Below are 54804 nucleotides of genomic sequence, written 5' to 3' on the forward strand. Positions count from 1 at the left end.
CAGGATTTCAGACTACTTAACATTAGGTTCGGATATATGCTCTTAAGCACACAAACTAAATCCAATTCCCAGTAAGAAACCTAAAGTGCGCCAGAAAAATACTCTGTAGATTTAACAAGCAATTTTTGCAACCATAAGTGTAACAACTAGGAGATATATGACTTTGAAATCCATAAAACTAAATCCAGTTCTCCTTTCCCACTTATTAGACAGATGGACAAACAGCATTTTTATTTATGAAGGACAAACAGCGTTTTTCATGGCTTCATGAGTAAAAAAGTACCAACCTTCTTTCACTAAACTCCTAAAGAATTATTCTCTGGAAACACACATACATCCCAACTGGGAGTAGTAAAAGAAGAGAGTTCACTCGACTGGAAATGTAGGTTTTGTAAGTTTACAAGCCAGGCCCAGAGATTCTTAATTTTTTTAATCAAGACCAACTAGGCCCAACATTTAAATTCCATAAAAGAAGTGTGCACAGCTGCATATTACATCGATTAATGTCATTCCTATACGTATAATGTAAATTCAATGAACAAGTATCATTGTACAGAAGCTTCTAAATATTAGTCAAAATACCTTATAAACTGATTCAAATGTATTGGTTAAGCCTACATGATGTGGGCCTAACAACGAAATGGCATAACCTTAAATGTTACACTTCTGGCACCAAAGGCATCCACCACCACCCCAAACTCCAACCCTCATCCCACCGGCCAAAAGAAAAAAAGAAACAACCCAGTAAGTTTAAGAAATTGGGAATACCAGGGAAGCTGAATCAGCTCCTTCTCAAGTTTTGAATTAACTCAAGAATTAGAATGCAGTTGGACGAACTGGCACTCGGAAAATTGAACTGGACCGTTTTTTCATTTCATCACAACCAAACACCAATCTTCATAACCTCTGTTGATATGTATCCTCACAAATCGGAACCCCTGGTCCATATATCAAACGGCAACGATCATGGAAAGAACCAACTAGTTTAGAGACCACCTCCTTAAAGAACATGTTTGCTACCTGCGAAGGAGTAATGCACCAATGACTTTTAATAAGTTAAGATGATGCAACTTAACCAATGAACTGAAAAAGAAAAGGAAAATATAAAAATAAGGTTTCTGAAACTTCCAGACAAACTCTTTTAATACACATTACAGCAAAGCAAAATCAACTTCAAAGTGAATACAACACTCTCATTTCTCATTGTTGAGGCGCCTCTAGTTAACCAAATCCCATATCCAGCCTAAACAGTTCAACTTTTGTTTTTGATAACCAATAGAAAAATAAAATAAAATGAAGGAGTATTTAATAAAGCACAATAACTATCTAGGTAGCTCAGGTTACCATGTTGGAAGAGAGAACTGGCTAAATTTATCATGAATATTACAATTACAAATAAAAAGATCTGATACTTACATAGAACATAGTCCAATTTACCATCACAAGAGCTAGATTTTCTTAAAATTCACTCTAAGAAGAAAAGAATGGGACAAACAGCTGAAGAGAAAAAGGAGGGATGCATCTGCTTTATACCATCAAGAAAAACTGAAAATGGCTAAGCACCTGAAAACATGAGGAAAATGCTATCGAGCACCAAAATAGTACCAAAAGGATGGATCAACATTAGTGGCTTTTATTTAAGTAGCCATCAAAGAGAGAATCACATATATCCTAGATCGACTTACAAAAAGTAAAAACTGAAAAGCTTACACCACATATTAAGACACTTGAAAAAAATGGTATGCAAGACAGATCAAATTGTGGTGCAAGAATGATACCAATCACCGACAAACAGTAACAAACAAATGAACCAATACTAATTTTTCCATTAGATGATATAACATAACCAACAGTAACTATTTCAAAAATGGGAAGTTCGACACAATTGGGATATTTTTGGGAAATTGGAAGCAGTTACTAATTCATGATCTGCACGTATAGAATGAAAACTTCATTCTCGATTCTATGAGAATTTTATGAAAGGCTTCATTTGCTTCTCTTTGATGGAAATTTGATTTTCCCACAGTACTAATTATCAAAAAAAAAAGTTTTGATTTTCCCAAAATGTATCCTCATTTTTAGCCTAATTCTTCTGATAATCAATTCCTCTTTTTTGTCTTGCTTTTGTTTGAAAGAGCCCTCATATTCTCATGGTCTGATCTGGACAATGCCCAATGGGGCCTCTTTTGTTCCAACGAATTTGAATTTGAAAACCAAAATGCCTGTTATAGTTGTAATATTTCATTTTAATTGAATAGTTAATATTCAAGCAACAAGAAAAAATTCCTATTTTTACAAAAACTTAATGAAGTAAAACAAATTATATGAAATAGAAAAGTCGATCAAAATAAAAGTCTCGTTTTTCTTTCTGATTTTTTATTTTATCTTTACCACCCACAATGCATTTTCATGTTATGATTTTAGTAGTTTTGACAACCCTCTCTTATCCTATCTTGATTACCACAGTTCCCCTAATCGACAAAAGTGAAGGCTTTAATTTGTTTTTATTCTTCCTCCGTTTATTTTCATTCGTAGAAGTTCAAGGGGATCTCATGGTAGAAGAGAAGAGGGTAAAAAAGAAGTTTGCGAGTATTCCACAATGCATTTTTATGTTATGATTTTAGTGGTTTTGACTACCCTATCTTGCTTACCACAATTCCCCTATTCGAAAAACTGAACTTTGATTTGCTTCTATTCTTCCTTAGTTTATTTTCACTCATAGAAAAATCAAGTGCATCTCATGGTAGAAGAGAAAAGGGTACTAGCACAAAAGACCCCCCCCCCCCCCCCCCCCAACGAAAAATACGATAATAACTTTTGGATTTCGGCAACTTTCGTGAGAAAGGGGATCGGGAGTGATGAGGAACGCCCCATCCCCAAATTAATTAAGCTAATAAAACTGATTTTACGTACAGGAACTGGGGAAAAAGAGGGGTCGAGAACTACATAGATCTGAGACTTTCCTTCCCTGGACTTGGAGGTAAGGTATGTAGGCTGTAGGCATACAACTCTTCCTGGGTTGTATTTGGACGCCTGTTGGCATTCCTTCTCCTTTTCTTTAATAAAGTCAACAAAAAGATGTAGTGGCTGTTTGGATTGGCTTATTTTAAGTGGCCTTTGACTTTTAAGCTCTTGTTTAGTTTTGGGAGTGTTTGGGTAACATAAAAAGTGCTTAAAAGCACTTTTTTTAGGTTGAAAAAATGGGGGAAAAAAGAAGCAGCTAAAAGCCAAAAGTTGGGTGTCTCCTATGGCTTTTAACTTTTAGCTTATAAGCTACTTTAAAAAAGCCCATCCAAACACCCTCGTAGTCGAGACATGGAAAGAGAAGATTCTCAAAAACCCCGGAGTCGTTAGCATAAGGCAAAGGAGGGGAAAAAGTATCTCCCCACAACTTGAAGGAAATTAAAGCCAAATCGCCTTTTTAGGATAAAATAAACGATGTCGGGGTTCTACTATTATAATTGCTACAACTCCTTACGCGAGAAATGCACCATTATTATAATAGTAAACAAGAACTCTTGCTTGAATATACCACTATTCATGATATCATATTCCTGATGAGATGTGCATCTGCCCTATGGTTTAACTCACAGTGAATTCCGTGCCTGAATGTAATGTGCAGTTTGGCCTTTAATCCGATTAGGGGCATGCTGTCCTTTCTGCTACACCTAGAATTTTACTTTCTTAAAGAAGACATCTATCCATTCAATCGGAATTTCTACTTCTAGAGGTGTACTCCATTTAGCAATATTTTTTGTTTGACTTATTTTAACTCCATTTAGCAATATCCCACTTATCTTCCTGAAAGTCAAGTGCCACACCACATACGCATTCAGTTACCTTTCTAAATCTACTTTCATTCAGTTACCTTTCTAATCTACTTTCATTTCTATTCTTTGCTTCTGATTCAATAGCACAGAGACTCACACATAGAATTAACAGTTGATAGGCAAGTCAAGCAGTAAAGCAGCAACTCCACTAAGAAAGGCACTAATAGCTATTAACTCACCAACAATAGCGGCAAGGCAAGAGTGGAAGGAGAAAAGAAAGAAGGATCAAGTCGAGTGTTATTCGGTGTGAGGCTGAGGTAGTTGTTCTAGTTCTGGACAGGAAAGTAAAGTATCGGCTTAGGGCTTTTGAATTTGAAATGGACTTGCAACCAGGGGAGAACAGAACTAGAACAGCTATAGGTCACAGGTTCAAGTTGTGGAGCCGGATATAGATGCTTGCATCTGGGTAGGTTGCCTACATGACACCCCCTAAGAGTGCAGCCCTTCCCCAGACCCTGCATGAATGCAGAATGCTTCATACACCAGGCTGCAATTCCGCTACTGTAGTAGCAATAGATGAGTCACAAGCTGTGAAATATAATTGTAGGAGGTTAAAAATGGAAAGCTTCAGTGGATGATTTTCACATAGAAACAAGAGTGAAAACTGAAATGTGATTTCCTCAATGGTATTCAAAATGCATTCAAAGTAGTACAACAAGGAAATGTTATTTTTCAACCAGACTCTTATGATTTGACTCTACAATGCATCAAGCATATGTAAACAATTAACTGAAGAATAAATCAGAAGTACAGGGAAGGCAGATCTACCTCGATACAATAAACTAATGACCTAGAATACCTCCGTCTAGCAAACCCCAAGAGTTTGCATCAGTATTATTAGTATCTTCAAGATATTTGCATCAGTATTATTAGTATCTTCAAGATATTCTTACTCACATGGTATTATGGCTAAGACATTTAAAACTGTACTAAATTGAAAATGGGAAATTTACCTGTCGATATAACGGAGATTGGAACTTAAAATCTACCAAAAAGTTAAGGTTACAAGATCCTGGAGTTGGTCCTGGGTTGAACTCCCAAATGTTAATCAAATGATCAAAAAGGCCAGTATCAGTAGCAGTTGTCTGCAACAATGAAAAAAGGTACATGAGTGAAAGAAGGTAAATTAAGATATTTCAGAATGGTCATAAAGGTAAAAGCACCCAAATTATCAGATGAGAAGAAGGGCCTCTCATTAGTAAAACCTATATCCTAAAGCTTTGGAATCTAATAGACACATCATGAACGTTGAAATTGACTTATTTAAGATACAAATAGTAGAGAATAGTAACTATCTCATTAAACAATAGAGGATAATAACTTTTCATCCATGAACCAAAAAAAAGTATGGACCAAGTCAAAAATTATCGTGACCTTCAACCACATTAATTAAAATTCCTATCATCAATAGGGAGAGTCATTAGATAGGTAGACTGACGCTGATCTCCACTTTTGGATTCCTATTAAGGGAAAGCGTGAGACTTGTCAATTCCTACTAAAGGACGTGTCTTTTAAGGAAGAATAGGGTTCTCTAAACCTCATAGATATCCCTCCACTGGGTAACCTTCACTGATATACATCTCCAACCAAAACAAAAAAGCCTATTAGATACGGGCCGAATGTAAGCTTACCAAGAACGCCTAAACCTCGAACAAACTAGTTGGGAGTCCCCGACATGGATACTTCTGCTATCATTATGTTTGGTTTTTTCACTAGATACGCATTAAATCAAAAATATTGTAAGTTGTTTGAGACAACTTCCTTTCCTCATACAAAATATGAATGAGAAAAATACCTTTTTATGGAATGTTTTACGGATAGTAGTGCTTATCCAAGAAAAGAATCGAATGAAGCTGTAATTTTTTGAAAAGAGATATTGGATGAAGCTGTAAAATAGTTAGCTTTTAGACTCTTTCCAATCATGGTCCAACTTCTCAAGAAACATTCAATGCCAGCATTTTATGTATGTTTTTCAATTGACACTCATAGTTTCAATTAGAAGGCATATCAGCAAACTAACTAATTCTTAAATGGTACACTACACTTTAGTAATTGCATGATTTTGAGAAGGGCTCAAAAAATGAGATACCATTGATCTTACTAAGATCCAGGACATATCAATTCATGACGCTCATATATAGTAACTTTTGTAAGAAAAACAGTAACTGAAACATTAAAAAAAAGAGCATGAAACTAAATTGAATGAAATTTGTGATACACTTAATTGAAAGAAATTTAAAAGGTTAATAAATACTATGGATACATGATCAATGTTACCTTGATATATTTTGGTTTGTTTAGTTCCACATGAGACACATAACTCTCAACGAGAAATTTGAAGCCAATTTCTAGCTCAGCATCAAAAGATCCATCTGGATGGCGCTTTAGGATCTCCGATCTTTGACACCAGGGGAGGAAATCTTCATACAAGTCAACAGCAGCAACCACAGCATATAACTGCTCCGGAGAGTACCTAATAACAACGACATGAGTTAGTGTATAAGATTTCTCATAGCGGTTGGGGGTTGAATTACCTTACAGGAGTAATCAACATGTACACCAAGTAAATGAAAGTTAAACTCAGTTTGTTTGAGAATTTCAAAACAAAAATAGAGTGAGCGTGCAGAATCAGTTATCAACTTGGACTGAAAATTTTACTGCTAAATTGCAATACTGCATAGGTTTTCTTGTGCTTCATAAGTAAGTAGAAGTGGAAGTACAGAAGGTATATCCTTTCTCTTGTAGCTCAAGCAATATTTCCCAGCAAAGGCCAAAGAGTGATCTCCAACAGTTTTACACTTTTACTCTTGTAGCCCTTAAAAAGATTGAAGAGTAAAAACATGTTACTTCTTCTATGAAGTTCTTCCTCATCAATTCATACACTGGATGAGTAAAAGTTACTGAATTCAAGGAATTTGAAATTATTGATTAGAATTCCATCTTCCGTTATTCCATTGCTAGACATAAGCGTGTCATTTTTATCATGTTTCCTTTCATTACTTATCCTACATGTAAATTATAGAAGCTGGGGCCATTCTTCACCACAATCATTAGATCTCATTTGTTTTTTCTTGTTTTTCCCTTTTCCCTGAAAATATCACCACTTATCTTCATTTATTGTGAATTGAGTGAATATAAAAATAATATATGCTCCATAACAGTAATTGGGGTAACAGATTTCTTGACCATTCAGGGAAAAATTAATCTCGAGCATCTCTTTTAAATAGCCTCTTAAGGTTATTGCTGCTGCAAAATTAGGTCAAGCGGGATAAGAAGTGGGAGGTGGTCTGGATTGCTATCAGTATGTACAGGCTGATTTAGGAAGGTAAAGAACTTGACTCTACCCTTGAAGGAAAAAACCAGAAAAAGTAAAGGAGCAAAACTTTTGGCCTAGGTTAACAAGGCATGGTTTCTAGAAAATGTAGCTACAACTTTAAAAAATTTAAAAGTTTCCTGGTACAATCTTTACTTAAGGAGTTAGCGGTACTTGAAGTGTAGATCACCAAGAAAAGACATTATTAACGCACCAATAAACCATAAACTTATGCTGTGTACCAGAATAACAATAGCAGTTTGAACAGTTATGTCAAAACTTCAAGGAGAGTGTTTCTAGCCTCACATATAATTGTCTAGACGGTTTGAAGTAAAAAGAAAGCATACAACATATCAACAAGAGAAATCCTCCCAACAATTTCTATGATATACATAATCATGCTAGAGCTATACAAAAACACTATATACACACTACCAAGCATATCTATATTAATAATAAAGCTCAAACACAGAAAAAGATATTTAGATTTCCATCTTCCCAGCCTTTTCTCATGTATTTCTAAAATTTCAGACTATATGTCTTTGGATTTACTTTTTGGATAAGGTACCTTATAAGGTGGCTTGCTTCTCCGGGTTGGTTGTAAGAGAAGTTGTGCGGCATCATGATACTATTAGTAAGAGGGGAATACAATTGTGTTCGAGATGCTACTTGTGTGGACAAGAGGAAGAGACAATAAGCCATGTTTTTACAACGCACAATAACAAGACAGTTATTGGATTTGTTCATCAATCTCAGAGGTTCTAGTTGGAGTGTCAGAAAGAACTCCTGAAGTTATAGCATGCTAGAGCAAAGGTGAAAACTGCAACAGTAGCAAAGACAGATGAAAAATTGTCCCTACAATTATTTGGTGGACAATATGGAAGGAGAGGAACTCAAGGTATTTTTAAGATACGAGTAGCAATTTACAAAAGATTAAGATGAATTGTATTCTTCTTTTTAGTTCTTTGTGTAAATCTGAATATATAGATGATTCTGAGGCAACCATAGATGTATTAGGTTCCTTGTAAGATGAGCAAGGTTATTTTGTGTAGTTTATTTGCCTATTTCGTTTTTGACAATCTCATGTAGTCACTTCATTTTGGTTACTAGTGCAATTTATGTACTGATGTCTATATATACACAGGATGACAGGAATATGATACCTTCTAAAGAAAACTCAAACACCCTAAAGTAACTTTTTAATTTGGAGGAAAGACAAATAACAAATTCGTTACTTTTACAATGTTCACCACGATTCTACAATGTAAAGATCACACAAGTAACCTGGATTTTGCTCATGATAAGAAACAAAAGTACATGAAAATGTTTTTGCCTTGTACACATATTAATTAGGACTTACCCCAAGACACGCTTCTCCTCGTGTATTTTGGTTAACATATTCCCCTCTTCCCCATCACCGCAGCCCAAAAATCCCCTGCTTTGAATTACATTCCCAATTCTATAAACTTCTCCAGACTGCGAAGGCTTAATCAGCTTGTTACCAGCATCACAACCAGGAGAAACCGAAGGAACACCAACAATGCCACTCAAGCATCGAACTTGAACATGATTTCCTGATCTCCAACCAGCATTATCAATCCCCGCCCTCTGTTTGAACACATTCCGATGCGTAACTAAACGCCTAACAGCTTTCGATGTTGAAACAAACGACGGCATTGCAGAACGAATTACAACAATACAAAATTTCTCTTTTTTCCTTCCTTGAAGGCAGACCCAGTAGGGGGGAAAATACCGAAATCGCTGATGATGCTGAATGAATTTTTGACCTAATCTATGAAAATTAAATTATAATTGAGCTGAGCAAAGGAAAAATAGGGAAAAAAAGGAAAAGTTTGACATTCGAATTGATAACGGAACCCTAATTGAAGAAGAACGTACCTGCCGGATACTGGAATAGAGAAATTTAAGCGGAGAGACGAAGAAAGGGGAAAGGTTCAATGTGAATATACAGCAAAAACGAATTGGAAGGCCATTGAAGTATTTTATTTGTGTATTTATACTTATCCGTGACGCAATGGAAGTCTTCCTCTCCACCTGTGATTTTTTGGAGTTTTTTCAATACCCATGCGGAATATAAAATATTACCCACTCGACCTCCGATGTCCGAGTTGCTGCTACATGTGGTACAGGGGTGACAAAATCACTCCAATTCAATTATTCATTAGATAATTATATATATTTTATTCTAAATATACACATATTTGACATACATATATATACATATACATTGAATACACAGTCAAAGTGTATCAATAGTGTATATTTCTGCCATATTAATAAATTAGATCGTTGATGGATATAGAAATTTAGCTGAGTTTTCTTAATATTTGTCACTTAAAACCTTACACAAAAACATTATATACATCTTATATGTATTAATAGTAATAATACATCAAGACATAAGAAAATTTGAATTACATTATAGTAGTAGATTTTTTGAAGGTATACAACGTATATATTCGTTAAAAGTTTATTGCCTTGAAGTTCGAACTAAAACTATTGAACATGAGACCATTGGCCTGAAATTTGACATATATTCCTATTGGCATGAAGTTTGAATTGCAGCTTCAAATTTTAGGCAATATAAATTGTACTTCATGTCCTTGTTTAAAGTTTTAACTGTATTTTGTAGTAATGTTGAAAAAAATTGTCGTTGGCAAACTGGCGATAATATTGATATTATGTTTTCACTGATAATTGTCAAAGTCTGTTGAAATATAATAACGCTAAATCATGAGTAGATTTCCGACGGAAATTTCAATGGCTAATCCTCAAAATTGATAATAATTAGTTACATAAACAAGTATTTATTTATGAGTTGATAATTATTTCATTCACTAAATCGATCGTTTTAAATCATTCAAATAATCGTTAAGTATGTTCATACTCAATAAATGAATAAATCAGGAAATATATGCAAATTAATTTACTGATGCTTTTAATAATCAATAACAATGGAAGAATATAATTGAAATTGTCACATACCAAGAATAATATTAATGGTTGCTAGTGCCGGCAGATCGAATTTGATACACCAAATATCAATATGTTCTACAATTGACAACGTGACCTAAAGTTCGACTTAGTATTTTCTTAAAATATAGCAACGTGGAACAGGTGTACAATAGGACCAGGCAGAATATCTCAAACTGGAATTTGCTAATATCTCAAATTAAATATGAGATGAAATCAATTTGAACTCAGAATTAGCTAATACCTCAAATTAAATATCAGATAAAATCAATTTCAAATTGTATTCTAAAATTATTATCCTTTTATTTAACATATGTCTGGGCGTTGATATGAGTTTATTTGTTTTGTTGATGACATGATTATGCTTTATTTAACAATTTTCTACATTGAATAGATAAATTTCCGAAAAATATTGGAGAGGTAATATTATCTTTGCTATAAAATTTAGTTCTACGACTTTACTACAATAAACCTTTAGCTCGATGATCATTTGTGAAATTAACATGCTCGAGAAACTGGCAAGTAGCTTGAAGAACCAGGCAAGGCATGTAAGAACATCAAGATATAGCAAGCATTTTTGGACAACATTTTCCCAAAATCTGTACAAGGATTACAGAGGTTCGATGGCTACTCGAATTTTCAACATACAGATAAATAAAGAACTAAAAAACCATGACTAGTTCCGGGCAGATACTGTAGCAATAGTTTGAAACGCGACGCCTTCCCACCTGCTGTTTTTACATTCCATTCGTCGTTGTTGGTTAGAGAGATTAAGTGTCATCATAATAGTCGCTGGAAGCCAAAGACTTACTGCGTCGACTCAAGAAGATCCTTGAGATTATCAGTCATTGAGGATCTGCAAAATGGAACTACCTGGATGATCCATTTAAACTATAGTTAGACGACAATCTAATGCGCCACTAGTAATTTAGAGCTGCAAATGAGCTGGTCCAACTCATTACTTGATCACTGCTTGTACCAGCAGCACCTAACGGAATTTTTGTCCGTTTTGTGCAGTGCTCCCTGCTGCTAGACTGTCCTCCTTCAAGATCTTCATCGATAAAGTTTTGATCCATCACCTCTGAAATGTTACAAGAATAATATTAATGACTTGATATAGAGATCGGAGAATTAATAATATGTGCAGATTGAAAATCTCAGCTACCTGTAACATAATCTTTATGGCATAAACCAAAGTCAGATGCAGGAGATTGGATCTGTTTCACTAATATAGCGTTCCCCTGTTGATCTGAATTTACTCTCACTTGATGTCGGCCTGCAGATTTGTAATGCTTAATCCAGGGGCTTGCCAATACAGCACCAGATTTGTTTGTTTTATATAACTGAGGCTCGTCTTTCTTGAAGTCAATTTTGGTCCAACAACCATCTCGAAACACCTTATACTGATACGAAAAAGGGTACAAATGAAAGGGAAAAAATCAGATTCTGAGCAAGGATGGAAAAGCCAAGTAAACAGCAGGGTAACGCTCAATTGAATCAAACCTGGCCTGAAGGATTAGCATGTTTTTGCCTTGAGGATTTATGCCTTGACAAGCCATCATTTTGGGAATGCCAACCAACTACCTCTAAGGAACCATATAAGTGGTCGACAAACGATGCTTCCATAGACTTGAGATACAAACTATGCTTCTCGTCAGTCCATTCCATGCTCTTTGGTCGAGATTCCTGAGATGAAATTTTCTTGATGAGAAACTAAACTCTCAATGAAACACATTTTCCAGCCCTATTTTGCCTGTTAATTTAGACCTTCTGGCTTCGACTATCAATACACTAAAGTTGTTTCCCTTAGAACCAAAGTGGAAAATATGGAGAGCGGGGGATGGGGCATTGGATGTCCCTATTTTGAATACAACAACTACTATGCTTTAGTACCAAACAAGATGGATCGGCTATATGAAAGCTCATTTCATAACATCATCATCCCCTTATTTTGAATGAACACATAAAAGTAACCATGCAATCAGCAGCACAAAAGGCACATATAACATGACAATGTACAATTAGAACATAATAATATCATCATCAATAAGAAAAAAAACAAGGCAACCAACCACACTAGAAATGCAGGTATAGTTTTTTTTTTTTAAAAGACAGTCTGGTGTACCAAGCTCCCACTATACATTTGGGTTTGGAAAAGTGATGGACCACAAGGGTCATTGTACACAATATTTCTCCAATATCCCTTTTCTTAGGCCTAACTTTGATTTTGGTGGATTTTTTGGGGAAGGAGGCCAGATTTTTTGGTACTTATCCTCATTCCTCGATGTAATATGCTCGTGTTTAGCGTATATAAAAAAAAACTCTTATACGCATGTCTGGTATATACACTTCTTAACAATTTCGACTAATTCCACTATATAGTTACAACCTCCCACCAACAACACGTTCCAGGTACTATACTGGAATTTGCCCAAAAGTCCTGACTTTTTCGAGGCAGGGCTTCGACCCGACGGAAATTTGAACTTGAGACCTTGGTATATACACTTCTTAACAATTTCGACTAATTCCACTATATAGCTACAACCTCTCACCAACAACTCTCACCAACAACACGTACCAGGTAACTTAATTAGTGTTTTGTCTCTACGGGGATTTGAACTTGAGACCTTGCTTAACTCAATTCATCTAAGAGTAGGCCATACCCTTGGATGCATATGCATTTTCACTTTGATTTGTTGATTCTTAAAGGATATTTATTTGGTTGGGTGTAAACGCCATGCGTGGATAAATACTTACCATGTTTAGCCTATAAAGTTAATTTCTAACTGTTGAACTATAGCAAAATCATGCATAATCTAAGTCCTAGTACAAATATTTTAATTCTCTTAGCTAATTCATCTTTATGTATAAGTACTGCCCCTCCAAGAAAAAAAAAAGGATCAAAACACAGATTTACCCCCAAAAAGGGCTAGAAAAAAATTTTGATCCAACTAACAACTGCATAAAACCTTGAAGCAAGAAAAACGAATAATATCAACTTTATCAGAATTGTTCACAATATAGATACAGTTCATAAAAAACAGAAAAAAATAAAAAAAAATAAAAAAATAAAAAATCTTTCAGACAGAAGATATGTATACCTCCACAGTCAAAATTTCTTCAATCTTATGACCCATATTCTTTCTTGAATTTTTTCTTCTTGAATCCGATCGAGTTTCCATTACTTTATGTCCAAAAAAATGAGAGAGAAAGGCAAAAACTATAGCTTAGATGATAATTTATTAGAGGAAAAAATTGCAAATTTATATTGTGAAAAAAAGAATTAAATTGAGAGGAAAAAGTGAGGAACTTTTGGTATCAAGAGGCTCAGCTGTCACCGCTTTTTCCATGTGTCAAGTGAACACGTCAACCCAAAGTTTACAATGACGATCCAGATATTTTTTCTAAGGCCATTTAATACTGATAAAAAATATCTGGTCCACCATAAAATATCTTGTCTTCGTTCAATTCTCCAAACGCAATATCTTCTGAATTCTCTAACTTTTTCTCTTTCTACTTGCTCGCGTATGATATTTATATTAAAATATAATTAAATATTTTTATAATATTAAAATTATATTTAGAGATAGTACTTTTAATAATATTTAATTTCATAAGTTCAAATATAATATTTTTAATTAAAGATGAAAATATCCTAATTATCTCGCTACAATTTCTATTTTAGACCATGCGATTCTGTCTCTTGCTATTTCAAAGTCTGTGTGCTATATTGCTATGTATATCAACAAAAAAAAAAAAACACATATAACCGCCTTTTAGTGCCTAACTGCTTAAAGACAGTCCTTTTCCTTATCTCATAGCTTAGCGGTGGATATGATTTGTTGCATTTAAAATATATAATTATTTATATGTATTTAGTAAAAAAATATATATATGTACATAAATAAAATAATAATAATAATAATAATAATATATTTAATGTAATGTTACGAGTAAAGTTTAAAGAGAATAAAATCTACTTTTATCTTACTATTTTATGGATTATCTGTTATTTTTTTATATGTTTATTAAGTAATTTTATTAACCAAGAATTATGAATATCATAAAAAAGTCACTAGTATTTTTTATCTGTGCTAAAATTTAAACTCTAATAGTTAAATATAATTTTCATCGACTTCGTTGATTATTAGATCATATTTTTGTCTCATAATCCATGGTTGCTAGTACTTTATAGGGTAAAAAGAAAAGATAAATCAGCATTGCAAGATTGCGATTCGATGCTTAAATTAAGAAAAGTATAGATATGTTTAATAATTAATTAAGCTACTTAAAAAAGACAATTATACAGACAAAAATTGTAATTTCACTTTGAAGTACTTAAGATTCAAATCTCACCAAAAGTTATTCATTTTTTCCTGACTAGCCCACCTCTAAAATAGAATCTACTCAAATTTTATCTTTATTGCCCGGAGATAAAGAGCCTGTTTGGATGAGATTTAAGTTGGTCAAAATTAACTGAAAGCTTTTTTTTAGTTTTTGGATTTATTTGTCTAATGTAACTTTAAGCCATAAAGTTCTTAAAGTCAGTCAAAAATGAAAAGTTAGGATTCCTAACTTTTTTTTCTAAGTGCTTAAAGTCATTTTTCTTGACCATGGAAATTACTTTTATATCCCTTATATTTTAACTAAATTTCCAAACTATCCTTTTTATTTTTTTTAACCCTAAAATTCACATCATTTTCCTCATTTAAGCACTTTTATCCAAACACTCAACTGCTTATTTATAAAAATAACTTTCAGCACTTCAAAGTTCTAAAAACACTTCATACATAAAAGTTACTTTTTTTAAGCTCATCCAAACAGGTTCAAAGTGACAATTAAATAACCAATATTGAAATTTAATTAATTTGTAATTATTTCCACTAAATTTATAAATAATGCAATGATATTATTCGAAAAAAATTGCTTAAGTTTTAAGATTTTTTTTATTAAAAAAAGTTAGAAATGTATGACAGTGATTCAATGAAGGAAAAGGATATTTCTATCTTAAGAATATGAGCTGTTGTTTGTTGAATGGCTCCACAAATATCTTCCATCATTTTACAACAGAGATATTTTTTTCCCCTCCTTTTTAATTTAGGTATTTTCCCTCCTTTTTGACTTCTTTATTTATAGTAGGATCTGGAACTTTCAGATAAAGAAAAGAATTTGATTCATTTTTATTTGCTTAAGCTTATAAATTAGTTGATTTACCTACGTGTTTGATAAATACTATAAATATTTGTAATTTAAAATCAGTTAAAATTCACAAGTTAGTAACTTATACGAAACTTTTTGAGAATTTATGTTCAATATCTTCTATAATTTCCGAAATAAAATTCTTAAAATATAATTTTTTATAAATATTGTTATATCACAAAAAAGAAAACTACTTACCATTCGATATCCTATTACTTCATACTCCTTGCTTTTAACTATCTCGCGCATTTGATACCATGAGAGTATATAATATATTCTGATGGTATTAAGCAGTTTCGCTGAAACACTATCTCTTTCTTCTTGATATCATCAGAGTATAATATAGATATCAAGAAGAAATTGTATGATAAATTGTTTGATACCATCAAAGTGTAATATACTATGATGGTATCAAAGAGGAATAAGAGAAGGTGTACTGACGTAAATACACGTTTGATACCATGAGAGTATATAAATATATATATATATATTTTGATGATATCAAAAAGAAATTGCTTGATACCATCAAATCATAATATACTCTGATAGTATTAAAGAGGAGCAATAATGCTGACGTCAGCATGCCATCATGAGCGAAATTAAAAGTGAGAAAGTGAGGTAAGAGAGTAAATAGTTTGATTCATAGTCTATTAAGTATAAATAGTTTAAATTGGATTCAATCTAAATAAATAGTTTCACAATTAATCTATTTTGTATAGTTTTCCCTTTTTATTATCTATCCTATTTCCATCATTCACACTTTCTTTTCGATTTATAAATTTTCATAAATAATTTTACGAACATTTCTGTCATTTTAATAGAAAAAGTATATATTTATGTCAACACTTTTTTACCAAACACACTAACGGTTTATTATCAATTCCAATACTACTATATAAACACATAAATGCTTACTTATAAAATCAACTTTAGCACTTAGAAATGTTTTTCAATACTTGATGCCTATCAACTAACCCAAACAAAGAGGCTCTTAATAACATAATTGAAGATTTGAAGTAGTTAGCAAAAGCTGATAATTTCCTGTTAATTTAAATCTCATGAAAAATTAGAAATCAAGGATTGAATATGTTATGGTGTCTGTACATTAAGAATTACTATTACATTAATCAGATGGGGTAAGATCAAAAGTGGAAAAGGCAAAAACTCAAATATTATGCAGAACTCAAAGCTTATAAGTTTATTCTCTTTTTGTACAAAAGAAATTTGCCGTTACTTGTCAAAATGAAGAAGCAATTGGAGTCATAGAATCTGTTGTTCTTCTTTCTGGTCTTCTTCTATTGTATCTTGCAAGTCTATTCGACCTGCAATAAGTAAAGCAAAATCATCAACGGGTGTGTTTGGTACGAGGGAAGTCATTTTCTATGAAAACATTCTTAATGGAGAAGTGTTTTTCTGCTGTTAGGTTACACACACACAAAAAAAAAGGGGAACACGTTTGAGATGCTTAGTGTAAGAAGTCAAGGAACATGATGAGAAAGATGTATGACTAATGTAAAGATGTTTAATGTGCACTAACTTATTTGAACCGGTTTGGGAGAAATGGAAACATCATGATCAACCTAAAATAAGATATGATAGTGCCCCTCTACGTGTTCCTCGAAGATAGTCCTCAAATCAGTCCTTCGACTCTTGTTTGTTCAAAAATCGAAACTATCTATATCATAGATATTTCAGGTGGAAAAACTAAGGTTTAACAGCATGCTTTTCGTGGTTTGAATCTAACACTGAGAAAATCATGATACATGTACAATGCAATAGACGTTACCATACCGAATAAGGACACTAATGAGGGAGGCTTTGAATGTCCATTTGAACTCATATCTATACCTGCACAATTAAGATGTGTGCTTCAGATCAAAGGCAGATAAATAGCACAAAAATGAGCTACAGAATTGTTTCGCATTTATGACAAAAAGCATTAGATGAAATGATGAGACCAATTCAGATCTGAAAGACCAGGCATGAGAAGTTTGACTATCTTCCTGCATAAATGGTCCATGATTCAAGCTCTACAATGGCATGCTTACTCTTATGACGATACTAATCGACATAATTCAAATTTGCAGGGAGAGGCGGGGGCAAGACTGGAGTTGGATTCCTAATTTACTAACCAGTAAAGCACCTACCTTTAATCTTCACTTGTTTTAGTACTTCAGTGAATAGACAATTCTCAGTTAACTGCTGACCATTTGTTTCACTACCTCTGTACTGGAGTGTAGCCTTCTCTATCACTGATTAGTGCTGAATCGTATCAATGAATGATAGACTTCCCTTTTGAGAAAAAAATAGATACTTCTCAATTAACTACTGACCGTGCTTGTGAAAGAGATCGAAGATATTAGATATTCATTGCAGTCTTGAAAGGAAAAAGGGTTAGAAGCTCCAATGCTACTACAAGTACCATTCAAGAAAAAAGATGCATCAAATCCATTTCAACAATGATATTGGGAATCATTTTGTCAAAAATACCACGGCCAATAGAGCAACAAATGGTCAAATCTATTTTTTTGCTCATCATAGGCTTTGATATACACCAATTGTTGATATTGCAAATATCATGGAGAACTTTTCCCTTCTGTACAATAGAAAGATGGTGTATATGCAGCCAAAAAATTGAAGATTTAAAGCAGCAGCAGCACACCTGAAGTTTCAGCTGATTTGAGGATATCTGATTTCTTGAAAGTAAATCCAATAAAATTGGAATCTTTTGATGTCAGCATCTACATGATGGAATAAATCAAAATATATACAAATTATTTCTTATATGTTTAAGTTCACTGGTGGAATGTTCTTTTTTCCACTGAGATTGGTGGTCTGGGGGGGGGGGGGGGGATGTATGCACTGGCAACAAGTAATTGTTACCTTTCGCCAGGGTCCAACTCTTGGTGTTGTTGAAGAAGGATCTTCTACCTATAATAATATAAAATGAAAAGTTAGCACATTCAAAAAAAAAAAAAAAAGGGCAAGCATGGTTTTCAGAATTAAAGTGAAGCATTGTTTAAAGCAAAACATGGAAAAAATGAGATGCGGAAAATTGGAAAATTACTATATATGAATGCCAAGAACAAATGGTGAGCTGAATTGGAACGAAAAAATGCATAATTTGATAAGAAGCCAGAAAAAGTCTACGGAAATAGAATGGTACTCAGAAATGCCCAAAATTCTGAGGACCTAGTTCATAAATGATGTCAATTGGCATACTGAAGTTACTACTGAAAAAGAGGTGAGTGCTTGTCCATGATTTGTGGAAAAGGTAGAGAAAAAAGAGACACTGCAAAGGTGAAAGATATGGATAGGAAGAAAACATCCAGCTTATATATGGCTTTGTGGATCATGAGGGTAAACAGTTGGTGTCTAGCAGTCCACAATGTCACGAAGTTGGAGCAATCTTAATGACTACTACTGTAAATGGTTTCCATAAAAGTCAAATTAATACATCTAGTGGTCTACAAAAGTACTCACCTCAGGAAACTTCTCAAAATTTTGAGTATCTAACTCTCCAGTAACAATAGGTTTATAGGCAGCCTCCATTTCATAAAGCATGTCCCAGTTGACTCCTTTGAACCAAGGATGAGCCTGAAAACCCAGTAACAAATTTTAGTAAGAAGACACAAACATAGAGCCATCATAACCACTCATAATACATCTTTGCACACAAAGTACAGTAATTTCATCAATGATAGATGAAAACTGTATGCATTCCATTAAGTGAAACAAAAATTCTAGAACTAAGGGGCATATTTCTGCAGATAGTTCCTGCACGGGCATTACTTCATTAGTAGATATTTTACCTTTATGTCTTCCACTCCTCCGGTCCCCAGTCTTGATTCAACATCACACAATAAACGACAGATCAGATCCTTAGCCTCATCTGATACTTTTGGTTCGTCTGGGAATTTCAAGCATGTTCTCCAACTGATTATCTGATACAACAAAAACAAATATGATATACCCCCAAAAAATGAGTATATTTTGTCAAACATAACAAGATGCTGTAGCACATTTTTGGAAACATTCCTTTTGAAGAAATTGAAGTCTACAAAAACAATCATTTCGAGTCCAATCTTTTCTGATTGCACTGAAAAGAATTCCTGTTGGAATCTTGGTTTACAAAGTTCTGTTTGAATCCAATTTGGAGACCATTTTAGAGGCTCCGGATGTCCCTTACTTTCATCCTAACAACAAACATAAGAGTTAGAATACCTTGCGCGCCGTCATTCTTGGATGCTCTGAACAGAAGGGAGGATACCCAACAAGCATCTCATACAGGATTGCCCCCAGTGACCACCAATCACATTCAATTCCATATCCTTTTTTCAACAAAACCTCTGGTGCCATGTAATCAAGAGTTCCAACAGTAGAATATGCCTACAGAAAATTTTCACACATAGGTCAATTGAATTAAAGACCGACCACGGATTGATCAATTAGAAAGGAACAAGAATAAAGAACGTTATTTTTGCAAGCTGACACAATTATAACTTGAAAATAACGAAAAGTGCAGCACTAGAATGCGAGTTCTGAATACCAAGGCACGTCGATTGCGTTTCCACTGCTGTATTTGTTCTTTTGGCATTGGCCATGAAGCTCTATCACTGCCAGAATGCCCTTCACTCCCGTTAATGGATTCCGCATTTGTAAGGTCTTCATCTTCCAATAATATTGATGAGTATTTATCTTCCAGGGGTTTACACAAGCCAAAATCTGAAAGCTTTAGATGGCCATTTCTATCTAGTATAAGGTTATCAGGTTTTATGTCCCTGAAAGTGGAATAATTTTTGAATCAGCTGCATGCTGGAGGATGATTGCTAAGTGAGATTTATACCATATGCACATACAAAAGAACAGACAATAACAAAAAACTGCAGCACCAAATTGCAAGACCAAGACACCTAAATCCAATATGACAAACTTATGCTCGATCATTGATTCCTATGAGGACACCTCTAAAGATATGAAGACAGGACAAAAGGCCTCAAATATAACTTGAGGGAACTAACAACTCGCAACTATAAGAGTATAGGCAAATAGATACTTGTTAATCTGGAGAATGAAAGTGGGTCATTCTTCACCTAATGAATAAAAGTTGTACTAAAAGATTAACCCAGGAACCCTTGAGACAGGGACATGAGAAAACAGTAATCTAATTGTAAGATTGGTCTAAATGCAGGTGCTGCTTCTGGACTTAGCATAGCTAAAGTTATGGGAGATCTGAAAACACCTCAAAACGTCCCCACTTTAACATAAGTTCCGTAGTATGAGAAATGCTTTTGGAGATTAGAAACATTGTTTTGCTCCCACAGCTTCGTTCAAGTGTCAAAGGTTGAGGGGCTTGTAACTTAGGTCACAGGTTCGAGCCCTGCTCTATTTTCATTTTTCTTCGTTCAAGTGTCAAAGGTGGATTTGGGAAGCTTGCTCTCTTTGATCAAGTTATCAGGGCCAGTTTGAGCCCGGCTCTTAGAGAACTAAGCCTTGTATTAAAGTGGAGAAGGATTGAGGGGCAAGCCCATTGTCCTTGAGTTTCCAAGGCTGCAATTGGTCCTAAGGGTTGGCTCCAGATGAATTTCTCCATCATAAAACCAACAACAACATACCCAGTGAAATCCCACAAGTGGGGTCTGGGGAGGGTAGAACGTACGCAGACCTTACCACTACCTCATGAAGATAGAGAGGTTGTTTCCAAAAAAACCTCAGCTCAAAAGTCACAGTCCCAAGTAAAAGATAAAAACAATATATATAGCATAGTGGCACAAAAAATGAAAAGTGATGTAAATTTTACAGGACAATAACAAGAACAAGAACAATAATAATAATGATAGCAAAGTAATGTGATAATCAAAGGCAATAACAACACAACTATAAAGGCACGCCTAGACCTACGACCACCCTAAACCGGCACACGGTCAGACACCAATCTATCTCTACTAGCCTTCTACCCTAATTCGCGACCTCCACTTCTTTCTATCTAAAGTCATATCCTCGGTGATATAGAATAGCGTCATATCTTACCTAATCACCTCTTTTCAAATCCAACCGCTCGCATCTCCTAACTGGGGACTCGACACCCCTCCTCTATACATGTCCAAACCATCTCAATCTCGCTTCTCTCATCTTGTCTGCCAGAGATGCTACTCTCACCGTCTCCTGAATAACCTCATTCCTGATCTTATCACTTCTAGTGTGTCCACACATCCATCTCAGCATCCTCATCTCCGCCACATGCATCTTCTGAACATGAGAATTCTTTACTAACTAGCACTCCACTCCATATAACAACGTTGGTCTAACCACTGTTCTATAAAACTTACTTTTAAGTTTAGGTGGTACTTTCTTATCACACAGGACTCCAGAGGCAAGCCTTCATTTCATCCACGCTGCCCCAATGTGCTGTGTGACATCATCATCGATGTCCCCACTACTCTGGATGATGGATCCAAGATATTTAAAGCTTTCTGTCTTGAGGATATGCCCTCTTCCTCCATCGCAATACTAAATTTGCACTCCAAGTATTTTGTTTTGATCCTACTCAGTCTGAACACTTTGGACTCCAACGTTTGTCTCCAAACCTCCAACCTATCGTTAACTCTGTCCCGAGTCTCATCAATCAAAACTATGTCGTCCGCAAATAGCATACACCATGGAACCTCCTCCTGAATAGACCGTGTCAGCTCATCCATCACCAAGGCAAAAAGAAAAGGACTCAGCACAGATCCCTGATGTAGTCCCATCTCAACAAGAAAATGCTTTGAGTCACCTCCCACCATCCTAACCCGAGTTAGAAAGTTTTTCACACAGTTTCACTTGATGATATTCAGCATAAGAGAAGTGTTATATCAACAGTAGCATGGCACTTTTCTGACAATAGTAATAAACACGTTATCGATAATTTGAGCTACAAAAGGTACATATGTATTACTGGCAATCTTAGAGGGTAAAGCAAAGCAATCATGTAACATGCAAGATAGAACAAAAAGGCAAACTATTTAATGTAAAGTTAAGATACCTATGAACATAATTGTGCTGATGAATAGACTGAATAGCCAAAATACTCTCAGCAATGTAGAACCGTGCGACATCTTCAGAAAGAACATCTTCTCTCATCAGTAATGTCATAATGTCTCCACCAGGTAAATATTCCATTATAAGGTACAAGAAATCTGAGTCTTGGAAAGAATAGAAGAGCTTCACTATGCACCGACTATCAACTTCCACAAGCAAATTCCTCTCAGATCTGACATGCTCAACCTAAAAGAGTAGTATAACTTTCATAAATTAAAAAATGGATATAATAATTTACACAAAAAAATTAACTAAGGAACTCACAAATTGCCATTTGGACCAATTAAGATATTCATAAACCCAGAAGAGCAAAAAACAGCCTCTTACATAAAATTCTAAATTTCTACCTCTTACTTAGTTCAGTTTTCTTAAGAAGTAAGAGGCAGAAAATGAGGGAAATTGTTTAAGCTTTTAAATTTTTAATCAAGTAAAAGGTTGTTATTCATTTTGTTTCAAGTGTAGATTTGTCCAGAGTAGTGTTTAAATTATTCTTTTAAATACCAGAGAGCACATACCATGCAAGCGATTCATGAGGACCGGTGTTTCTCCACTATGATGCTTAGCAAAACATATTAGCTTTTAGACATATATCTTATAAGATTATATTTTTCTTTTCTCAAAACATGCTCCTCCGCTATCTATGAAGTTTTAACAACAGCTAGTAGCGGAAGCATGGTGATTATGAAATTATTCAAGCAGCTGCTGAAAGGCTCCGATATCATTGCATAAGCGTTTCAGAAGAAAATGGTGTCGCTATATTCCGTTTGTCACCTGTCCACGGGTAAGCATGTCTGATTTCTTCAATTTCTTCATGGCAAAGATTTCTCCAGTACTTTTGAATCTACACAACCTAACCTGCACTAACAAACCAGATAATTTAAGAAAGCACGCTACTGAAATCTGCTTCATCAATGTCCAATACGAACAATGACTGTGACATGTATGTGGCGATCACAAGGCAAAAGCGCTCTAAATTGAAAATCGAACTTTCTAAAGATGTTAGTGCATATCTGACACAAGCATAGTTCTCCTTTGTATGACATGCTTATAGTAAAAGACCAACTTCCACCTCTTCATAAGCTTTACAATATAAGGGAGAAACATATAAAGCTTATAGAAAACCAAAGACAATTGCTAAAAAAACAACATTCAAGTGCTAAAAAAGTGGTTGATATTGTATAAACATTAGATTTTAAAAAAAAATATCATATCATATCTTCCCAATTGGCAGCATCAAGAAAGATTGCAAGATAGGAATTATGGGTGGGACAAACACTTCTCTGCTACATTGTCAAAGTGTAAGCCTTGAAAAAAGAAATGTTGGATACAGATTTTACAGAAGATAACACGGTGATTTTCATCTTACAAGTAAAATGATCTATTTTGATCCATTAAAAAACAGACAAACATTCTATATGGCTTTATCATTGCATTCATCAATGTCACAACCTTGAAAGATGCATATCCAGTATCTGAGCTTACAACTAATTAAAAGATCTTATTAGATCATGACTCAAAGAACTTAAAACTACCAGATTTGCTTTTCAAAAGCTTACAAAGGCACAAACTTTAGCCTTACTAATCATTTACAGAAAAAACCAATGCATACTCCAAGTTACTCAAATCAAACAAGACTATAATTTGAGCCATTTTTAAAGTACTATCCAAATACATCCCAAAACATATAGAAAGGAAATAAAATCAAAGAACTGGGAATTGTAAACAGAAAATTTACCTCACCAAAGGCACCTTTACCAATAACAGTCAACTGTTCAAAGTCATCAATCCCAACTTTATGCCTCTGCAATCTCATATACTCAGTCTCCCTCTTCTCCAAATTCCTAAGCATCTTCTCTTGCTCATCACTCGGTACCTGTGCTTCTTGAGCCCTCCTCTGCAACGCCCATCGCCTGAAAATGGCAAAAAACAACAAAGGGTCAAACAAATATGAACCCAAAAGACACATTGCTTAAACTCTAACAACTAAATTTCTCAACAAAAAGAACCTTTCTTTACGATCTTGCAAGCCTTGAAGGTAATTTTTGTAATGATTCTCAATGAACTGCTTAGCAGCAGCAGCTTTCTGGCGTGTAACTGGTGAAGAAACAGTAAATTCAGGCTCCAAATTATGGAAAACCCGATCAGGCTTCATTGGTAAAGCCCCTAATTTCACAGTCCCATCAGCAACACCCTCCATCTCCATTTAATCAAAAAAATCAAGATTACCCCAGATCCAAAAAAAAAAGACTTAGACCCAAGAAAAAACAAGTCAAAATAATTAATGGGTATGTATTATTTTCATAGTTCAAGAATGGTGACAGTTATAGAAGTAGGGGGAATTAAAGAAAAAGGGGAAGATGTTAATGGAAAGGCTGTCAGTGTCAGCAGGTGAACGAAGGATGAGGTGGGGGTTGGAGGGAGGGGAGGGTGTAAATGCCAATGAGAGATCTAAGAGAAATGAGTTGTTGTTGGATTGGTGGGCTATGAACTGGAGAATTGAATTGAAGGAAAAAGCTTAGCTGTAAGGGGGGTGAATTTGGGAAGAGTGAAAACGACGGAGTACAAGGAGTGAAACAGAGTTTACAACTTCGGATGCATGATGAGGACTTTCATACCGCTACAACATTTGAGATTTTGAGTTCACGTTGATTTATTTCTACCAACGAGGAAATAGGGGAACATATTCCTTTTATAATTAGAATAAAAATAATATTTTCTTATAATATTATTTTTAGATTTTTCAAAATAAAAATAAAGATATTTGATTATAAAAAACTAGATTTTAAAAAGGGCTGCAAAATTGATTGATTTGTTAAAGGTGATTTTTGAATTTTAATTTTGAAGATCTACTATTCTACAAATAACTCATTCTAAAGAAGCTTGTCTTTTTTACTTTGATTAGTTAATTGAATGCGTAGGGTGTTGTGTTGATGTGCTCCTCTTCATTTTGTTTTCATTAAACTATCGCAAAATTTGACATTATTCCTACTTTTTACTTACTTTAATTTGTTTATCTACTTTGAGATAAAATTGACGGTCTGGACTAAGTTATCTAAGATAAGTGGTAATTATTTTCAAACCAAATCCTAATAAATATCAAGTGAAGGACATAATCGCCTAAATTCTTAATGCTTTATATATATAATAACCTAGCTAATAATAAATATCTTTAAATGATCGTAACCGTCGACAATTCAATCAACGTCTACCGTGGGGCTCGACGAGCTTTCCTCCTAGATTTCTCAAAGGTAATGTAGGACCTTTCCAATACTAGGGACTCTTGATGCCAAAAAAGGAGAACAACTAGACAAGACTAACTACTGTTCATAGGTTAGTTATAAGATCGTAGATTGAATCTAATTCTTCTCATTTCAAGGCTTAGTGTAATGACCCGTTAGGTCATTTTGAGAATGAATCCTCCTCCTTTCATACGAGATCCTTTCCGTAAAATTTTAATGGGTTATTTGGACTATTCGGTAACTTTAGTTAATTAGTTGAGGGATAATTTTAGAGAATTAATTTAATTGATGGGCTAAAGTGTTAATTTATTTAATATCTTATACCACTTTTCTTATATTTAATAAAATAGGTTAGTAGGGTTTGTAAATTTTAATATATAATCAGTTTGGAAAAGGAAAAAAAATATAATAAAAGAAAAGAACAAAAATAATTATATATAGATACATAATCTGATGGCTTAATGCCATTAGAGGTAAGCGCCGACGAAAAGAAAAAAAAATTGGAAAAAAAAATACAAAGGAAGAAAGAAAAGAAAAATAAAGGAGAAGAGAAAAAATAGGGATCTTCATTCCAAAGCTTTAAGGTAATCATTCTCATTCTTTCCATTAAATTTTTATGTGATTAAGAACATATTTTTAGGGTATATTGGTGGACAAACAATGCTGAAATAAAAAAATATGACCCTAGGGTTCTTCATATAAAATCTTGATTTGGGGGTCAAATAACAATCCGTTTTAGCTGAAATTTGACATGTGAGTTTATTTTATCATGATTGAACATAATCATAAAGAAAATTTCAAATTTGACTTCAATGACATAGAATAAGTTAGTTTTTGAATTTTGATATATTGAGATAGATAATTAAATATTAGGTATATTATATTTTATGAATTCTATTAAATTTATGATATTGGGGATATTAGAACCTAATCCTAGGCTTAAAATTTGGAAATACGAGAGTTGACATGTTATTTGACATCAACATTAAGAACTTGATTATAGATTTGGATAGGTTTTGGGTCTAAGCGAGACATATAATAATATGGGTGTTATTAGTTTTGAAATCTTATTGTGGTTATTTATTTGATTAGATTATACTTATTTGGAGGCCCAACGAAAAGGGAAGGCTCAAGTATCGGAGTAATTGCTTGATTAATTAAGGCAAGTAAATTTCTAAACCTTAGTTTAAGCTTATAGATGCTTGTATTTCTGTGTTATGTATACTAGGGAATAATGAGAATTAGACTGGATTATTGACTATATGATTGACCTTAAAAATGGAGATGAGGGGTAGAAAATGGTGATCTAATGACATATATAGGTGGAATTGATATGTTATGATTGTGGATTTATTTTGGACATGTGAAATGACTATGTTGATGTGAGATAGAAAAAATTATGGTTGTTGTCATATTATTATCATGAATTATATGAACATGAATTGATTACATTGGTTCTGACATATTGTGTTGAGATTGAAAATGATATGAAACAAAAGAGGTCGGGCCACACGCTCCGTGGCAGGTATTATGAAACAAAGGGGTTGGGTCACACGCTCCGTGGCAGGTATTATGAAATAAAGGGGTCGGGCTACACGCTCCGTGGCAGGATATATGTATTGAGGGGTCGGGCCACACGCTCCGTGGCAGGTTACATGGACAGAAATGTCCCCCATGGGTTCCGGACTGTAATTCAGCTGATGTATACCGATAGGACAGACATGCATTATCTCATTGCATTTCATCACATTTTGCTGATATTTGTGAATTCGTGTTTACCCCTTTATCTCTCTGTATATGTTGAACTTGACTTGATATGATTTATTGATGAGACTATTAATGAGTATTCGTGGACTGTATTACTGTTATTATTGTACAAGTGGAGAGTTGGGCTGGTTTTATGCAGGTTGTAGTTAAGGAGGTTCGGTTGGGAGGACAGGAGTACTTGTATCTATTAAGCTTTGCTTAGTTTTAGTTATCCACTTGTTGAGTACCGTATTGTTTGGTACTCACCCCTTGCTTCCACACTTGTGTAGGTTGTGAGCCCGGACCTGCTTGATCTCCTACTGTTTTTTTTTTACTACATCCGAGGCTATCATTCCGAGTGTTGAGGTAGCTGTTACATCCATCTAGCGGACACCTCTTACTCTTTTATTATATTTTAGTCTTATTCTAGAAACGAAGACATTGTGACTGTATTTCTTTTCGTACTTCGATAATACATTAGTGACTTGTATACGTGACAACCAGTCTTGAGGGATTTTGAGATTATTTATTTATTTTTGACTAAGTTAAACCTTGCTTTATCTCAATTACTTCCACATTTACTTTCCGTTGGTTATTAGGCTGATTTATCTCAGTGGGTTGAGATGAGTGCCATCACACCCTGATTCGGGTCGTGACACTTAGGATAATCTTTGATTTCTTACGATTATGATTTTGAGATAAATTCATTCTGTTATTAATATTCATTTTATTTTAATTTATATGTCTTAATTTAACCAGATATTTTGAGAAAGTAAAAAAAAAAACTTCTAAGTTACATAATCTTAAATTATTAATATGTATATCATATCTAATGGTCTTTTAAATTTTGTGATTTTAAAATTCAAATATATCTGGATGTTGAAGTTTACATAATTACTAAATATATAAAAAGTGATATGTTTTTTCCATATTTTTTTTGTTGTGTGTGATATCGATTTAAATTAATTGTTATCACTTTCAGAGTCAAAAATTTGATTTGACTCAATCAAAGTATTGACTCAGTTCTCTCTAGAATGATGACTAGTTCATTTCAAAGAGAGTCTGATTTCTTCTTCGTTCTATGCAAGTCGTAAAAGTTACGATTTTTGAAGTTAGATTAGGGCAAAACCTCTATTGACTCAATTTATATTATTACGTATTGAAGCCCTTGTTATACTTCATTGTTCATAATTTAAATCTTCCCTGAGAAATTAGAGTCCGGTTGGATTAGCTTATAAGTTTTTGTGCTTAAAATAAGCTTAAAAAAATAATTGGATTTATTTGATTTAGCTTATCTAAAACAACTTAAAAATAAATTGGGTTACCCCAGTTTTTTTTAAGGTTAAAATAAACAGTTTTCAGATTATAAGTAATTTTAAAAAAGCTTATCCAAACAGGCTCTTAGTCTAATTCGTTCAAAAAATAATCTGTCCATTTATTTATTCAATCAATTTTAGGTCATCGATAATTAATTTTGTCAAAATCTTTTCAAGAAAATATATATATTTTGGTTATATATATAGTCATAGTAAAAAGTGAAAAAAAATTATCAAGTACTAAAAATTATTTTAAAGAAAACAAATTAAAAAAAGTTAAAACCTAGTTAGAATTTGACGGATTGAAATATTGAATTATGATCCAATCCCTATTTTAGAATATATTTGCCCAAGTAATTTTTGGGCAGATCAATAACATATTCATTTATTAACTAAGTTTATTTTAATCCACTCGAATTTAGCTTGACTTGCTCATTTGATACCAATGGCTCTGTCCACGAGTATGTGAGAAGTTTTATAATGTCTTGCTATATTAATTGGTGGAACGAACTATTTTATCTATGATGATTTTGAAGAATATTTATGAATTAATTTTTAGAGTTAAAGAATTAGGGTAAAGTTTAATTTTTTTACACCAAAAACTACTGTTTTTTTCTGTGAGCTTTTTGGGTAGGCTAAAGGAGAATGACTTCTTGTTAGCTACAGAATCCATTCCCTAAAATGGATCTTAGCGGGGTAAATTTAAATTAATCAGGATCAATGCAGTTATCATATATCGTGGAGAGTCAGGTGAAAGCTAGGGGTTCATTCAAAATTAATTTGACGAAAAATTATATTGTATATTTAAGATTAATTTTTCTTAGATATATAACAGATATTATATCTTTTAATTTTTTTTGTATTTTTTATTTTTTCATATTTTAACCTCTTAATAAATATTCTGACTCTAATCCTCTATCACTTTCAGATATCAAAAGAAAAAAATAAAATCTAACACATAAAGATAACAAATTGATATCAACTATAAATGAAATACTTCTAGAATTACAATAATATATACTAGTATCCATTTTATTGCACCGATCAATTAGGACTTAGGATACCTTTTTTCCCCTTCAAATGTCACCATCTACAAACAAAATATCTAACTTGGGAATGTGATATATGCAACTCAATAAAACGAGGTGTCACCTTTTTATCACTTTAATTCTTCTTTTATCACTAATAATTAGTGGGGGATTAAAGGTAAAGTAAAATATTAATTATTAGTAGTTGACTTTGGAAAAGACAATTGCTGAAAAAAGAAATGTCAATAATGTGCCTAATTATTTTTTCATGGGACCATCTAAGGCTCTAAAAAAAAATTGGAGTATAAAGAATTTTGATATATAAATTTGGCAATATGCACTTCACATGGACATAAAAATTGTCAAGAAAATTCTAAAGTGTTAATTGGACGGTCAAATAAATTGGTTAAGTAACAAGACAAGAAAAAAGAAAGTATATGTCATGAAGCACTTATATAAATGGTCCTTTCTCTATTGGGATTTTCTTTTATTAATCAATGAAATTCATTCACTATTTTTAGAAAATTGAACTTTAGAACATTATTTCCCTTCTCAACTAAAAGTTTAGCATAGGTTCCTTGTACGACACAACAATATATAGTATGAGATGCAATATTCCTTTACCATAAATTGAGAATAATGTGAAGGTGCGTGTCAATTATAAAAAACTGAAAAGATAATGTATTGATTTATAAATTAAAATTAAAAGCGAATTAATGAGTCTATGTCATTTATTAGTATAAATATATAGTGACAAATGTCAATTATTATTTTTTGAGTTTCACGATCAATTATGTAAAACTTTTAAATACAATGTATCTTGCATTTGTCATATTGAGAAAGATGTGCATTGAAAATCTTTTATAGCGTGTTGTAGTAGGCAAAATATTTGGGATAAATTAAGGAGGATATCTTAATTAAGCTAGTCTTATGTAATTACGTTCGTCGTTCTGAAATAAGTTATATTTTAAGCCTTTTCATTCTATTGTTTTAGAATTTTAAGAAAAAAATGATCTTATTTCTGATTAGAGATAAGTTAGTAAAAACGCTTCTTGTCGTAATTTCTTGAGGAATATGTCCAAATTAAAAATTTCACGTGTGATTAATATTGTTATGACGGTGGCCAGCATGTCCACGTGTGAGTTTTGCAGAAATCATGAGCGCTGAGCCCACTAGCTTGTTGGGCCCATTGGAAAATAGAGACACGAGACTCTTCTTGATGTTAACTAAGCCCAATTGATTCGATGAATGAAATGAATCCACGTTGGTGAAATATGAGAATTCTGAGCTTTTTTTATGGCTTGAATAATTTATTTTTTTTTGTTGTTGAACTAGCTTTTGAAATGTGAATTAGGTCTAAAGCCTAATTTGACATGATATCAAAACTAGATCCTACACGCACAGAAACTCTAAAAATGTCCAAACCTGGGCATGGGGAGAGTGATAAATGGAATGAATCCCACATTCGTGAATGACGAGAACCACGTTAGAATCACATTCTCGAGTGAATTTGAATTTACATGGAAAAATTTCATATTAGGTGGTAAAGTACACTCTAACAAGAATGAGTCCATATTAGCGACTCGAATCCGAGATAACAAATTAAAAGATTAGAATAAAACATAAGATCATTCTACTGCTCGGCAACCTAACAAGAACATTCCTATCAACTCCCAAGCTGCTAGCATTGGACAAATTTATTAGATGGCATAATATATATGTCATTTCATTTGGCTTCAATTGATATTTATGTTGTTCAACTGTAGGTGTGCATAAGCAAACACTTAAACTTGTATAAAATTAAAAAAGTAGACACACGCGTCCTATTTGGCATAATACACATAGAACGCCACACAATTTAAGCGCCTATTTGTACACAACCAAAATTATAAAGCGTAAATATCAGTTGAGGCCAAGTTAAAGGGCCCATAACATATAAGTTCAATCAAGCACATTTGGACTCTAACCAAACACAAACTCACATTTCATTTGTTAATCACCAAAAACACCTGAAGAATCAACAAAAAGTAAGTAGAGCCTCCAAAACGTATCACTCACATTAACTTGCACAAAATAAATATTTGTCTCATTACAACTGGTGATCTTGAAAAAAGGAAGAAAATCATTTATTTACAAGAGCACATTAGATTATTAGACAAGAGAAAAGTAGCAGTTCAATTGTTGTCCATGATTTACCAGCTTTTGGCCCATCAGAGTACCTCTGTGATTTCAACATTCTGTTGAATATTTGGTCTTTGTTCAATCACAGTGTTGCAATCTTTAACTGATCTTGGTCCTACTATTCTTGTGTAACACTGAGTTAGAACCAAAGAAGACCATCTAAGAACTATATTTGCATTATTTGCAATTATAGAACTTAAATATAGCCAGTGTTTTCTGACTAAACGAGCGATTGAGATCAGAAGTACAATTCCACATATAACACCTGAAATCAGTAATGGACCTGAGAACAACTCTGGTCCTAATCCAGGATCCTTTTCCTCAGCTGATGAAGAAGAGCAATTTGAAGAAATAAGCATTTTTTCTTCTAGCTGATTTATCTCTCCACTCTGCGAGACTTTAAGAACAGCTTCTGAGATATCAACTGCTAAGGGAGAACCTTTTGGAAAGACCTGATACATTAAAACATAACAAAAAGGATTAATTTTGCGAATGGTCACCAAACTTTGTCCATTATGATAGAGTAACTAAATTATGTTTTCATATTAGAGTAACTATAACAGTAAAAAACATTAAATTTTGCCTACTAAATTAGCTTTGTCACATTAAAGTAACTTAACTTTACTCGCTGTAAGAATACAGTCACTATACGACAAAACCATTAGTGACTTAGCTTACTGTTATAGTGTGTAAAGTTTGGATTTCAAGGTGACAAAATGTGACTTTACTATGATAGTGGGTAAAGTTCAGTGAGTATACGTGAAATTAATATGCTACAGATGGAGATCATAAGCAGATTGAAAAGCTAAAAAGATGTAATCTTGATCTTACAAAGCCAAATCCACCAAGTTTATAGACAGGTCCTGATTTGGTGTAACCTTTGCAGTACTTAGCAAGGAAAACTTTGGCATGCGGAGCTACAAAGAAAGCAGCAGAAATTTCTCCCTTCTCAAAAGCTTTAGGGTAGTCATTGATTGAACTGATTTCCTTGATGTTCTCTGGCTTGAATTGCAAATTCACAAGATATTTGATTATAAATGACTTGTTATTGCAACCAACTGCAGCATTTGTCCTTAAAAGATAATCAACATTTAGTACAGAAGGTTCCAGCCTAGGAACTGTCATAATGGAGGAAAGAAGTGCAGTAAAGCAAGCTGTGACAACCACAACTACACATAGCCATGTAGTCAGCACAAGTCGAGATAGATTGCTTTTGATCGATTCTCCTGTAATGATTTCCCAAATTGGGGTTATAAACTTTTGAATTAGACCAAAGTGTAAACAATAGTTCTGTATATCTTTATTCTAAAGGGAAAAGGTCCAAATTTTTCCATTATACAGAATATGTTAGTTTTTACCCTCCGTTATACTTTGGATCATTTATATCTTTACTGTTATCACATCCTCTCGGATTTGCCCTTGGCTTTAAGGAAGCTCCATGTAGTTAAGGTCTTAAGGAAGGATTCCATGTGTCAAGATATTTCAGGAAAAAGTTCCGAATTTACTCAACTACTTTTGACTATGGTTTAACATTAGTACATTACCATCTGTTATACTTCAGGTGGAGTTCCGTTAAGGTTCAAGGACAAATACTAGATGATTTTCTATCAGTAAGAATATAACAGAGTAAAATTAAGATATTTCGTATAGTAAAAGAATATCTTTTTATAGCCTTTTTCCTATTCTATACTCCCTTCGTTCCACTTTATTTGACATAGTTTGACTCCCCATATAGTTTAAGAAAAGAAATAAAGACTTTTAAAACTTGTGGCTTTAAACATGTCATAACATTCATGTGCTATAAAAGCTTCTCATTAAGGAAATACTGAAATGTGACATTGTTTTTTCTATGAATTAATAAGAAAATAATGTCAAAGAAGGTGGAAGGGGGAAGTATAATGTATTTCTAAGTTTGAAACTTACTTTGTGAAAAAGAGAGAACAGTGACAGAGAACCAAAGCATGGATCCAATAAGCTGAGGGAAAGAACCACTGAAATCCGGGTTGTCATTTACGTACTCATTTAACCAGATGACAACCCCTGTGGACATGCTCATCACTGCCAGCAGAATCCACAACTTCAATTTGAAGGCCTTTATAACAATAAAATGGGCCTTTTTGAATCCTGGTCTTTCAGTCACTACCATGACAAGTCCAGAGTCAATATAGGGCTGTGAAAATTCTGCACGCTCATAGCGATCAGGCATTATTTCTGTGTCACCTACTGCTGCATCCAGACTCTATTCATGAACTGGTGAGTATTTGTAGATGTTGAGCACAAAATCACTAGCAACAATGAGTTCTAAGCAGCAGACTTTACTGATTGATGATGATGAAAATCTTGAGGGAAAAGGGTCAAAAATACTCCCTGCTATACGAAATATCTTAATTTTACCTTCCCTTATACTTTGGGGTCATTCATACCCTTGTCATTAGCAAATGACCAAGACCATCACCAGATTCGTCTTGAGGAGAGGATTCCAAAATACTAATCAAAATTGAATTTGATGTCATTTGTCTTGCCATTACTTCTTGTACTTTCTATTGATGATGTTGTTGTCAAATGGATTGAACTGTTAGTTTATTGAGAACAACTTCAGTGTCCTAAGTTTTTTCAAGAACTGCATTTGATTTTATGAGAGGTCTTCTGTTACCCTTGACCTTATCTGATCTCCAATTTGAAGTATAACAGAGTAATTTTTAAAAGTACATTAATGGATTTCGACCTTTAGAAATATTTTGACACGTAGAATCTACACCGTCCAAGATGTAGCTTGTTAAAGTCAAGGGCAAATACGGGATAATTTAGTACCAACAAGGGTACGAGGGACACCAAGTATAACAGAAAGTAAAAGCAAAAATTTTGTACAGCAGAGGAGTAACTTTGGTAACAACAACAACAAAATACCCATTATAATTCCACTAGTGGGGTCTGGGGAGAGTGGGTTGTATGCAACCTTCCACCCTCGGCATAAGTATAACATATAAAATCAAGTCTCTAAAGAAAAGATAGTCGAAGAAGTCATGCTGAAAAGAGTAGTAGCAACAACAAAATAATACGATAACTGAAGTAATGGAAAAAACCAATAATAGTAATAACGAAGAATAAGATAGTAGAAGGGTAATAATAATACTAATACAGAAAAAGAAAAGCAGACAACACTCGACCTACTAACCTTCTATCCTAATCCTCGGCCTCCATTTCTTCCTATCTAGGGTCACGTCCTCGGTGAGCTACAACTGAGTCGTGTCCTATCTAATTACACCTCCCCAAGATTTCTCCGGTCTATCTCTGCCTCTCCTAATACCACTGTAGCCAACCTCTCGCACCTTCTCACTGGGACACTATGCATCTTCTCTTCACATGTACTAACAATCCCAACCTCGCCTCCCCTATCTTGTCCACCACGGAGGTCACCCCACATAGTCCCGAATAGCTTCATTCTCATCCTATCTCTCCTAATATGCCCACACATCCATCTCAACATCCTCATTTCCGCTATGCAAGTTCTTGAATGGCCAACACTCCGTCCCAAGCAACATATCTGGTCTGATCACCATTTTATAAAAAGTTTTGGAACTTTTTCCAAAGCTTAAAATTTGAACCAGAAAATGTTCAGTAATGCTACACACCAAAAGTAGATGAAATGGTTAAGTTAGAGTCATATATGTACATACCTTGTTTGAAACTCCTTCCACCATTTCATCATAAGTACCATAGAAGGGAACAAGAACATAGGGCAGATAATAGGGAAGTTGCCTCACTGCTGCTTCAAAAACATGAACTGAAAATCCATCAATCAGAGTCTCATTCCTCTCTTGGTTAAAATTAACTTTCACAAACTGATTAAATGCACCCCTTGCCGGTACCCCAATCTTAAGTGGTTTTTCTAGGCCACCTATTGTCCACCCTTTTGGAACAGTTTGTTTACCACCAGGCCACAAAATTGACCCCAAAGCCCCTTCTAAACAGTTGCCAATTTTCAACTTCATCCCATTGTATTCAATAAGATCCTCAGAAAAACCAAACTCTGGTGACCAAAACGACATTTCTCTGTAGCTTTTGCCAATCACATTAATGATCCTAAAGGTTGGCTTTTGATACAGCATGCCATTCTTGAAGCTAACTTTCCCACTTAAACCTTCAAAATCACTCAACAAAATGCTTTTCACTAGTTCACTTGAATTGCTTCTGGATAACTTCTCCATGGCCTTAGCAGTTGCCCATGTTGCATCATAAGCCTTGAGAGCATTTGAGCTAGGACTTGGATACCCTTCTTCTTCTTCAGGATATTCTGATCTGTACTTTCTCCTGAACTTGACATTGAACTCTCTAAAAGACTCAGTTTTTTCATTAACATTTTCCTTAAAACCAATTACACCTTGCATGTTCAGTAAAACAGAAGGTTCAACAGAGTCAAGAAGACTTGCGATATTGTCTGAAATAATCCATACATAATCTTTCCCCATCATTCCCATTTCTGTTGCCATCTCAAAAAGAACCAAACCAAATTGTAAAGAACATTGTGCCACCACAAAAACTTTAACATTCTTGATTCTTAACTTCTTCAGCTCTTCTTGAATGAAAGATTTTGCATTTGAAACAGAGAACAGAGGAGGAAAAGCTAACTGATATTCAATAGAGGAGTCAACAACTTTCAGTGAATCAGAAAGGTGAGTGATCAGCGCAAAATCCATATAGGAAAAGCTGTTACTAAGTTCATATAAAGCTATCACCTTTCTCCATTTGAAATGTCCAATTAATGCAGCAAAGCATTGCATTTGGGATTTAACATCATTACTCATTTGGATATGTGAAGGTGGTTCTGTGAGTAATATTGTCGAATAGGTGGCAGCTGGACTTAGAGAAATAATGGGAATTCTCTTATATGCTTCATCATCAAAATCAGAAAATAGAGCAGCTTCTTGGTGTGTCAATGGTCCAAGTATTGCATGTACTTGCTTCTTGTTGGCAAGATAAGTTGCTGAGATAAAAGATTATAGAATCGAGTTTCACCACCATTCATTCATGCTTAAATAAAAATATGCTCGATTTAATTGTTTAAATTTTTAAATGAGATGACAATTGACAAGTCGAGAATTTAAAGATATTAGATTCAGAATGATTGCAATTGACAGTGGCTACATATATGTTTGTGTATATTAATCTTTTTGGCAAATTTACATGGTATGGATTATGAGACAATTAAAGCTAAAATGTTGAGTTCAGCAAAATCCAAAGGTCAATGATCATAGTAGTAGTTAGAGAGTCTAATAGTCAAATCTAACGGTAGTCCAAACACATTTAATTTTTTTATATACTTTGATGCGAAATAGCTAATTATATTTTTAATATATAAACAAGTATATAATTTTGACTTTTGAGATTGTTTGGTTCGCGGATTAAGTTATTTCGGAATTCAGTTTTGAAATTATAATTTTTGGACTAATTTATCTTTAATCGGAAGGTGGAATAAGTTAACTCCAAATTTGATGAAATAAGGTGGGATAAATTTATACCTTTAACCAAACAAAGTAAAATTTTAATTCAAAACTTAATTCAGAGATATCCCACCTTATACTACAAACCAAACAACCTAAGAGTTTCTTGAATGGTTTAGCAAATTAGTGACTTTTGAGTGTTTTAAAAGCTTGTTTACTCTCCTCTTCTCTTTATGAACTTGTTTTTTCAAGTTATTACGAATGAATCACAAATGGAAAATTGTTTGATAACATTTATAGGCATATATTTATATGTAAAATTATGATAACAAAATACAGATTTATTAGATTTTCATATTATTTATACGTAAAATTATGACAACAAATTACTCGTTTATAAACTTTTCATATTATTTATACGTAAACTTGTGATAACAAAATACTCATTTACAAACTTTTCATGTATGATATATACATGTTATTTATACTTAAAATTATGATAACAAAATTCTTATTTAATATTGCAAGTTTACTCTCTACGCTCCAAATATGGAAAGTTGAATCTAATTTTCCTCTGATGCTCTCGGCGCAAGATAGCAATCCTACGCCGGTATGACTGCCATAAGGGAAGCTCGTGGTTGTGGACAATCGAGGAAGGAGGTTATAGCTATGTTTGGAAGCTTAGTAGAGGCTCGTGTTCTAACTGTAGAAGAGATTCATATGCCTGAGGTAGCACAAACCCCAACTATGCTAGATCTAGAAGAAGGTGGAACTTTGATAACTTCGCACGAAGCTGCTAGGAGATTGCAAATGACTATACCACCAGGAGGAATTGTGTGAAGGAATTTCAATACCATCCGAGATGTGCTAAGCTGAATATAAGTCATTTGTGCTTTGCAGATGACTTGTTGTTATTCTCTAAAGGTGATCTAAAGTCAGTCAAGTGTTTGCATTAAGCTTTTGGCAATTTTTCTAAAGCTTTAGGGCTACAAGCTAATCTAGGGAAGAGTTCAGTATACTTTGGTGGAGTGTCTCAGGTAATGCAGAAGAAGATCATTAATCACTTGGGATACTCTCTGGGAGATTTCCCTTTCAAGTATTTAGGAGTCTTTCTGTCTACTCAGAAAATATCCTTTGCTCAATGGAAATCACTCATAGATAAAATCACACACAAGATCACTTCATGGACAACAAAGAACCTATCTTATGCAGGAAGGGCACAACTCATACAAACTGTCATTTTTGAGATTCAAGCATAATGGACTCAGCTATTCATGCTCCCTTCAAAAGTAGTAAAGCTAGTTGAAGCACATTGTAGAAGTTACCTCTGGTCTAGCCGTAACACCATTACAAGGAAAACATTAGTTGCTTGGGAGAAAGTCTGTACTCCAAAAAATATATGAGAGGGCTTAATATTACCAACATTAATCTCTGGAACAAAGCTGCAATAGTGAAGAAATATTGGGACTTGGAGCATAAGGTAGACAAAATGTGGATTAGATGGGTGCACAATTATTACATAAAAGATCAACAAGTAAGCATTGTGCATGTACCAAAGCAAGCCTGCTGGATGATAAGGAGGATCATAAAAGCAAGAGTTTATGCTGCACAAGCTAAACATACTATAAGGAAGGTGTATTGTAACTTACTTGGAGATCACCCGAAGGCAGCATGGAAAGAATTAATATATTCCAGCCAAGCAAGACCACATGCAAGATTTACTGCATGGCTACAACTACAAGGGAAGCTGTTGACTGTTGACAGACTATTGAAATGGGGGATGGTGATAGATGAGAAGTGCAGACTATGTCAAATGCATAATGAGACCAGAGAATATCTATTTGTTCAGTTCTTTTTCTCTAAAGTTGTGTGGGATAAAGTGCTGAAATGGATGCAAAGACCACAATATGATCTGATCAGTTGGGACCAACACTTGCATTGGGTTATTCAACTGTCCAAGGGCAAGACAATTCAAGCTCAACTGTTCAAAATGGTGTACCCTGAAGTTACACATGCTGTGTGGAAGGAAATGAATAGCAGAATATTTGAGAAGAATAGTCGCACAAAAGAAATAATAGCAAAGGAGATTGTGTATGTAATATGTGTTAGAGCTCCAATCCAAATGCAGAATGTAGTTCATAGCTATATTTTTTTAAAGCAAGACCAGTATTAGGTAGCTTGTAGTTTTTTTTTTTGTGTGTGATATAGCTTGATGAGTTATAACAAGCTATTGTTATGAAAGTTAATACTTTGATGATTAATACAAGATACTTAATTACCAAAAAAATAAATACTGCAAATTTTACACAAAGATTATTTTTCTTATATAGGTGAAAGTATGAAACTAAAAGGACTCCTTATGAGCTTGCGAGGACTTGAGGGTGTTCTCACTGCTTCCTTATTGCCTCCATATCAAAATAGGTAGGAAAGGAAGTAGAAGCAGATCGAGAATTTGAAATTTATGAATTCTGAATTCGAACTCTTTGAAGTTATTGAATTCTAATTTTATAAATTATACACATTAAATGATATTTTCCAGATAAACTAGTAAATTTAACAGTACATTTCACGCTTGAGGTAAGAGAGAAAGAATGTAAAAAAAAATGAAGACGATATATGATATATAGATTAAGATATTTACCAAGGGATGCTGCAGGACTATGAGAATAAGCAAAGTTGAAAACTAAGTGTGAACATTTGGAATTTTGGGCATTGAAGTCATCAACTGCCATCTCCATAGCTATCTTTTGCTCTTTGCCCAGTCTTGTTGTTGGATCAATAATTGCTCCTATTCTCCATATTATCATGTTACAATCATCATGTATTGAGTCATTCTTGTAATAAGCCAATGAAAATGCTACATGATCATGAATCAATAAGAAATAGACCAACAAGGAGAAGGCAATAGTAGTAGCAGTTCTCATTTTGCTATGGCTAGACTTTTGGTTGGCGGTTGTTGTTGTTGTCATATATAAAGGGGCTAAAAGAAGGACCACAATAATTATGCTTTGGTCCCAAACAAGTTGAAATTAACTATATGAATCATTATTTTTCCGTTTAAACGCATATCATATCATCATAATAATAAATAAAATAAAACTAAAAAAAACATGTAATAATAATACTTAAAGTTCCGTACGAGTCTAAAACTTATCTACAACTAGTAGTTATCATATGTATGATCTTTTTTCTTCTATTGTGTTCTATCTTTAGCTAAGTCTGTATTGATACTAGACATTTAAGGATCTTTTGAGACCACTTCATTTCATGTGATTTTAGGTCTACCTCGTCCCCTTTTAACACCTTGACTTATCATAGTTTCACACATACGGACCGATGAATCTATAGGTCGATGCAAAACATGTTCAAACCATCTCAAGCAACCTTCTCTATTATTACCCTCAATGTATGTTACTTGCACCTTCTGTCTAAAAGATGAATAGAGACTTTTTGTTTTCCTTTTAAATTACACCCCAATATCAATTATCTACTACCTCCTACCAGCATCAATACTATCCCTAAGTTTAGGCATATGAAAAGAATCACTAATTATAATATTTTCTTTCGTCTCAGTTTGAAATATGAGCTTTTATTTTTTATAATTTTCACATATTTCATTGGTCCCTAGCCAAATTGCAGAAGGACCAAGACTTTAAGGAAATAAAAATGACTTTTTCAAAAGAATCTTCCTTAGGACTTGTTCAAACTGATTAAAGAACAACTGGACATAATAAGGTCGGTAGAAGATAGTAGTCATACTACTACAACACTCTATTGGAATTGCAAGTTGAATTCAACAAATCCATATATAATTAATGAGTTAGTATAAACATGTCACTAATCACTACTACATAAAAATAGCAAGTTGATCAACTCAACAAATCTACTGTTAATATAATTTGCATCAACTTCTAAAAGTATCCCCTGACTTTTGGGGGCTGCAAGTACACCTTTTTCCTTACCAGCCCAGAGTATTTGTGAATTATTTACTAACATTTCATTTATTAGTCACCAAAACAGCTCAAGAATCAACAAAAAGCAAGTAGAGCCTCTAAAATTTATCAATCATATTAACTTGCACAAAGATTTTCTTTGGTTCATTTACAACTTCTGATCCTGGAGAAGGAAGAAAAAAAAATCATATATTTACAAGAGTACTTATTAGACAAGGGACAACTAGAAGTTGTCAATTGTTGTTCTTGATTAACCAGCTTTTGGCCCATCAGAATACCTCTGTAATTGTTGATTATTTGGTCTTTGTTCAATCACTGTGTTGCAATCTTTAACTGATCTTGGTCCTACTATTCTTGTATAGCACTGAGTTAGAACCAAAGAAGCCCATCTAAGAACTATTTTGCATTTTTTGCAATTATAGAGCTTAAATATAGCCAGTGTTTTCTGACTAAATGAGCGATTGAGATCAAAAGTACAATTCCACATATAACACCTGAAATCAGTAATGGACCTGAGAACAACTCTGGTCCTAATCCAGGAACCTGTTCCTCAGCTGATGAAGAAGAGCAGTTTGAAGAAATAAGCATTTGCTCTTCCAGTTGATTTATCTCTCCACTCTGTGAGGCTTTAAGAACAGCTTCTGAGATATCAACTGCTAAGGGAGAACCCTTTGGAAAAACCTGATATATTAAAATATCATAAAGTCAGAAACTAGTTAAGAATTTAAATAGGCTAACAAAAGGGCTAGTTTCGTGTATGGTCACAGAACTTTATCCTTTATAATAAAGTAACTAAATTATGTTTTGACAGATTAGAGTTACTTAGTAAAAACTAACTAAATTTATCTCCCTACTATAACAGTAAAGACACTAAATTACCTTCGTCACACAAAAGTAACCAAACTTTACTCACTATATAATACAATCACTAAACTTTAACTATTATAATGACAAAACCTATCTATCACAGTAACCTAACCTTTATAGCAGTAAAATTTCATAACTTTACCGTAATTAAGTTCTGCCTACTCTAATGTGACAAAATTCGGACTTAAAACAAAAATTGTGACTCTTATCATTTTTGTGGGTAAAGTTCAGTAAGAATACGTGAAATTTATCTGCTAAACATGGAGATAAGAACGATTGAAAAGGTAAAAATATACATTCTTGATCTTACAAAGACAAATCCACCAAGCTTTAAAGACAGGTCCTGATTTGGTGTAACCTTTGCAGTACTTTGCAAGAAAAACTTTGGCATGTGGAACTACAAAGAAAGCAGCAGAAATTTCTCCCTTCTCCAAAGCTTTAGGGTAGTCACTTATTGAACTGATTTTCTTGATGTTCTCCGGCTTGAATTACAAATTCACCAGATATCTGACTATAAATGAATTGCCATTGCAACCAACTGCAGCATTGGTCCTTAGAAGATAATCAACATTTAGCACAGAAGGTTCCAGCCTAGGAACTGTCATAATGGAGGAAGGAACTGCAGTAAAGCAAGCTGTGACAACCACAACTACACATAACCATGTAGTCAGCATAAGCCGAGATAGATTGCTTTTGATCGATTCTCCTATAATGATTTCCCAAAATGTAGTTTTAAGCGTTTGAATAGACCAAAGTGTTAACAATAGTTCTGTATAACTTTATTCTAAGGGGAAAATGTCTAAAATTTTCCTTCCACTATATGAAAGATCTTCATGTTACCTCCCGTTATACTTTGGAGCACTTTTATCTTTATGGTTAGTAAGATCGTGATAAGGAAGGATTCCCATTTCCCTGAGTCAAAATATTTCAGGAAAATGTTTCGAATTTATTCAACTACTTTTGGCTCATTACCATCTGTTACACTTCAGGTTGGAGTTCTGTTAAGGTTAAGGATAAATACAAGACGATTTGCTAATGGTATGAGTATAAATGCTTCCAGAATATAACATAGAGTAAAATTAAGATATTCCGTATAGTAAAGGAGCATTTTTGACTCTTTTCCCTATTCTATACTTCCTCATTCCACCTTGTTTGACTCTGTACATAATTTAAGAAAAATATAAAGACTTTAAAACTTGTGGTCTTAAACATGGCATAACTCATAACATTTGTGTTTTATAAAAGCTTCTCATTAAGGAAGTATTGAAATGTGACATTGGTTTTTTCTAAGAACTAATAAGGAAATAATGTCAAAGAAGGTGGAAGGTGGAAAAATAATGTATTTCTAAGTTTGAAACTTACTTTGTGAAAAAGAGAGAACAGTGACAGAGAACCAAAGCATGGATCCAATAAGCTGAGGGAACGAACCGTTGAAATCCGGGTTGTCATTTACGTAGTCATTTAACCAAATGATAACACCTGTGGAAATGCTCATCACTGCCAGCAGAATCCACAATTTCAACTTGAAGGCCTTTATAACAATAAAATGGGCCTTTTTGAGTTTTGGTCTTTCAGTCACAACCATTACAAGTCCAGAGTCAATATAGGGCTGTGAAAATTCTGCATACTCATAGCGATCAGCCATTATTTCTGTATCACCTACTGCTGCATCCAGACTCTATTTCATGAACTGGTAAGTATTAACAGATGTTAAACAACAAAACACTAGGAACAAAGAGCTCTAAACAACAGACTGATCGATGATGATGAAAATCTTAAGGGGAAAGGGTAAGAGTATTCCCCTCTATACGAAATGTCCTATTTCTACCTTTCATCATACTTTGGGATCATTCATATCCTTGCTTCTAGAAAATCGACTTTTATCACCCTTGACTAAACGAATTTCCAACTTGAAGTACTCCATAATAGATGGTAATTCTAAACAATATTCAAAAGTAGATGAATATGTTTTGACACTTTTCCTGAAGTATGTTAACACATGGTGTCCACCCAGTTTATGTTAGAGATCCATTAAAGTCAAGGCCGAATCAAGAACAATTTGCTAAAAATAAAGGTATGAACTACACCAAAGTATACCACAGACACAGAGTAAAATTAAAATATTTGTAAAGCAGAAGAATAGCTTTGGACCATTTTTCCAATTTTGAAAAATTAAACCAGAATTCACTGGGAAATGCTAAGCACAAAGGTAGATGCAGTGGATAAGTTAGAGTCATGCATACCTTGTTAGAAACTCCCACCACCATTTCATCAAAAGTGCCATATAAGGGAACAAGAACATAAGGCAGATAATAGGGAAGTTGCCTCACTACTGCTTCAAAAACATGAACTGAAAATCCACCAATCAGAGTCTCATTCCTTTCTTGGTTAAAGTTAACTGTCACAAACTGATTGAATGCACCCCTTGCAGGTACCCCAATCTTGAGTGGTTTTTCTAGTCCTCCTATAGTCCACCCCTTTGGAACAGTTTGCATGCCACCTGGCCACAAAATTGACTCCAAAGCACGTCCTACACCATTGCCAATTCTCAATTTCACCCCATTGTATTCAACAAGATCCTCAGAAAAACCAAATTCTGGTGACCAAAATGACACTTCTCTGTAGCTTTTGCCAATCACATTAACGATCCTAAAGGTTGGCTTTTGATATAACATGCCATTCTTGAAGCTAACATTCCCACTTAAACCTTCAAAATCACTCAACAAAATGCTTTTCACTAGTTCACTTGAATTGCTTCTGGATAACTTTTGCATGGCCTTAGCAGTTGCCCAAGTTGCATCATAAGCCTTGAGGGCATATGAGCTAGGACTTGGATATCCTTCTTCAGGATATTGTGATCTGTACTTTTTCCTGAACTTGACAATGAACTCTCTAAAAGACAGTTTTTTCATTAACATTTGCCTCAAAACCAATTACACCTTGCATGTTAAGTAAAACAGAGGGTTCGACAGAGTCAAGAAGACTTGCCATATTGTTTGAAACAATCCATACATAATCCTTCCCCATCATTCCCATTTCTGTTGCCACCTCAAAAAGAACCAAACCGAATTCTAAAGAACACTGTACCACCACAAAAACTTTAACATTCTTGATTCTTAACTTCACCAGCTCTTCTTGAATGAAAGATTTTGAATTTGAAACAGAGAACAAAGGAGGAAAAGCTAAATGATATTCAATAGAGGAGTCAACAAGTTTGAGTGAATCTGAAAGGTGAGTGATTAGCCCAAAATCCATATTAGAGAAACTGTTACTAATTTCATATTAAGCAATCACCTTTCTCCATTTGTAATGTACAATTAATGCAGCAAAGCATTGCATTTGGGATTTAACATTATTACTCATTTGGATTAGTGAAGGTGATTCTGTGAGTAATACTGTCGAATAGGTGGCAGCTGGACTTAGTGATATAATGGGGATGCCTTTGTAGGCTTCATCATCAAAGTCAGAAACTAGAGCAGCTTCTTGCTGTGTCAATGGTCCAAGTATGGCATGCACTTGTTTCTTGTTGACAAGCTCAGTTGCTGCAAAATTTCAAGGTCAGTGCACCAAAGCTGCATTCCTATGTACCTAAATAGTCCCATGTATTGCTAATAGCATGGGGTGGTTTGGCAACAGGTTAGTGGATAAGTTATAATTGAATTTATGTATTATTTTATATATGTATTAGTTATGCAAAAATTAGTTATACATATATTATTAGTTATTCCATATTCTTTCTTGCATAAAATAATATATAAATTCACTAGTATACGTACCTGCGTGATGCGTGGATAATATTAAACTAATATTTTTAATTATTTCATATTGAAATATCTTATTTGAGCATGTTAAAATCATAAAACTTGAAAAAAAAAGTTCAACCATCGTATTTCTCAATAAAATACAGAAAAAAAATATTTACGCTCACCCCTCCACCCCTCAATTTTTTTTTTCATTTTATTTTACTCTCCCACACCTCCACCCCACGATCCCTTCACCACTCCAAGACTCTAATACCCCGACCTCTAATCCAATTTATACGAAAAAATATTCATGCAATCGTAAAAAGAAGACTGTTATTTTTCATATTTTTACATTATATTATTCAAAATCTAATGATATTAGATTGTTAATATCCTCCGCCCCCTCCTACCCCCTTCCCCTACCTCTATTCAAGATAAATCTTTAAAAATAATGAAATTATTATTATTATTTTTTAAACAGTTATTATTATAATTATTATATTACTACTACTCATATCAGTTAAAGTATTTAGATACTATTTTCTAATATATTTTTCTCTTTTAATATATATAATGGACTTATCTATACTTAAAGAAAAATAAATTTTTTTTATTAAATAAATAGAAAAGAGTCAAAAATACTCCTCAACTATAGAAAAAGATTTTAAAATACTCTCCATCCTAGTCTAAAAATACTCTTATACTCATCTTTTTGGTCTAAAAATACCCTTTCATCTATATTTTTGACTAATTTTAACCCTTAAAACTAACAAACTTTTTTTTTATTTTTTATTTTTTATTTTTTAAAAGTATTTATCATGTGTATTTTTATTTTTAAACTAATTTTTTTTCTTTCTTTTAAAAAATCTAATGTATTTTCAAATTCAAATATTATTAGTATTTCAATCCAATTTTTATTACAATATTTATTATTAACTTTGTCTTAAAATTGCCAAGTGTCTTTTCAATAACTTGTCACTTAGTTTAACCACATTGCAAACTACTCTCCTTTATTATGTATATAGATTCATAACTTATATATGTATTAGTTTTGCGAGTTTCTAAATTGTCAACACGTAGTATCAATTTTATACATGAATAAATTATTTTCTATCACATAATGTTGTATAAGTTATATAAAAATTAATATATAAATAACTTGTTGTTTATCCCGCTACCAAATGATCTGATTGTATAGTTAATACATGTATTAAATTTTGGCTCAAGTCATTGACGACCCCTTAAAATTATCTGCATAATTCACTTAGACACCTCAACTAGGACTAATACCTATTGAACACCTAAAATTTACAAAACATGTATCTATTAAACAAAATGGCTGATGTGGATAAAAACGTGCTCTTCACTTTTGATGGGCGTGTGAAGATATCCCAAATGATATTTTTCTTCTTTTTTTTGCTGAAAAAATACGCTTATTTTTACTTTATTGATATTTGGCTCTAATAAATGACAAAAAAATTATTTATTTGTTAAAACAATAATTTCTTAAGAAAAAAATAAAAGGAAAATCAGCGCCAACCCCATTGATGTTTCTTCTTCACATCCTTTTTCTTCTTCAAAAACTTCTCAGAGTTTTTTCTCGCAATTTTTTTCTTTTGCTTTTTCTAATTTTATTTCTTTTAATTTTTACTGAGGAAAATAAATTTTGAATCAACTAATCTTCTTTCTCATTATATTTTTAAAATATAAAATAGTTTTTTTCTACTTCCTGTAATGACTCTGAAGGTCATTTTTGGAAATTTTCATAAATAGATCATTTTACCCCTCTTCGTAGTTTCTCCGAGTCATATTTGGTTGATATCGGTGTCGGTTCCATGAGTTTCTTGAAAAGTTGAGATTTTTTCGGTAAAATTTGAATTTTAGAGGTTTAGAATAACTTAAAAGTGGTATTTGAAGTCATTCGAAGTTTCGAGTCTCACAACGAAATTTCGTCGATTCCATCAATTTCAAAACGTTGAAATTGGTCTTGAAAAGTTGATAAAATCATAATTGGGGTCATATCGTAGATTTGATGTGTTTAGTTGGAAACATTTGAGTTTTTGGCCATAGATTTGACTTTGATCAATATTTGGGGATCGGATGCTCGAAATTGAATTTCAATGACTCCATTAGATTCGAAGGGTGATTTTAGGCCTAGGGAGAATCCTGAGTATTTTTTGAAAGCTCCAAGGGCGTTTTGGTCTTTTAAAGCATAATGTTGGTTTAGTTGTGACTTTTTAGTTTTCGGATCAAGGAGACCTTTAAATTGAATTTCGATGGTTCCTTGAGTCCAGAACGTTGAGTTTAGTAGGGGTGCATATGTGGTTTTCCTATACAAGGTTCCGAACGAATCCCAAGGGGTGATTCTGGGAATTTGAAACTTAGAGGAATCTATTGTGTACCTGCAATTTGGTGACTGAGAGTTTCTTCTCTGTGTTCATAGGAAAAGAAATTCTTTGGGATGCGTTCGTGCAGTGTAGCATTTTTATTCTCCGCGCTCACGAAGTGAAGACCGCGTTCGCGAAGGGTAGCGGCATCAGTCTTCGCATTCGCGGAGTTAGTGATCCGCGTTCGCAGAGAGAAAATTTCGCCTGAACAGTGAAATGTCGGGGTTTAACCTATTTTTATCATTTTTGGTGATTTTGGAGCTTGGGGCGATTTTTCAGAGGATTCTTGTGGTGAAACTTTGGGGTAAGTGATTCTAACATCAAATCTTGATTACCCATTGATTATTTAAGAGTTTTAGCATGAAATTGAGGTTTTTGAATCGGAGAAATTGGGGTTTTCAAGAACTTGAATTAGTTTCAATGTTTTGACGATTGTGAGCTCGTTTTAAGTCCGAATCCACTTCCATTTTCACTAGTAAATCTCAAATACTTTGAGGATGTTGTTCATGTAAAAAATTCTGAAATTTTTTGCTCGTTTTCGAAATTGGGTTTTTCAGGCATTTTGGGTCAGTTTTGATTTGGTTTTCAAAAATATAATTTGGATATCATTGATTCCCTATTTTAATTCGGAACTTGAATTTGCATAGATTGTGATGATTTGGTGTTCGTTCGGAAGGAAAAGACTCATATGGATTGATCGATCGCATATTGGCTAAGACAAGTGGACTAATCTAAAATGAATAGACATGCTTAATAAAAGATGATGTGTGATATTGTTGAGTATTGAATATTACATGCCATAATCTAGATATCTATATGTATTTGATGAAATACTTGATAGTCTAATTGTGATTGCGGTTTATCTGAATTGATTATTCCTCACTACTTGTGTGAGCATGTTATTTGCATTGGTTTTAAAACACTGTGATGAGAGGTATATGATTGTGAGACCAAAATCTTTTTCGATCAGGGATATGATATGGCTGAGGTCATTTTCAGTGACAGATTGATAGGCCGAGGTAATTCCGGTGAAATTATATTGTCGAGGTCATTTACGGCGGAATTATATCGCCGAGGTCATTTCCGGCGGGATTATATTGCCAAGGTCATTTCCAGCGCGATTTTTTTGCCGAGGTCATTTCCGGCGGAATTATATTGTCGAGGTCATTTCCGACGAGGTTGTGGGACCGAGGTCATTTCCGATCATAGTTTATTATGCCGAGGTCTTTGCCGGCAATTGCACATATATGATCATTGAGTGTGCATATACATATTCTGTATATCTGTGTTGACAATTTGATGTCTATTTGTGACTTGTGAGTATTTGTGCCATATATCTTGTGATAATTGAGTTGTAATCTGAATCTTATTGAACTGTTTAGTGTGAACTCTTAGGTTGGGCTGATTTCTGTTTAGGTTGTAGTCTGGAGGTTCGGTTGGGTTGGAAAAAGCAGTTCGTGATTTCTATTAGATTTACTTAGTTTTTCTAGTTAGCTTGCTGGGTATCGTGTTGTTTGGTACTCACTCTTGCTTCTACACTTGTGTAAGTTTCAAGCCTGGAATTTGATCACCATCTCTTTCTGATTATTCGAGGCTTCAGGGAGTTTGAGAGAGGTAGCCATTGATATCCAGCGAACTTTCGCACTTCTTGTATTTTTATGCTTTACTCTATTTGAGAGTTGAAGACATATTGAGATTTGTATTTTTATTTCAGTTTCGTTATTTTTAGTGGCTTGTACATGTGAAAACCAATCTTTGGGGATATTTAAGCTGAAAGACTTTCGCTTTTATTTATTATTTACTTATTTAGACTGCTTCCACTTTATTCTTTGTAAATATTGAGTTTAGGCTGATTTGTCCGGTAGAAAAGGATGAATGACATCATATTCGAATTTGGACCGTGACACTTCCTCTCTCTCAAAATTGCATGACCCCGCTGCCACCACTTCTTCAATGCAGTGACTGTGCCAGTGCCACAATCCATACCAAATTTTTCTTACAAATTTCATTCTTCTCTTTTTTTTAATCTTCTTATTATTATATTAATTTTCAGATGTAGAAGTACCTTTTGTCTTTTAAAAAAAAAATAGAGACCATCATCTACATCTCTTTTGTCGGAAAAAATGGAAATCATCCACGTCTTCTTTGTCGGTAAAAATGGAGACCACCACCTACGTCTTTTTTGTCGAAAAAAATAAAGATCACTATTCAAATTCACCTCTCTCCACACACATCCCGCCCCTAAACCACACCCTTCTTCCCCCACAAAACGAACAAAACGAGCAGAAACAGAAAGAAAAAAAAATTCGAAATCAAAATAAAAAAAAGAAGAACAGATTTAAGAAGGAAAAAAACGCTATCAATTTAAAATAGGAATAAGAAAGAAGACATAACGAGAAATAGAAATAGTGAATCATATTTAGTATATTTTAAAAATTCCAGTTTTTTAAATAAAAAATAACAATGATAGACAAAAGGTGGCTTTCAGCCTTTCAGGGAATAGAGAAGAAAGGGAGAGGTTAGGGGTGGGCTGCAGTGGGTGGGGTAAGTGGATTTTTTCTTATTTGTTTATTTGATATTCATTTCTTTTTAAATTTAGATTTTTTTATATTCAAAAATTATCTTTATAATTATTTTAAATTAAAATGTCACATGTCTTCATTTGATTTGTTATTTTGCCATGTCATTTGCATGTATATTAAACACACTTCCTCTTTTGATTAGCTGTCAGAAAAATGTTTGATAGATATTTAGTTTTTAAGATTAAAGTCTAATAGGATTTTTTTTTATTAAAGTGTCTAAGTAAAATATGTGGACAATTTTAAAAGTATCCATATGACTCAAGCCTTAGATTTTCTAGTACTCGTACTAGTTAGAGGGTCTAATAATCAAATATAATGGTAGTCCAAACACATTTTCTTAAATAGTAGTTAGAAGATCTAATGATAGTCCAAACACATTTTCTGAAATAGTAGTTAGAGGATCTAATAATCAAATCTAATGGTAGTCCAAACACATTATTATTATTTTCTACTTTGACGTGAGGGATAACTAATTAGTATAAACAAGTATTGTTAGAAACTTCTTCACTCACTTCCTGTTCTTTTCATAAACATTTAGCGTTGATTTTCTGAGTTATAAGGAAATAATCACGAATTAATTATTTAATAACATAGGTGTATATTCATACGTAAAACTATTACTATAACAAAATAGTTCTTTTTAAGCTTTTCATATATTATTCAAATATTATTTATACGTAAAATTATGATACAAAATACTCGATTAAAAATGGAAAATTTTATATAAAGATTATTTTCCTATGTAGGTGTAATCAAACGAATCCTTATGAGCTTGTGAGGACTTGATGGAGTTCTCCATTTCCTCACTTAATTTCCCATTGTCTCCGGATCAAAATAAACTAGAGTAAAGGTGGATTCAAGATTCAAGAAATTGAAACTTCGCTTGTCATTTACGTATTTATTTTAGGCCTCTAATTAAAATTTCGATTGAATTTTATGGCCTAATAATTTTACTACTTGCATCAAAAGTCCTAATTTTGTGATAATATTTTTCGAATTCATTCACGTTTTTAGCGTTTTTATTTCTGCAAATAAATTTTGTTCGGGTAGGATTGAATCGGTTCTTTCTATGAGATTGATATTTATTCGACTAAAAATACAATAAAAAGCTAAAAAGTTATTACTCATCAAATATGAGTTTTTGATTGGGTTGGTCGGGTCAATTTATTTAATTGAATTTGTATCATTAGATTACTCATCAGAAATTGAATTTTTTGATATATGCGTATCTTGTGTTGGAAAATACAATTACGTGACTTTAATGAAAAAATGTTAATAGTTATGTGACTATTTATGAGAAAAATAATATAGAACATTTTTATTAGTGAATTCTGTCAAATCTGTAAAATAATCGATATATGATTTGGAGAGAAACAAAATACTAAAGAATAAGATGATATATAGAGAGTAAGAATTTACCAAGGGAAGCTGCAGGACCATGGGAATAATAAGCAAAGTTGAAAACTAAGTGTGATCATTTGGAATTTTGGGCATTAAAGTCATAAACTGCTATGTCCATAGCCACTTTTTGCTCTTTACCCACTCTTGTTGTTGTATCAATGATTGCTCCAATTCTCCACATTATCATGTTACAATCATCATGTATTGAAGTACCATTTTTCTTATAATTACCCAATGATGCTATTTGATGAATAAATAAGAAATAGACCAACAAAGAAAAGATACTAGTAGTAGTAGTAGCAGACTTCATTTTGCTATGGCTAGCTAGACTTCTAGTATAATTGGTGGTTGGTGTATGTCATATATGAAGGACCAAGACTTCTCTTCTTTTTTTTTCTCATTTAAATTACAGACTATTCTATCGACTATAAGTTATGTCTTTTAATTTCAACACAAGTATTGAATAACTCTAGCTATTTGATTATACTTGAGGTTTAGACAAATAAAAAAAATATTTCACGCCCAACATGAGTAATTTTTTTTAAAAGAAAAAATTAAAATGATGGTCTTCTTTTAACAAAAGATAAACTTATGGATTAAGTTTTACATTTTAAAAAAAGTTAATTGAAATCATGATCATTTAGAATCCTAAATCATATTTTTTTTTGGAAAATTTTGAAATTAAAAATCATGTGCCCAAATTGCATGCCCATGTTACGGTTTGCATGCCCTAGATTTTCTACTTTATCAAGATTCTAACATAACTATGTTTTACTCAAAAAAGATTTCTTGGTAGAACATATTTTCTTCCGTGGAAAATGATTCTACCATATCTATCCTTTTTCTGGAAGATTAGTTTTGGGCTTTAATAAATAGAAAATCTTTTGTTTTCATACTTAATGAAAACACAATGTAGTTCCTTAAAAGTTTCGTTTAAGGAGAGATTTTTGCTCAATAATTTTTAGTCTTTCTCCAGTTTATCACCGTCATGATTTGCAATTATTAATTTTCACACGATACCCTGATATTTCGATCCCAATAATTCAAATGCTAATTGAAATCTTGACTTTTATATTACATGTCCAAACAATCTATTAATAATTAGACACAGAAGTCATACTACAAAAACAATAGTACTACAAGTGGAACTCAACAAATCCATATATAGTTAATGAATTAATATAAACATGGCACTAATTAATCACCACTACATCAACGTTGCAAGTTGATCGATCAACCATAGTTAATTTATGTGTTGATATAATTTGCATCAACTTCTAAAATAATCTCCTGGCTTTTGGGGGTTGCTATGGCTAATTAAACCCCTGCCCCCTTCACTGGTACACGCTCTTCCTTATCCTAAAGAACTTGTGAATCATTTTTTATTTATGGATTTGTGCAGGTGCGTTATATAATATATCGTTCCAATTTTATCATAAATATTAATTCACTCTTAAATTATCATTATATGTGAGCTCTTAGAATAATATAATCATGACCCTCCTCATCAATCTAGATTGCCCGATATTCTGAATCATCGATTTTTTACTATTATTTTTTAATTTTTCATCTGATGTTCAATATTTTTTATTGAGTTACGACTAAATCAAATTTACATCATACATGTAAAACTCATTTAACGGAATCGAAAGTATTCCGATCCCTACCACAGGATTTTTTTACTATTGCTAGATCAATGACTTTAAGGGGTCCTTTGATTGGTAAGACAAAAATAACGATCCGCAAATTTTATCGTCGACCATTTGGTTATAAATATTAATTAGTTATAGAATTATTTTATCTCACTATTTGTGCTAAAATGATAGAATTAGCTATTTCATATAAAAAGTGGAATAGCAAATTTCATGAGATATCCTTATCTATACTGTCTCGCGTATCAAAAATAGGACTTCATGAAGAATCTTCCTTAGGACTTGTTCAAACTGACTGAAAAACCTGCACACAGTAAGGTTGGTGTTATAAGAGTCATATAACCACATATATATATATATAAGTCTTATTAAGTTTTTACAAATTAATTTTCCCAAAAAATATGTCTTTACCTTTATGTTCATATTTACCTTTTTTACAATCTTTACATTTAAACATACTATATATATATATAACATGAACTTCTAAACTTAAAAGTTAAATTACCGAAATACCCTTTTAAAAAATAAAAATACCCTACTAAAAGAAATAATACCCATCGCTTATCAAAAATTCAAAATGAAAAGCCACAACTTTTTCAACACTACCAAACACCGATAACTTCTTATATGAAGGGTTTTGTCGACCCCATAAAAGTGGAACATAATCATTGACACACAAATATCGATTTCATGTCATGTTTTCTGGTTAAGGCACTGTCAAGAGATTCAAAAACATCAAAGTAAGTGAAAAGAGATGATCCGATATCACGGCATAAGTTCATTCTAACATTCATGAAAGGTTCATACACCAACCAATTACCATAGTTAAGTTTTTATCTTTTCGTGTCTCTC

General features: G+C 33.4%; 4 protein-coding genes and 1 pseudogene across 7 annotated transcripts; all 5 read right to left on the reverse strand.

The window, feature by feature from the left end:
* Positions 1–264: 264 nt before the first annotated feature.
* On the reverse strand, positions 265–9284 carry LOC129904159 (uncharacterized). 2 transcript variants are annotated; one of them, XM_055979703.1, is made up of 5 exons: positions 9043–9284; positions 8504–8930; positions 6108–6303; positions 4784–4915; positions 265–1020 (listed from the first exon to the last, which is right to left on the reverse strand). In XM_055979703.1, the coding sequence occupies exons 2-5, from the start codon at positions 8818–8820 to the stop codon at positions 898–900; spliced, it is 768 nt and encodes a 255-aa protein (XP_055835678.1). In that variant the 5' UTR covers positions 8821–8930; positions 9043–9284; the 3' UTR covers positions 265–897. The 2 variants fall into 2 exon arrangements, with proteins under 2 accessions (XP_055835678.1, XP_055835677.1); XM_055979702.1 differs by having other exon boundaries at positions 8504–8935.
* A 1402-nt stretch (positions 9285–10686) lies between these two features.
* On the reverse strand, positions 10687–13547 carry LOC129902916 (cold-regulated protein 27). Its single transcript, XM_055978363.1, has 6 exons — positions 13448–13547; positions 13239–13321; positions 11641–11823; positions 11303–11540; positions 11100–11218; positions 10687–11010 (listed from the first exon to the last, which is right to left on the reverse strand). The coding sequence occupies exons 1-6, from the start codon at positions 13485–13487 to the stop codon at positions 10945–10947; spliced, it is 729 nt and encodes a 242-aa protein (XP_055834338.1). The 5' UTR covers positions 13488–13547; the 3' UTR covers positions 10687–10944.
* A 2806-nt stretch (positions 13548–16353) lies between these two features.
* Positions 16354–25037, reverse strand: LOC129902224 (uncharacterized). Of its 3 annotated transcripts, XR_008770064.1 has the most exons (13): positions 24423–25037; positions 24152–24326; positions 23188–23271; positions 22361–22602; positions 19886–20117; positions 19561–19725; positions 19149–19280; positions 18820–18933; positions 18220–18267; positions 17999–18077; positions 17484–17628; positions 17128–17184; positions 16606–16658 (listed from the first exon to the last, which is right to left on the reverse strand). XR_008770064.1 is itself a non-coding variant. In XM_055977329.1 (12 exons), the coding sequence occupies exons 1-12, from the start codon at positions 24617–24619 to the stop codon at positions 16650–16652; spliced, it is 1539 nt and encodes a 512-aa protein (XP_055833304.1). In that variant the 5' UTR covers positions 24620–25037; the 3' UTR covers positions 16354–16649. The 3 variants fall into 3 exon arrangements, 2 of the variants coding, with proteins under 2 accessions (XP_055833304.1, XP_055833303.1); XM_055977329.1 differs by lacking the exon at positions 17484–17628 and having other exon boundaries at positions 16354–16658; positions 17123–17184; XM_055977328.1 differs by lacking the exon at positions 17484–17628 and having other exon boundaries at positions 16354–16658; positions 24423–25036.
* Positions 25038–31830: 6793 nt separating this feature from the next.
* LOC129904094 (glutamate receptor 2.9-like) lies at positions 31831–40305 on the reverse strand. Its single transcript, XM_055979624.1, has 5 exons — positions 40009–40305; positions 35604–36910; positions 33850–34165; positions 32758–33152; positions 31831–32378 (listed from the first exon to the last, which is right to left on the reverse strand). Exons 1-5 carry the CDS (start codon positions 40289–40291, stop codon positions 31956–31958), a joined length of 2724 nt encoding a protein of 907 aa, XP_055835599.1. The 5' UTR covers positions 40292–40305; the 3' UTR covers positions 31831–31955.
* A 2113-nt stretch (positions 40306–42418) lies between these two features.
* LOC129902431 (glutamate receptor 2.6-like) lies at positions 42419–45736 on the reverse strand (annotated as a pseudogene).
* Between the last annotated feature and the right edge of the window lie 9068 nt (positions 45737–54804).

This window comes from Solanum dulcamara, chromosome 9, assembly GCF_947179165.1.
Source record: "Solanum dulcamara chromosome 9, daSolDulc1.2, whole genome shotgun sequence".
In the NCBI taxonomy this organism is placed as follows: domain Eukaryota; kingdom Viridiplantae; phylum Streptophyta; class Magnoliopsida; order Solanales; family Solanaceae; genus Solanum; species Solanum dulcamara.

What these genes read in the sequence shown, in the direction of transcription:
- LOC129904159 (XM_055979703.1), bottom strand. Translation starts at nt 8,820, where the DNA reads ATGCCGTCGTTTGTTTCAACATCGAAAGCTGTTAGGCGTTTAGTTACG. An exon ending in GAGGAGAAGCGTGTCTTGGG is followed by an intron (nt 6,304 to 8,503) that starts GTAAGTCCTAAT and finishes CGTTGTTATTAG; the next exon opens with GTACTCTCCGGAGCAGTTAT. An exon ending in AATCTCCGTTATATCGACAG is followed by an intron (nt 1,021 to 4,783) that starts GTAAATTTCCCA and finishes ACTCCTTCGCAG; the next exon opens with GTAGCAAACATGTTCTTTAA.
- LOC129902916 (XM_055978363.1), bottom strand. Translation starts at nt 13,487, where the DNA reads ATGGAAAAAGCGGTGACAGCTGAGCCTCTTGATACCAAAA. An exon ending in ATGCTAATCCTTCAGGCCAG is followed by an intron (nt 11,541 to 11,640) that starts GTTTGATTCAAT and finishes TTTTCGTATCAG; the next exon opens with TATAAGGTGTTTCGAGATGG. An exon ending in CTGGTACAAGCAGTGATCAA is followed by an intron (nt 11,011 to 11,099) that starts GTAATGAGTTGG and finishes TGGATCATCCAG; the next exon opens with GTAGTTCCATTTTGCAGATC.
- LOC129902224 (XM_055977328.1), bottom strand. Translation starts at nt 24,619, where the DNA reads ATGGAGATGGAGGGTGTTGCTGATGGGACTGTGAAATTAGGGGCTTTA. An exon ending in GTAAAGGTGCCTTTGGTGAG is followed by an intron (nt 23,272 to 24,151) that starts GTAAATTTTCTG and finishes TTGTTAGTGCAG; the next exon opens with GTTAGGTTGTGTAGATTCAA. An exon ending in AACGCAATCGACGTGCCTTG is followed by an intron (nt 19,726 to 19,885) that starts GTATTCAGAACT and finishes AATTTTCTGTAG; the next exon opens with GCATATTCTACTGTTGGAAC.
- LOC129904094 (XM_055979624.1), bottom strand. Translation starts at nt 40,291, where the DNA reads ATGAGAACTGCTACTACTATTGCCTTCTCCTTGTTGGTCTATTTCTTA. An exon ending in TGTTCTCTCTTTTTCACAAA is followed by an intron (nt 33,153 to 33,849) that starts GTAAGTTTCAAA and finishes AAATCATTACAG; the next exon opens with GAGAATCGATCAAAAGCAAT. An exon ending in AACTTGGTGGATTTGGCTTT is followed by an intron (nt 32,379 to 32,757) that starts GTAAGATCAAGA and finishes TTAATGTATCAG; the next exon opens with GTCTTTCCAAAAGGTTCTCC.